We start from the raw sequence: 72,089 nt of genomic DNA on the forward strand, positions 1-72,089 counted from the left end.
ACAAACAAAATTTCAAGAATGAAAAGAAAAAGCGAAAACGGCAGATATGAACACATGTTCGGGAAAAAAAAAAGATTGGCCCTTAAGAATAGAGATAGAAAGAGAAAATTTCTCTGTTTTTTCCTATGTCTGTCACAGCCACCGCAGTACTCTTTGGGTCGCACCAACTTATGAACCTGATCAAGGATGGGGATGTCTTGGGGTCAAATGACCAGCTTTTGGGCAAGATGAGGAAGTCGAATGATGGTTCTGGTAATCGAGGTCCATCCATGGAGGCGATGACCCGATGGTTTTTGCTACTAGGTGTGGGGATTGTGATGGCTCCCATGGCTTCAATGATGCCTCTTGTGATTTGAGTGCACCTTTAGGGAAGACAGGGGTAAAGTCCTCTTTAGTTGCCAATACCGATGGGTAGGGGAGCCAAAATAATGTCGTTGAAGTTATTCGCAATCACACTCGAATTGTGGTGGTGCTACCAGATTCAGATGTTGTTGCTAGGTTTGGAGATAACCTGTCTTCTAGCCGTCAGGTAACAGTTATTGATGTAGAGAATGGGCGAGATCGATCCCATAGCCCTCCCTTGAGAACTGTCAGGGGTGATGGTGGAGGAATGCTGACTTTGGGGTTGGGTATGGCTGGGGAGGCTGGTTTGAGTTTTTCAAAGGGTCTGAATGGGGGAGGAGGTTCGTTGGATTCTTCTTGGTTTGGACTGACAGAGGATTGGTAGGGGTTTGTCACTAACCCATTGGTTTGTTTGAAAGATGGCAAAGTGTTTGGTTCTAGGCAAAATAGAGTGTCTCAGGTAGGCGGTCCTGAAGGGCTTGATAAGTCCGATTCTCCCTCTTCGATGTCCATTGAGGAACCTCATTTTTCTCTGGAGAAAAGTGATCACATTGTCAAGAATCGCTTATGGGCAAATATGGCAATGGAGAAACGCCCTTAGGAAAAAATAAAAATGCAGTTTTTTGAACCAACAATTGAACATGATGGAATATCCACCTCGTCTCCCTCCCTCGTGGTGGCTTTGGAAGCTAGGAAAAAGTGGGACGTATGTTTGATAGAACTTCTATTGAAAAAAAAAAAAAACCTCTTCCACGCTGTCCAACATTTCGCAATGAAAATGTAGCAGAAATTTGGGCTTAAAGAGGTTATGTCTAACGACTAGGGATTCATTTTTTTTCAAATTTGGGGATGAGGGGGATATGATGCAATGCTTAGAGGAGGATCCATGGACGTTCCAAAACAAACCGATTATCCTACAAAAATGGCAGCCCGATATGGTTCTCACCAAAGAATCCCCTTGCTTTATTCCTATGTGGGTTAAGTTCCATAATGTCCCCTTGGACCTTTGGAGCCCCATCGGTTTGAGTTATACTGCTAGTATGGTAGGGGAACCTCTAAGTATGGACATGATCATGGAAGACACTTGTAACGACAATTGGGGTATAATTGGTTTTGCCAAAGTCTTAATTCAAGGTGATGCAGCGCGAAAATTGCCTGATATGGTAAGGGTTAGGGTGCCTACAAAGGAAAATATTGAACCAAAAGCCATAAGTGTGAGGGTGGATTTCCAATGGAAACCATCTCAGTGTGGGGAATGTAAGGTTTTTGGGCACTTTGATGAGAATTGTCTGATCCGAGTTAAAAATGGTGCTAGGAGCAATGAGAAGGGTTCCAGAAAGGGATTGGAAGGGGNGGGGGGGGGGGGGGCTGTGTTGTATTTGTAGGTTTTTAAGGGTTTTTTGTCATTTTATAAACTTTTAGGGGGTAAAAGTAATTTTACAAGGTACCCGGAACTGGAATCGTTGTTCTGGCTACCTACAAAATGAAACCATTGGTTCCGGTTTCGGTTCCTTAAAAAATTGCAAGGTACCCAAAACTGAATACCCCTAATGTAAATAGCTCAGCCAGTTGAGAGTAGGCATGTTCTTTAGGATAGTAACCATAAAAAAACAAGTAATAATCAGGATCACTGCATAAATCATATTTCCCACATCCACAATTGCTTCAATGATATATCCCACTGCCACAACCCGCAGAGTATCCTTTTTTGAAACCTTAAACAGGTTATATCAACTATGTAAATATTATAATATGTATTAATATTTAAGGAGAAATTGATTTAGATGGAAGAAAATGATCTAGAGTACAATGCGTTGTTATACTTGTGCGTCCAATCACATATGCAATTAATCAATATGTTTGTTAGTGATTACTTAATTTAGAGCCAATGGAAGGGAATGTAAAAAAAAAAAATTTATGATCACAACCTACCATATTTGGAGAAATTCTTGATTCTATCGAGAAGGGAATTGTTGTAATAAAAAATTAAATATTTGAATCCTGATAACCGAGACTCTAGGTCGACTCTACCGATTGTTCGACCCAACATAAGCTTGTCGACCTATAGCTCAACCTAGCACAAGCTAGTTGCAAGCAATCCTTGCGGTCGTTCAACGAATTCCCAGATAACTTTAGATCCTGGATATCTCGGGAAGGTTCAGATTGACAACAATCTTTGCATAGTCACAACGCCCAATCGCGAGAATATCAGAGTTGCATTTCAACTTAATTGTAATCCCTTTATTTTTGCTCTTTCCTTTGTAAAAACTCTGTATATAAATCCTCTTGAACGATGAGGAAGCGGTTAGAAAATTATTATAGGATTATCATTGTAAGCTCTCATAGCAAATACAATAACAGTGGACATAGGCTCAAAAGTTCATCTCGCCGAACCACTTTAAAAATCTCTTTGCCATTTACTTTACCGTATTCATTATTCATTCACTATTGGTTATCCGTAATCACGCACACACCAGTTCCAATCCTGCCAAAATTGATCGGATCACTCTAGTTAATGCAGATTTATGTATCAACAAACATTAGATAGAGCATTGTTGTGCAATCTTCTTCGTATTGAATGCCGCTAAGATTATAATCTTGTCCAACTGCTGGTAAGCAACCCACGGGTGTGAAGTTTTGAAATGAGAATCTCCTTCCTCCTACTTTATATATTTCCTAAGGCCCAAAAATAAAAATAAATAAGCAACAAAAGCCTAACAAATTTTTGTATTGGTGACTTCGAAGAGAGAATTTTACCTTGACGACAATGTTGAAAGACTGAATGTGCAAGTTGTATGCAGTTAGTTAAGTTTGTTAAGTGAGTCTTAGTCTGTTATTCAAAGTTTGTTAGCTGTAGTTAGTTAGTTGATCTTAGTTAACTCAAGTTAGTTGTTGACTAACTTATTAAGCTTGTATATAAAGAAGTTAAACATTCAATAAAGGTTATGAGTTCATTCACAATCAAAATATTCTTCTTTGTTTCATTCCACAAACTTTAACATGGTATCAGAGTAGTAGAGTTTCATTTTTTATCAACAATGAAGTCAATTAAAGTTCTTCTTCTGTTCTAAATCAAGCTTCAAGAAACTCGAGATTCTTCAAATCTCTTTTAAGCTCTAGGGTTAGCTTGTTTCTCTCTGATTCAGCTTGAATTTGTTGTTTTAGCTTAGTAGCCATGGCTAGTTCTACTGAAGATTTAGTTGTACCTTTAATTGATGCCAATTCACCTCTCTATGTTCATCCATCTGATACACCATGATCTATTTTTGTTTTTGAACAGCTAGTTGGAACCGAGAATTACGAGATCAGGAGTTGAGCCATGACTGTTTCTCTTTGTGCAAAGAATAAACTAGGGTTTGTGGATGGCACATGCACAAAATCGTCAGTTCATGCACGCCTAGTACCACAATGGGAGAGGTGTAATTCCTTAGCTCTCGACTGGATTTTCAATTATGTCTCAAAAGAAATCTTCAATAGGATAGTTTATTCAACAAACGCTGTTCAGGTTTGGCAAGATTTGAAGGAACAATTTCATAAAGTCAATGGAAACAGAGTCTTTGGACTGCATCGAGAAATTATCAATCAACACAGGGAGTAAATTCAGTAGCTATCTAGTACAACAAGCTTAAATCTCTTTGGGATGAATTGGACTCTTTAGTTAGTCTTCCTGTTCCTGACAACACTTCTGCAAAGGCCTATTTGGAACATTTGAATCAACAAAAACTCCTGCAATTCTTAATTGGACTAAATGATTCCTATTCTTTGGTTCGTAGCCAAATTCTTCTTGTGAATCCTCTGTCAAGTGTTAAACAAGCCTACTTTGTAGTACACCAAGATGAGAGTCAGAAAGTTCTAACGGGAATGAATCCAAATACTGAGGTCACTACTACATTAGAATACTGGAAAAAGTCATAATCAGAATCAAAAGTATATGGGCAAGAAACCATATGTTGAGTGTGATTTTTGTCATATAGCTGGAATAAAAAAGAGTCTTGCTATAAACTCATTGGATATCCAGCAGACTATTAGTTTACAAAGGGCAAAAATACTTCCAAGAACAGAGATTCTGCTAATCAAGTTCATGCTCGGAACTTAACTCCTAAATCTATAGAAGCTGGAAATTCTTCTGCTATTGTGGTTGGACCAATATTAACCACTGAGCAGTATAATCAAATACTTCAATTACTGGGCGAGGAGAATGTTTCACTTCCAACTGCAAATCTTGCAGGTACCTTGGTTGCTTTATTTTCTTGCTTTAATAGCAATAACTAGATAATTGACACTGGAGCAACTGATCACATGACTTACAATTACTCCTTGTTAAAATCACCTACTGTTATAGAACCATCCTCTAAGTATCTTGTAGGATTGCCGAATGGAGCTAAAACGTATGTTAAGCATGTTGGATTTGTTGAATTGGACAGTGGTCTTGGTTTGTCTAATGTTTTACATGTCCCAGAGTTCCATCATAACTTACTTTCAGTTTCAAAACTTACCATCTCTAACAACTGTTTTGTTACATTTTATCCTAACTTTTATTTAATTCAGGATCTCCATAATGGCAAGTTGAAGGGGATTGGCAAGCATAGTCAAGGCCTTTATTACATTGATCCAAACCTACATATTTCTTCTTTTGTATCAACCTTTAAAAAGCACAATAAAGTTGATTGTACAACTGAATATGCATCACAGATTGTACCATCTACTTTTCAGTTAAATAAATCATCAATTTTCCTACTACCTACATGACTACTTCTTTGTCTCACACTTTTGCATGGTGGCATCAAAGGCTCGGCCATGCCCCTTATTCCATTTTATCTAATATTCATCCATATTTGCCTAAATTAAACACATCTACACTCTCTTCTCACTATATTGTACTGTCTGCCCTTTAGCTACGCAAACCAGATTATATTTTCCTCATAGTGTTTCTCAATCTCAGCATAATTTTGACTTGTTGCATATTGATGTATGAGGACCATATAGAACTCCTACAAATGGTAATGCTAGGTACTTCTTGACCATAGTGGATGATCATTCTAGGATAACCTAGTTATTCCTTATGTAATTCAAATCAAATACTTTCTCTACCTTTAAACAGTTCATACAAATGGTTCATACACAATATCAGTTGTATCCAAAGTGCATTAGGACTAATAATGGATTAGAATTTTCCAATAAATCCTGTTATGATTTGTTCAGTAGTCAGGGCATAATTCATCAAAGTTCTTGTGCCTATACTCCTCAACAAAATAACATTGTTGAGAGGAAGCATAGGCACATCCTAGAGATAGCTGGAGCCTTGAAAATTCAGTCCAATGTTCCCACACGTTTCTGGGGTTATTGTGTCCAAGCAGCAGTTTACATAATAAACAGACTTCCCACCTTAGTTCATCAAGGTTTATCACCCTTTGAGAAGTTTTTCCACAAGCCTCCTTCATTGGATCACCTAACGGTTTTTGGCTCTTTAGCCTATGCTACAATTCTCCCTTCAAAAGACAAGTTATACCATCTCCTTTTTTTTTTTTTTTTTTTTTTTTTTTTTTTTTTTTTTTTTTTTTTTTTTTTTTTTTTTTTTTTTTGGGATATTATTCCTTAACTGAAAAGAGCTATATCCTTTATGACTTATCTTCTCATACAGTCACTGTTTCCAAGGATGTTATTTTCTATGAGCACATTTTTCCTTTTGCCTTGTCTCAGCCTTCCCAGGTTCCATTTCCACCTGATTCTAACTTCCTTGTTGAAGAATCAGACCAGTCTTCTTCTGTCCAGGTGTCCACACCACCATTTTCTGCTAATTCTAATATATCTCATCAGTTTCCTTCAGATGATCCTCCTAATTCAGATTCTTCTATTGTTTCTCCTTCTTCTAATGTTGTTCCTATTACTTCTCCTGGTCTTAGGAGGTCTAACATAAATGTTAACCCTCCTATTTGAACTCAGGATTATATTTGTCTTACCTTTTCCCATTCTTGTTCAGCCAATAACATTGCTTATCCCACATCTGATTTTGTCTCCTATAAGAATGTCTCACCTTCCTATAAGGCTTTTTTGTCCAATTTATCTTTGGTTGAACCCTCCAGTTTTTATCAAGCTTCACAAGATCCCAATTGGGTTGAAGCTATAAATAAAGAAATCCAAGCCTTAGAACTTAACCACACCTGGTCCCTTGTTCCTTTGCCTTCTGGTAAGACTCCTATTGGTTGCAAATGGGTTTATAAACTAAAGTATAAGGCTGATGGAACCTTCGAGAGGTATAAGGCACGGTTGGTGGCTAAGAGGTATACACAGCAGGCTAGTGGAGACTATGAATAGACTTTCTCTCCAGTTGTGAAAATGGTTACTGCCTGAACTATTTTAGCCTTGGCTTCCACGCACCATTGGCCCCTCTATCAACTCGATGTTGATAATGCTTTCTTGCAAGGGGATTTGTAAGAAAAAATCTACATGACTCTTCCTCAGGGATTTACAAAGCAGGGGGGCAGAAGAACCTTGTATGCAGGCTTCATAAATCCCTCTATAGCTTGAAACAGGCTTCTAGAGCCTAGAATTACAAATTGACCACAACTTTATTGCATGGTGGATTCCAACAGTCCAAATCAGACTACTCTTTATTCATTAAGACACAACATTCTCATATTGTTATATTCCTTGTTTATGTGGATGACATTGTGATTACTGGAAATAATTCAGAGTTGATTCAAAAGACTAAAAAGCTATTGCATACCAATTTTAAGCTGAAGGACTTGGGCATGTTGAAGTATTTTTTGGGTTTGGAAGTGGCTAGATCATCTAAGGGCATTAGCTTATGTCAAAGAAAATATGCATTAGAGCTTATTTATGAATCAAGGTTATCAGGATCTAAGCCCTCTGCTGTTCCTATGGAGTCTAATATAAAGCTTACCTCAGTAGCTTATGATGATCAGTTTACTTCTGGAACTTATTCTTTGCTTCATGATCCTTCAATCTATCAACATTTGATTGGCAAGCTATTATATTTGTGTATGACTAGACTAGACTTGAGTTATTCAGTCAACTTGCTGAGTCAATTTATGCATTAGCCTAAACAATCCCATATGACAGCATCCTCAAAGTAGTCAAATATGTCAAATCAACACCAGGCCTTGGTCTATTTTTTCCAGCAAACAACTCCCTGACTTTATCTGCTTTCAGTGACTCTGATTGGGCATCTTGCTTGATGACAAGAAAGTCAGTTATAGGGTATTGTGTCTTCCTTGGTTCATCACTGATTTCATGGAAATCCTAGCGGCAAGCTACTATCTCTAAGTCATCCTCAGAAGCTGAATATAGGGCAATGGCTTCAACTGTTTGTGAGATAATTTGGATAGTTAAGCTTCTTAAAGAACTTGGGTTTACCAACTTACTTCCTCTTCACTGTGATAATCAGGTGGCTAACTACATTGCTTCCAAACCTATGTTCCATGAGAGAACCAAACACATCGATATATAGTGCCATATAGTCAAAGAACATATCACATGTGATCTCATCAACACAGCTTTATCTCTACAATAGAGCAGCCAGCTGACATTCTGACTAAAGCCCTTGGAAAGCAATTGCATCATCATATGTTACACAAGTTGGGTGTGTTAGATCTTTCCCACTCTCCAACTTGAGGTGGGGTGTTGAAAGACTGAATGTGCAAGTTGTACGCAGTTAGTTAAGTTTGTTAAGTGAGTCTGTTAGTCTGTTATTCAGAGTTTGTTACCTTTAGTTTGTTAGTTAATCTTAGTTAGTTAACTCTAGTTTGTTGTTAACTAACTTATTAAGCTTGTATATAAAGAAGTTAAACATTCAATAAAGGTTGTGAGTTCATTCACAATCAAAATATTCTTCTCCGTTTCATTCCGCAAACTTCAACAGACATTCTTTATGTTTCCGATCACCCAATTTACATATTCCAGCTTCATTGATTCTGTACCATTTGGGTAATCAGGTTCGAAGTGTTAATAATCAACACCTCCAATGCCAGCGATGCACGTTGCATTTGTTAGCAATTTCTTCGCCTCTGCATTTCCTAGTTGTTGCCTCAACGTATTGACGACATTCTTGATAAAGCTTAGCTGTCTTTCAATGTTAAGCTGGAAAAAATTCGAAGCAGTGTCACGAAAGTAATAAAGGAAAGATTTTTTAAACTTGATTTACCAAGCTATATATACATTTTCATTCGATTAAATTAAATCCTATTTGAAACTTTTTATTTAAGTTTTCGCTTTGGGCTCTCATTTGGAATCTTGTGATAAATGTTTAATAAATTAACAATATACAGCTTCAATTTTAATTATCGTTATTTTTTGTTTTTACCGATTGCCAATCACTAACTAGACTTTTATGATAAAAATCAAATTTTGTCGAATTAGTCTTCATCATTTTGTCACCGAAATTAAGTCTAACGCAAATGCAAGTCAAACATTATTTATATTCCCATTTTCTGGTTAAAGATGCTAAACTACGAAATGAAAGTCGTAGCTTTTTAAAGAAATGTTTCTATTGAAAAAAAAAAAAAAAATCATTAATTCTCATTCAATCTTTTCCTTTATTTTATTCTTTTTTCTGAATTATTAATTATAATTTTATATTTAAAACTCGAATCACCACATGATTTTATGATACAAAGGAGGTCCCATGCACTAATAACTCGCATACCCTTGCTGGAACGGTATCAACAGAACACAAGCTACGCTAGCACTTGGAAGTTGGCTCCATAAATGAAATGATGTTTTCAGGCCAGGTTCTAAAGATGGTTTCCACAAACTTAAGTTTACATGCAAAGCTGCACCATAGAAATAAGCAATTAAATTGTATGATATTGACATGATGACGAATAATTAAGTTTAGTTAGAAATTAGCTTACCAATGAAATCAGAGATAAGGAGCCCATTGCTACATCTTCCGGTAGGATACTTGAAGAAAGTCTCACCATAAGGAGGATCATACAATGTGTTTCCAAACACAAACATGCACGCTGTTTACTAGACTCACCTTGAGAGCTGCTTGTTGAGATGAGATTAATTAAAGTGAACAACAGTGATATACATAAAACAAACCTCAAACTTTGCATGGCTGAAATGAAGACAGGATATTCATTCTTCTCAGATTTTTGTAGTTCTTTTTCAGCCTTGGTGTTAAAGCATCTCAATTAAGAAATTCAGATTGAATCTTGAAATATATATAACTGATCTTAAGGACAATGTTTTTGCATACTTTGATGCTTCTGTATCATTACTGTTTTGCTGCTGTTTTTCCTGCTATTTTGTTGCTGTTCTTCCACTGTTTTGCTGCTAATTTGTATTAAATTTCAACAATATTAAGATTAAAAGTTTTAAGATTGTTGAAATTTTGCCAGAGCTCATTTCAAGAGGTGGCAAGAAAAAGCATTTGACTCCCTGGACGTGCTCGGTTTTGCAAAGTATCTCTCAACAGAAGAACCAAAACCTGGAGTAGACAATTTTGACAAAAAACTTGACACATGGAAGAAAGGAAATAAGGTTTGTCGCCATACTATCCTTAGTACATTATCGAATGAGTTTTATGATGTTTATTGCGCTTATAAGACTGCACATGAGATATGGAAAATTCTGAAAAAGAAATATGTTGTTGAGGATGCTGGATCACAAAAATATATCATAGGAAACTTCCTAGATTTCAAAATGGTAGAAGAAAAAGAGGTATCCATGCAAGCCCATGACTATCATTTGCTTATAAATGACTCAAAAAATGAAGAAATAATTCTTCCTGAAACTTTTGTGGCTGGTTGTTTAATTGAGAAACTTCCAGATTCATAGAGAGATTATAAGAATAGTATGAAACATAAGCGGAAGCAAAAGAACTTAGAAGATGTGATAGGACATATTAGGATTGAGGAGACGAATAGGCTTAAAGATAAAGCCGATAAGGCCAAGGAATTGACATCCAAGGCTAATGTTGTTGAAAACCAAGTGGCTCCTCCTCAACTTAAAAACAAGAAACCGTAGAGTTTTAAGAACAATAACAAGAAATTGTTTAACAGCAAGAACCCTAACACTTTCAAAAAGTAAGGACACTATTTTTGTGTGGGAATACCAGACATTTTGCTAGCCAATGCAGATACATAAAAACTGGAGACATAAAAAATCCTTCTAAAGCCAATCTGGCTAAGGGAGATGATGTTATTGCTACTGTGGTTGTCTCACAAGTGAACATGATTGTTGACAAGAAAGAATGGATAATTGATTCTGGGGCCACAAAGCATATTTGTGGAGATATAAATTCTTTCTATGAATACTTACTAGTGAGGGATGGAGAAGAATGTGTTTACCTTGGTGATTCCCGCTCTAGTCCTGTTTCGGGAAAGGGGAAAATTCTTCTCAAACTTACTTTTGGGAAGACCCTCTCACTGAGTAATGTTTTACATGTTCCAAACATTCGATATAACCTTGTATCTGTTTATGTATTGGGAAAGGCTGGAGTGAAAGTCTCCTTTGAGGGTGACAAAATTGTAATGTCCAAGAATGGGGCTATTGTTGGGAAAAGGGTATTGTTCTAGAGAGTTATTTAAACTCAATGTATTAATATTATTATGAATGAAAATGCATCTTCTTCTGCTTATGTTATTGATTCAATAGATTTATGGCATGGTAGATTAGGTCATGTGAATTATGATTATCTAAAAAAGATGAAAGAACTTGGTTTATTATTAAATGTCAATATTTCAAATATTGATAAATGTGATGTGTGTGGAATCTAAATCCACTAAAAAAACTTGTAAACCAGTTCTAGCACGAGAAAATGAGCTTCTAGGTTTAATTCACAATGATCTTGGAGATTTGAAACAAATAATGACTAGAGGAGGGAAAAAGTTTTATATAACTTTTGTTGATGATTACTCTAGATATACTAGAATATACTTATTGAGAAGTAAAGATGAAGCAATTAAAATGTTCTTAACTTATAAAAATAAAGTTGAAAATCAACTCAATAAGAAAATTAAAAGGTTAAGAACAGATAGAGGAGGTGAATATGAGTCAAATGACTTAGATTCCTTTTGTAGAGATCATGGTATTATACATGAGACTACACCTCCTTATTCTCCATAATCTAATGGAGTTGCTAAGAGGAAAAACAGAACTTTAAAAGAAATGGTGAATGTTATGTTGATTAGTTTTGGTGCACCTTTTAATTTTTGGGGGGAAGCAATGCTTTTAGCTTGTTACATACAAAATAGAATTCCTTTTAAGAAAACAGGCAAAACACCATATGAACTTTGGAAAAGTCATGTATCTAACCTGAAATATTTTAAAGTGTGGGGGTGTTTTGCTAAAGTCCTAATTCCTGAACCTAAAAGGAAAAGGTTAGGACCCAGGACTGTTGATTGTATGTTTATAGGTTATGCTCAGAACAATGCTGCTTATAGATTCATGGTAATAAAGCAAGAGGTTGGTTTGTATATTGGTGCAAACACAATCATTGAATCTAAAAACGCAGATTTCTTTGAGAATGTTTTTCCTAAGAAAATCAATTGTGAAAAAGCTTTACCTCAAAATGAAACTTTTGAGAGTTCTCCTCAAAATGAAACTCTTCAAAATTCTTCTAAAAGTTCAAAGTTAGAAATAAGAAGAAGTAAGAGAGTAAGAAAAGCCAAAAGTTTTGGTGATGATTACTATGTCTCTCTTGTAAAGAATGATCCTCAAACTTATGAAGAAGCAATGACTTCTCGTGATGCATCCCTTTGGAAAGAGGCAGTAAATAATGAAATTGAGTCCATTATGAGTAATCATACATGAGAAGTAGTTAACTTGCCTCCAGGAACTAAACCAATAGGGTGCAAATGGATATTTAAAAGAAATTAAAGACTGATGAATCAATTGATAAATATAAGGCAAGATTGTTTGCCAAAGGTTATACACAAAAGAAAGATATAGATTATTTTGACACTTATGCTCCTGTAACAAGAATAGCATCAATTAGAGTGTTAATTGCTTTAGCTGCAATTTTGACAGGCTATTTGCAAGTGTACGAAATCGCACAAGTAATAAAGCTTGAGTAAACGAGTGTCGAATCCCAAGAGAACTACCTACCAAGTACCAAACTAGTCTATTTTATTGCTATTTGATGAAAAAAATATTTTAAGAATGAATTAATGAAAAATAAAACAAACTAAAAAGTAAACAAAAGCAGAATTGTATTAATACTTTGGTAAAAAGACCAATAAGACTAAACCTAGGGCACATATTTCACACCAATTTAATCCTATGCATTGACAATTATTGCTAACCTAATTAAGCTTATTCTAAAGACCAAACTCCCTAATATTTCACTAACTTTCTCTCAAACAATTAGAAAATTAACCCTTAAGCAACAACCCAAAATATCTCTAAAGTAGATTTAGAAGCTAAGAGATCATTAAGTTTTATGGAATTTACCAGAGCCTCACAGATCGTGGTAACCTATATCCGGCGTTCGCTCAATCTATGGTGTTATTACCTTAGACTAACCACATTTCATCTCTTGATCTCAACCTAACCCATAAAATCATTCAACTCTCGGACCCTTAAGAATTGAAAGCATTACACATAATAATAAAACTTAGAATTAATGCTCAATTAAAATTAACAATAATAAAGTCAACACATATTCATAAATTGGGCTACATATTTAGCCCTAGAAAAGAAATTTACTTCATAATTGTAGTAATAAAAACAACCATTGTATTAACAAACATGAGTTCAAGAAAGAAAATAGAAAAACTTCTCTAATTGGTGAATGAAAACTGTAAGAATTTCGATCTCCAAAATAGTAGTTGCTCTTTCTCCTTCTCTAATCTCCCTAAATACTAATTAAAGACCCTTATTTATAGTGCTAGGGTTTGGAGGTTAATCAGGAAAGAATTATCCTTAAACCATTCAGATTCAGGCTAGGAAAATACAATAACCCAAACAGGCGCGTGATCCATCGTTGTGGCAACAGAAATGGTCGTTGCGATGATTGTTCTTTCTGTTCCACGAGTTTGGAATACTCAGAATTTGGCAAAGTCATTAACATGAACTTTGTAGTAATCTGAATAATCTTTCCAACAACACAAGAATCATCGAATTCCAATTTGTACAACTCAAGTTATGATAAAAACATCGAAGCATGCTCATCTTGACAAATTTCCAGGTTTTACGCCTCATCTTCAATGCGTCACAACTTTCTCGTTTCAATTCCGATTCTTGCACCGTTTGTTCCTACTTGTCAAAAATTCCATCAATATCATTCTTCTTCATTCACATATCATTTTTAACCTGAAAAATACTCAAAATACACTGCATGATCCCATTAAAGGTATTTATGAAATAATTAACTCAAATTTCACATTAAAAACACATTCTTCCACAAATAATCCAATTGAATCACTAACAAAATATGTATTTTCAAGCTCTTATCAAATTTACAAATCACATATACATCAAATAGATGTAAAGACAACTTTTTTTAATGGAGACCTAGATGAAGAAATTTATATGAAACAACCAGAGGGTTGTGTTATCCCAGGTAATGAGCATAAAGTGTGCAAACTAGTAAAGTCTCTTTATGGACTTAAACAGGCACCAAAACAATGGCATGAGAAGTTTGACCAAGTGTTAGTCTCAAATGGTTATACAATTAATGGCTAAGATAAATGTGTATATTCTAAATCATTTGAAGACAACACTTATGTGATAATATGTCTCTATGTTGATGACATGTTAATATTTAGTGCTAATATGGATCTGATAATTAAGACTTAAGAATTTCTTGCCTCAAATTTTGATATGAAAGATATGGGAGAGGCAAATGTTATTCTTGGGATTAAAATCATTAAGATAAATGATGGTCTTAAGTTATCTCAACAATACTATGTTGAAAATTTCTTAAGAAAATTTGCTTATTTAGACAGTAAACCCGTATGAACTCCTTATGATGGAAATACTCAACTTAAGAAAAATACACAACACTGTGTGAGTCAAAATAGATATGCCCAAATCATTGGTAGCCTTATGTACTTAATGAATAGTACGAGGCCTGATATTGCTTATGTTGTCACTAGATTGAGTAGGTATACTCATAATCCTGATAAGAGTCATTGGATAGCATTAGACAGAGTTGCTAGATATTTGAAGGGCACCATTGATTATGGGCTAACGTTTGGAAGTACACCACCTGTATTAGAAGGATATTCCGATGCCAATTGGATATTAGATTTAGATGAAATAAAATCCACAAGTGGTTATATCTTTACACTTGATGGAGGTGCTGTGTCATGGAAGTCTTCTAAACAAACTTGCATAGCTCGGTCTACCATGGAGTCTGAGCTTATTGCCTTAGAAAAGGCATGTTCTAAGACTGAGTGGTTAAGGAATCTCTTAGCAGATCTTCCCATTGAAACTCACCCTCTTGTTTTAGTATCAATCAATTGTGATTGTCAGGCCACAATAGCGAGAGCAAAGAGAAAATTTTATAATGGGAAAAGCAAACATATCTGGATAAGACATACCATTATCAAGCAGCTGTTAGAATTTGGGGTAGTGAGCCTAGACTTTGTGAAGACAGAGTTAAATTTGGCCAATCCTTTGACTAAACCACTAAGTAGGAGGTTAGTGGAATACACGTCGAGGGGGATGGGACTTATGCCTAAAGCATAAGGCAAGAGTGATGGTAACCCTACCTATGTGATTGGAGATCCTAGGAAGTATGTTCATATGGGTAATAACAAGTCACTTGTTGTCTTGATAAGTATTATCGAATTTTATCTGTAAAGAGTCCTCCCTATGGCAAGATAATACTGATTGCAGTGAATAAGGTTGAGTAAAATTACTCTTAATGAAATCCATAGCCAACATAAATAATGGTGTGAAAAACCGCAATTCACAACTTATGGAGGTTCACCTATGTAAGTGTGGAATTGGGTCGATTCCTATGAGAGCTTAGGTAGACATCTTTAGAGCACTCATGAAATCCAAGCTAGCATAGGGCCATAAAGTGCTAAACCGCATAAATGTATACAATATAGATAATTTAGTGTGAGGAACTAATCCTCTGAATTACATAAAGAAATTTTTGGTTCATAGAATCTTAGTTTCACCAAATTTCTGTAACTCACGTTTAGTTACTCAATGATTAGTTCATAGTCCGAAAAACACCAACTCATAAACATTAAATTCTATAATCAGTGGTGATTGGTTATTTTGAAATATGTGGGGAATTGTGATAATAGCTGCCATCATGGTATTTCAAAATACCAAATGTTAATTGCCTTTTGGACTGTTACACAATTAAAGCAATAACAGTTTCAATTTTTGATTTAAAAATGGCTGTTATGCAATTAGTATAATGACAATTTTTTGAGCTTTAATAGATGAGTGGCAGTTTCATGGGTGGCTATTACTTTTAATTTAATAGGTGACAATTTTTTTTAATTTGAATTTATGGGTGGCTAGTTGAATTTATGACAGTTTTAGCTGTTATAATATTAATAAATTGGAGTAATTTGGTTGTTACTATATTAATTCTTGGGAGAGTAACATCCAAATATTTTGTGTATAAAAGGACCTATTCCTTTCATTTGTGAGTGACTCCAATTGTTTTTTGCTCCCATTTTCATATTTTGTCAATACACCTGTTAGTTCTCATTGTTAATATCATATCATCACTAATCGGTTACTTCTCTATTACCATTCTAAATCTCTACTAGAGTGTGCACTCTAAAAGGAGGTTCGTTATTGTATCATGGAGGTCAATCCGCTGTTGAGTCTTTTGCACTACGAAGATTCTTCCAGTAGGGGCGGAATTCTGATCTTAAGGACAATGCTTTTGCACGCCTTGACGTTGCTGTCTCGTTATTGTTTTGCTGCTGTCTCGCTGCTATTTTTCCTGCTGTTTTTCCTGCTGTTTTCTTGCTGTTCCTGCTGTTCTTCTGTTGTTTTGTTGCTGTTCTTCCACTGTTTTTTTGTTGCTATTCTGCTATTAAGTTGTATTAAATTTCAACAATATATATACACCAATAAGCATCATCATTGATATATATATACCAATAAGCATCATCATTGTTCAATGTGAACCAAAGATAACAAACAGATAGAGTAAGCTTGAAGATATATAATTGAGTTAAAATGGGTTTCCATTTTAATGCCATTGCCATGCTTATATATAAAAGGTAGACGATGTTGTGCATCCACTAGTTCCTGATATATTTAAAGAGGTGGAAATATCGGTTTGAAGATAACTAAATTCGGGGTATGCACCACTATAATTTATGTGGTTTAAGCATGTTTATTGTAAGTATCGTACCTGTTATGCGGGAAATCCGGAGAGGATAATTCCCTATTAGGAAAGAAGATTTCTAAATTGGCTCAATTTGAAAGGAAGATATTCAGATTGACTTAGATTCCAACTAAGGTAGCTAAAGATCTTGCAACTTCCTAACCCTACGTATTTGAATCTTACCTCAACTCTATCATGTAAATGAGTGCTATATAAACCCATCATAACTTGTTTTCAGGGGGCCTGGGCAATTGTTCCAGGAAAAGATTCATCATTTGTAATTCTCATTCAATAAGAGAAATAGTGGATGTAGGCTCAAGATTCAAATTTACCGAACCACTTTAAAAATTGCCTCTTGTCATCGCTCATTTTTTCTCTTTAATTATTCAATTGTTGATTTTCATTAAATCACACACACATCTGTTCTGATTCCACCAAGGTCAATGGATCTCTTGGGTTGGTGCGAATTTTCGTATCAACATTTTGGCGTTAGAAGAAGGGGTCTTGAACACTCCAAGCTCTCTCTATTTTCCAGCAATTTCTTTTCCATCTTCCAACCACAAAAAACCAGCCATGGCTACAACCCATGTCACCAAATCCAACTCTAGAATCAAAGCTGCTGCCAGATGGGGAGTATAAAGCATGATAAAGTATGATTCTGGCAAAGTAGTAAACATAAGAGTTGTATATCTTCGAGTAAGCTTTCCAACGGCTTAAGAATCGTCCAAATCCGAGGTCTACAGCTCAAGTTATCATCACATTACTAAAGCATGTTCCAAACTTGCCATAACTCATTAATGAGAGCGCGAACTCGCCATAGCTCGTTAATGAGAGTGCAAACTCACCATAACTCATTAATAAGAGTGCAAACTCGCCATAACTCATAAATGAGAGTGTGAACTCGCCATAACTCGTTAATGAGAGTGGGAACTTGCCATAACTCTTTAATAAGAATGCGAACTCGCCATAACTTGTTAAAGAGAGCGAACTCGCCATAACTTGTTAATGAGAGTGCTAACTCGAGCATGGTACACTCGGAATATGGTGAAATGTTAAACATAAGAGTTGTAGCCCTTAGAGTAAGTTTTCCAATGGTCTAAGAATCGTCCAAATCCGAGGTCTATAGCTCAAGCTATCATTAAAATACTGAGGTATATTCTAAACTCGTTAACGAAAGTGCGAAGCTCATCGTTTCATAGCTCGTCATTTTAGAGTTTGTTTTGAGAGCTCGTTGTTTTAGAGCTCGTTTTGAGAGCTTGTCGTTTTAGAGCTCGTTTTAAGAGCTCATCATCTCAGAGCCCATCATTTTAGAGCTCATTTTCTTGGAGCCCATCATTTTAGAGCTTGTCGCCTCAAAGCTTGTCATTTTAGAGCTCGTTTTTAGAGGTTGTCGTTTTATAGCTCGTTTTTAGAGCTCGTCGTCTCAAAGCTCATCATTATAGAGTTCATTTTGAGAGCTTGTCGTTTTAGAGCTTGTTTTGAAAGCTCATTATTTTAGAGCTCGTTTTTAGAGCTCGCCTTTTATAGCTCATCATTTCATAGCTCACCATTTTATAGCTCGTTATTTCAAAGCTAGCCATTTTATAGCTCGTCATTTCAGAGCTCACCATTTTGTAGCTCGTCATTTCGGAGTTCGCCATTTTATAGCTCATCATTTCAGAGCTCGCCATTTTATAGCTTGTCATTTCAAAGCCCGTTGTTGAGAGCTCGTCGTTCCAGAGCTTGTTTTTCTTGAATCGTCGTTTCTGAAGCTCGTAGTTTTTGAAGTTCGAACTCGCACTCCAAAAACTAGGGGCTTATTGTTGTGCGGGAAATCCGGAGAGGATAATTCTTTATTAGGAGAAAATATATTTAGATTGGCTCAATTTGGAAGGAAGGTATTCAGATTGACTTAGATTTCAACTAAGGTAGCCTAAGATCATGCAACTTCCTAACCCTACATATTTGAATATTACCTCAACTCTATCATGTAAATGAGTGCTATATAAACTCATCGTAACTTGTTTTCAGGCGGGTTAGGCAATTGTTCTAGGAAAAGATTCATCATTTGTAATTCTCATTCAATAAGAGAAACAGTGGACGTAGGCTCAAGATTCAAACTTGTCGAACCACTTTAAAAATTGCCTCTTGTCATCGCTCATTTTTGCTCTTTAATTATTCAATTGTTGATTTTTACTAAATCACGCACACATCTGTTCCGAATCTACCAAGGACAATCGGATCTCTCAGGTTAGTGCGAATTTTCGTATCAACAGCACCAAAGTACAATTTCGCATGCAAAATGTCGTTGTGGGAGATAAGGATTATTATGATAGTCAAACTTTGGCTAACAAATTTGGGATTGCTAGCTTTCATGTTAGTTATTCAATTTTTTATTTAAACCCAATTAAAACTCTTTATAAGCTCATTTTTAATAAAATACTTGTAATAAATTAATTTATAAATATATCATAATTTATTTCAATATTACCAGTTTGCAATATCTACTCAACAACATTCCCTTTCAAAACTAGGGGAGCAAAATTTTCCGATGGACTCGGAATTGACAAATACTTGATGTTCCGGTTCCGATTCCTACTCGAAATCGACATTGTGTGAGTCAGTTCCAATTCCCAAAAATGTGGAACCAGTATTGTGTGGTTTCAGTGCCGGTTCCACTAGTTCAAGGAACCAGAACCGAGATCTAGGTACTGTCAGAGTCGGTTTAAGAACCGGGACTTAACTGAAATTTCAGCAACAAATGGGGCCTATTTGTAATTTTATGGTTCAAAACTTCAAATAAGAAATTACAATTGGAAAAGCAGTTCAATGCTGAACATTTCTTCCATTCTTCGAATCTTCGTCTGCCTCTCACTTCTCTTCTCACATTCGCAAATCGGAAGCTGTGAAGCTGATTTCTCTCTCGATTCCGTGCCATTCTTGTCCGTTTGCAAAGGTCGCTGATCAATTTTCTCCGGCGAAGGTATTTTCCAGTTTTTTATTTCAATTTCTTTGATTTAGGGTTTGACAATTGTGGTAATTGGTGATTGTTGATGTGGTATGCTGGTGCATTAGTGCTGGTGCGGTAGTTTTGGTGGCAATTGTAGTAATTGGTGATTGTTGATGTGGTATAAACTTGTGGTTGTGATGTATGAATTTTATTATTTGAATAGGATTCTCTTCAAATATAGTGTTGATTGTTGAAGGTGTAATTACCGGTATACTCTTGTTTTGTGGGACAATAAGAATATTTTTGCGAGAGTATATAGATTTCATTAATAGAGTTTTACCTAGATTTGTTGGTTTTAATGTAAGAGATAATGTGATATTATTGAAGGAGCTTGTGTGAAGAGGGATATCAATAAAACTGTGCTTTGCATGAACCTCGCAGTAAAAATTCAAAAGCTAGATCATTTATTTAACAGAACTAGATATAAATGGTGACGTAATGATGAGATAATCCTGGATGTCTCTTGTTTTGGAATTAAATTTTATGTTATTAGTTGATATTGTTGCATAGAGGCACCCTTCTCTTCTGACTTGTGAGTACTAACACAGAGCATTAGTAAATTAATTATTTCGTAGAAGATTTTGTCTGGTGAATAAGTTCAGTTCACTTCTTACAACATCTCCATATGGGATTAATTTCATGGTCTTATTAGTATATCTGCAATTTTCATTACTGGATAGGCCGGAAATGATTCCTGAAACCCAGAAATCGATTCTATGCAGGTCCGGTTCTGATTCTAGTTCCTTGGTTTTGGGTCGGGTACCAGGACCCGCTCAGCCCATTCAAAATTCTTGCAAGCCCATGGAGGATTTGGTTACTTCATTATGTTATATGTTTAAGAAGATTAAATGAAATTAAGTAAAACTAAGAATTACTCAATTTTAAAAAACATGACAACATTTTCAAATTTTTGTGTTTGTAGAAGAGTCACATATGTTAAGGATATATGTATTCCAATCTCTAATTCTACAACTTTGTTAATCAATTAAAAAATGTGAACTTTGTCTAACTCATCTCCCCCAAACCTTTCTCTTCATTCTCATCACCAAACAAACAATCTGATGAACGGGCTGATTACTTCTTTATCGAAGAGATATGCAAGTAAGTTAAGATCAAACCTAAAAAATCAGAAAAACAGAATTCATGGGAGCTAATGCAACCTTCACTTGTATTGACCATGCTGGTTTTTTTGCCATGGAGAAAGAGCTTAGAGAATATATGGATTATTAAAATAATCTGTAATGGTGACGGAAAACTGGCTCATTTTGAAACCCCCTCATAGACAGCCACCGATTTCAATTTTGTTTAACAGCCACTAATATGAGATAAGGTTGATATGTGACATATGTTAAGACTCTGAACCCTTATCTCTTGCTTCTTTATTTTTTAATTGACAAGCACTTTCCTTTTACAGTTTTAACCCTTCATTGTTAAAGAAATTTTTCAAGAAACAGCTCTCAGTGGAGGTGTTAGACAATTTCTGAAATGTGAAGGGAGCTTAGTGCTAATTTTTAATACCTGTGGGTGTGAATAACTCAAACTGAAAGCTCAGGGATGATGAGGGATAGGATAAAAACCCTTTAAAAACTAACATAAGATACATTCTAAAAATTAGGGGTGGGCCAAAAAATAGGGTAGAATTGGAACCGATGGGTATCCGTGTTTTGGCTCTAGTTCCTACCCAGAATCGATTACAACAGGATTGGATCCGGTTTTGAAAAACTGGAACCGACACTATATAGTTCCGGTTCCGGTTCCACCCCTGCAAGAACCGGGAATCGGAACTTGCAACCAAATACACCCAAACACTCCAGATTATATTTTTTCCATTCATTTTTTTCTCATCAATATGAACACAACACAAAAAGCAGGAAAAAACATGAAATCCAACTGATTAATATTAAAATTCTGCCATTAAGAAAAACCCAAATCGAAGAACAAAACTCCATATAAAACAGTTTAAACAAACACTTTCAAACTCCAACCGTATTAGCTCTGAAATAATTGAGATGTCTTTTTACTTGTGAAACCAATTATTAAAATACTGAGGTATATTCTAAACTCGTTAACGAAAGTGCGAAGCTCATCGTTTCATAGCTCGTCATTTTAGAGTTTGTTTTGAGAGCTCGTTGTTTTAGAGCTCGTTTTGAGAGCTTGTCGTTTTAGAGCTCGTTTTAAGAGCTCATCATCTCAGAGCCCATCATTTTAGAGCTCATTTTCTTGGAGCCCATCATTTTAGAGCTTGTCGCCTCAAAGCTTGTCATTTTAGAGCTCGTTTTTAGAGGTTGTCGTTTTATAGCTCGTTTTTAGAGCTCGTCGTCTCAAAGCTCATCATTATAGAGTTCATTTTGAGAGCTTGTCGTTTTAGAGCTTGTTTTGAAAGCTCATTATTTTAGAGCTCGTTTTTAGAGCTCGCCTTTTATAGCTCATCATTTCATAGCTCACCATTTTATAGCTCGTTATTTCAAAGCTAGCCATTTTATAGCTCGTCATTTCAGAGCTCACCATTTTGTAGCTCGTCATTTCGGAGTTCGCCATTTTATAGCTCATCATTTCAGAGCTCGCCATTTTATAGCTTGTCATTTCAAAGCCCGTTGTTGAGAGCTCGTCGTTCCAGAGCTTGTTTTTCTTGAATCGTCGTTTCTGAAGCTCGTAGTTTTTGAAGTTCGAACTCGCACTCCAAAAACTAGGGGCTTATTGTTGTGCGGGAAATCCGGAGAGGATAATTCTTTATTAGGAGAAAATATATTTAGATTGGCTCAATTTGGAAGGAAGGTATTCAGATTGACTTAGATTTCAACTAAGGTAGCCTAAGATCATGCAACTTCCTAACCCTACATATTTGAATATTACCTCAACTCTATCATGTAAATGAGTGCTATATAAACTCATCGTAACTTGTTTTCAGGCGGGTTAGGCAATTGTTCTAGGAAAAGATTCATCATTTGTAATTCTCATTCAATAAGAGAAACAGTGGACGTAGGCTCAAGATTCAAACTTGTCGAACCACTTTAAAAATTGCCTCTTGTCATCGCTCATTTTTGCTCTTTAATTATTCAATTGTTGATTTTTACTAAATCACGCACACATCTGTTCCGAATCTACCAAGGACAATCGGATCTCTCAGGTTAGTGCGAATTTTCGTATCAACAGCACCAAAGTACAATTTCGCATGCAAAATGTCGTTGTGGGAGATAAGGATTATTATGATAGTCAAACTTTGGCTAACAAATTTGGGATTGCTAGCTTTCATGTTAGTTATTCAATTTTTTATTTAAACCCAATTAAAACTCTTTATAAGCTCATTTTTAATAAAATACTTGTAATAAATTAATTTATAAATATATCATAATTTATTTCAATATTACCAGTTTGCAATATCTACTCAACAACATTCCCTTTCAAAACTAGGGGAGCAAAATTTTCCGATGGACTCGGAATTGACAAATACTTGATGTTCCGGTTCCGATTCCTACTCGAAATCGACATTGTGTGAGTCAGTTCCAATTCCCAAAAATGTGGAACCAGTATTGTGTGGTTTCAGTGCCGGTTCCACTAGTTCAAGGAACCAGAACCGAGATCTAGGTACTGTCAGAGTCGGTTTAAGAACCGGGACTTAACTGAAATTTCAGCAACAAATGGGGCCTATTTGTAATTTTATGGTTCAAAACTTCAAATAAGAAATTACAATTGGAAAAGCAGTTCAATGCTGAACATTTCTTCCATTCTTCGAATCTTCGTCTGCCTCTCACTTCTCTTCTCACATTCGCAAATCGGAAGCTGTGAAGCTGATTTCTCTCTCGATTCCGTGCCATTCTTGTCCGTTTGCAAAGGTCGCTGATCAATTTTCTCCGGCGAAGGTATTTTCCAGTTTTTTATTTCAATTTCTTTGATTTAGGGTTTGACAATTGTGGTAATTGGTGATTGTTGATGTGGTATGCTGGTGCATTAGTGCTGGTGCGGTAGTTTTGGTGGCAATTGTAGTAATTGGTGATTGTTGATGTGGTATAAACTTGTGGTTGTGATGTATGAATTTTATTATTTGAATAGGATTCTCTTCAAATATAGTGTTGATTGTTGAAGGTGTAATTACCGGTATACTCTTGTTTTGTGGGACAATAAGAATATTTTTGCGAGAGTATATAGATTTCATTAATAGAGTTTTACCTAGATTTGTTGGTTTTAATGTAAGAGATAATGTGATATTATTGAAGGAGCTTGTGTGAAGAGGGATATCAATAAAACTGTGCTTTGCATGAACCTCGCAGTAAAAATTCAAAAGCTAGATCATTTATTTAACAGAACTAGATATAAATGGTGACGTAATGATGAGATAATCCTGGATGTCTCTTGTTTTGGAATTAAATTTTATGTTATTAGTTGATATTGTTGCATAGAGGCACCCTTCTCTTCTGACTTGTGAGTACTAACACAGAGCATTAGTAAATTAATTATTTCGTAGAAGATTTTGTCTGGTGAATAAGTTCAGTTCACTTCTTACAACATCTCCATATGGGATTAATTTCATGGTCTTATTAGTATATCTGCAATTTTCATTACTGGATAGGCCGGAAATGATTCCTGAAACCCAGAAATCGATTCTATGCAGGTCCGGTTCTGATTCTAGTTCCTTGGTTTTGGGTCGGGTACCAGGACCCGCTCAGCCCATTCAAAATTCTTGCAAGCCCATGGAGGATTTGGTTACTTCATTATGTTATATGTTTAAGAAGATTAAATGAAATTAAGTAAAACTAAGAATTACTCAATTTTAAAAAACATGACAACATTTTCAAATTTTTGTGTTTGTAGAAGAGTCACATATGTTAAGGATATATGTATTCCAATCTCTAATTCTACAACTTTGTTAATCAATTAAAAAATGTGAACTTTGTCTAACTCATCTCCCCCAAACCTTTCTCTTCATTCTCATCACCAAACAAACAATCTGATGAACGGGCTGATTACTTCTTTATCGAAGAGATATGCAAGTAAGTTAAGATCAAACCTAAAAAATCAGAAAAACAGAATTCATGGGAGCTAATGCAACCTTCACTTGTATTGACCATGCTGGTTTTTTTGCCATGGAGAAAGAGCTTAGAGAATATATGGATTATTAAAATAATCTGTAATGGTGACGGAAAACTGGCTCATTTTGAAACCCCCTCATAGACAGCCACCGATTTCAATTTTGTTTAACAGCCACTAATATGAGATAAGGTTGATATGTGACATATGTTAAGACTCTGAACCCTTATCTCTTGCTTCTTTATTTTTTAATTGACAAGCACTTTCCTTTTACAGTTTTAACCCTTCATTGTTAAAGAAATTTTTCAAGAAACAGCTCTCAGTGGAGGTGTTAGACAATTTCTGAAATGTGAAGGGAGCTTAGTGCTAATTTTTAATACCTGTGGGTGTGAATAACTCAAACTGAAAGCTCAGGGATGATGAGGGATAGGATAAAAACCCTTTAAAAACTAACATAAGATACATTCTAAAAATTAGGGGTGGGCCAAAAAATAGGGTAGAATTGGAACCGATGGGTATCCGTGTTTTGGCTCTAGTTCCTACCCAGAATCGATTACAACAGGATTGGATCCGGTTTTGAAAAACTGGAACCGACACTATATAGTTCCGGTTCCGGTTCCACCCCTGCAAGAACCGGGAATCGGAACTTGCAACCAAATACACCCAAACACTCCAGATTATATTTTTTCCATTCATTTTTTTCTCATCAATATGAACACAACACAAAAAGCAGGAAAAAACATGAAATCCAACTGATTAATATTAAAATTCTGCCATTAAGAAAAACCCAAATCCAAGAACAAAACTCCATATAAAACAGTTTAAACAAACACTTTCAAACCCCAACCGTATTAGCTCTGAAATAAGTGAGATGTCTTTTTACTTGTGAAACCAATTTAACACTTCGAACGCCAACCGTGATTTACTGTATGGAAAGGAATTTAATTTTCATTTACTAAATTTGATACTATCTCAAACAAAACACAAGAAAACCAATGGCTTCGGCACATTTGAGATTTCCTTAAAAATTTTAAACATCTGGACATTTTGTATCTTGTATATTACAGTTTGTTGTTGTTCTCTTCATACTAACTTCTCAACCAAAGGAAAAAAAAAAAAAAAAAACACAGATATACACACGGAACTCACTTTTAACTTTCATGAAGATGACCAAACCTCACGAAGGAGCTCGTACCTTGCATTTGAGCCCCTATAGCCAGCATTGTCAATGTGATTTCCATTACCATTTCCACTGGGTGTGATAGTTGGTGACAAGGGCAATTTTTCAAGGATCAAGGAAAGAGGAGAATCCAATTCTTCCAATTCCTCGTCACTGGTATATCCTTTCTTTTGTATCACAGACACATTCCTTAACAATGGAGCTTTCCCCGCCTCTGCTACTTTTTCTGCCACATCAGATAATGAAGGTGGGGTGTACACAACTGGGGCAGCTGAATAAGGGAAGCTTCTAGCTGAATCCCCCGATAATCTTCTCTCAACAATGCTCTAAACAAATGAAAAAACCAGAAGGCCTCATCAAGAAACATAGGCAGCATATAAAAGGCCAAAGTTGATACTTCCATCTGCTATGGGATTACTATCATCTAACACAGATTTATTACCATTAATGTATTTTTTCTTTTATTCCATTTTTTGTTGTCATATATAGAAATTCACAGAGCCCAAAAAGCTTTTTTGTTAGTGTTATATATCCTAGTTTTGACTCCCAAGTGACAGGCATTATTTTAGAGAGATGCGAAATGAACCACATACATCTTTAAAACAATGACGTCATTTGAGATGCAAAACTTAGGATATACACTTAGAATACATGGTATTATTCAAAGTTCTTAGTTATGAATGAAGTAAACTCAGTGCAAATGACATATCTTCTTTGCATATCCAAAAAAAAGAAATATATATATATATATTATAATTTGGCAAAACATAATACAGGGGATCCAACAAAATTATGATAATTCAATGCGCATAGAGAAAAAAGATAAACATGATCTAAGGCTCATACCTCGGCATTCAGGGCCTCCAATACAGCTCCTGGGACAGGATCTGGACAGAACTCATCCGGAGTGAAGTTGCAAAGAACCCGTTTTATCAATGCAAGGCCAATTGATGGGCAAACCTAAACACGACAACAGAAATTTCAATCAAGTTGTTGACTCAACTTAAAAGAAAACATGAAAACTACAAATCCCAATATTATTTTATTGTCATTGTAAAACTAACCTCCTGTCTGATAGATTGATCTATTAGCATGTCTTTAGGAAGCATTAAAAGATCACTAAGATCATTAAGAAGTACAAAGGATTTAGGCTCACTAACTCCGTCATGCCTATCATCATCCTCACTGCTATGTTGATCTTTCAGAGAACCATCACTGTCCATGCCGAACACATCAGTAAGCCATCTAGACCAATTGCCAACCTGCATGGAACGTAAATTATTTAATCACAACAAAAATAATCTTTTCATGCAAAACTTAAGTATGTATGAATGCTTCTGGTTTTTGGAAGTCCCAAGAAAAAACCACAACTTCCTCTTACTATAATTAACTGGAAAGACACAATCAATAATCAACAGCTATAATGTTAACTAAACCCTATGAAAGTAGAATTTTAGTGATCTTAACAGCTAACATTGGATTCAAACTTAATGTCAGAAACGGTGGAAACAACCTTCATCCATTATTTTCAAGAACTTTCCACCATAACTTTGGAGGGTACAAGTTCACACAGAAGAGTTAAGATAAATAGGATACAGATATTTCTAACAAAATGCAAGTTCTATAAGAGTGCCCCTATTCATTTTAAGCTCATTACCCTCCGAAGTGTCATGCAAACAAAATTTCAGTAGATTTTTCCACTGCTAAAAATTTCATCAGTCTACATTGCAATTGGCTGCAAGTATCTCAGAAATTTTATTAGTTATTCCAAGGAAAAGCCATCAGGAGAGATGAAAAGAACAGAGACATTGCTCTCCTCCGTCCGGGGAGCAGACTAGTCAGTGGAACAGAAGAGAGCTACTTCCCAACGGACAAAATGGTCAATATTTTTGAGAAAATGCTTAGATACACCATTCAACTATGCAGAAGTGAAGCGAACATGATACATACAGAATTTTTGAGCTGCGCACCCGATCCAAAGCTCAAATCGCCAGCTGGAATAGGCAGAACCTTGGAATCTACTATAGGATCAGACACGGGATCAGTTGGGATGTCAAGGGCTGACTCTCGCAGAATAGCATTGAACATTGCAACATCTAGTCTCGCAACACATTGTTCCATTACCTAATCAAAGAATCATATCAGAAAGTCTGCAAGGCAAGAGAATAGATATTGAGAAATAAAGGAAAAGTTAGAGATATTATAAACTCCATACAATTCTTGCCAAAACAGGTAAGCAACCACATTCATGCCCTCCCGCTCTAACAGGACAAAGTCGCTGATGAGCTTCTTGAAAAGCATTTCTCCACAGGTTGATAGAAAAGCTACCCTGCTGCTGGTCACCCAAGGCTGGTCCCAACAACTTTCCAGTATTTTTATTGGTTGTCAAAGACGGAGATTGCATATATGGAGTCAAAACCTAAAAGCATTGAAGAGGAACATCAAAGTCAATCCCAATAATATTTGCACTCAAGAAATCATTAATAAATATCTACATTAAAATTGATTTAATGGAGCCAGAGCATTGAACTTAATCATTGTCATAATAATCAAATATTAAGTCATGGCCTCAGTCCAATTTTATGAGAAAAACATGCAAACAGTTGTTTGCCTGCTTTAATTAAATGCTGGTTTCCTTTATCTGCCACTAAACTGACTAAAATATCTGAGAGGATATCGAATTGACATATTAAATCAGCATTAAGTAATGGACTCAGTTCAATTTAACGGGCAAAATATAAAAGTTTTCTTGACTGTTTTCATCAAATGATCACTGTGAATTGAAAAGAACGGATTATTTAGCAACTTCATTAACAGCCTGTGAAACCTTTACCTGCCACCAAACTGACTCGACTATCCGAGAAAATATCCAAGATTCAACTTTTCCTAATGCAGTCATGAAAGTTCCCGTCTCTTGCCAGTCTTCATCTAACTGCAGTTGACCATTTACTTGTTTACTACCGTAAGCCCTCTTCCATTTCAGAGACATAGACTTCACTTCATTTTTTTTGCTAGCCCCATTTGACTCAGCTAACCTTGTAACTGGGACTGAGTGATGTGAAATGCCAAATGCCTGAGAAACGATCTCCCTCAGCACAATGGTGTTTGACAACCAAAAGCTTAACCTTGATGTACAAAAAGAAGATGATTATTATTTGTGCACCAAAATTGACAACATATTAAAATTCAAACACTAAACAAGAGAATTCATATACCTTGACACATCATTACCACAAGACTTGGCAACCAAAACAAGCCCAGACACAGTATTTTTAGCAATTGTAGCTCGCTTGTTTTGTGTCCAATGCTTGCAAGCATGAATGTAGAGTCTAGAAAGCCGTCTAGCAGGTGTGTGCACCTTATGTGCTGAGCTGCCATGCTCTGGTACGACAGAATATAGTGAAATTTCAAGAGCAGCAACATCTCTCAGCTCCTCTTCCAGTTTCTCAATTCTCATTTCCATCGCTTCAAGCTTTTGATTTAAAGTTGCCTCATCTACATGTTCCCCATTTTCTTCAGTATCAACAGTTTCATTGTCACTTCCAATACTTTGAGCACCATTTGAGGTCTCATCTAAAACATCAGTTTCTTTGGTCTCTTCACCAGGTTTATCATCAACTCCTTCAGAAGATTCTGATGAAGGTTTAGGAGGGGCTCTGATTTTATTTGAATTTTTATCAGAAGAATTTTTGGCAGTAACTGTAGAAGCATCTCTATTGGATTTTGTGGATTTCTTTAAAGTATTATGCCATGCCTTGGTTTTTGATTTATATGTATCTCGATCAGATCTCACTCTTGATCCTACAGAACTGCTTTCAGACAAACTTTTATTGACAACACTCTCAGGAACTCTAGACGCTTTTTCCACTTTCTCATCGTCAACTATCAATGAATCCTCCTGAGAAGATACTGAATCTTTTGTCGTCTCAGAATCTGATTCCTCTTCCTTCCCCTGCTTAGGTTGTTTCTCAAAATCACTAGAATGATCATCCAAATTTTCATCCTTATCCATTTTGCCAATCACTGCACTAGATTTGAAATCTTTAGACACCTCCTCAAACCTGTTGACATCATCCACATAATGTATAACCGTATTTTCATAAACTTCAGAGGGGTCTGTGCCTGTGTTTGAATCACTTACTAAATTAACAGAGTCTCCTCTAGCAATCAAAGCTTTAGATTCAGTTTCTTTTGCATACAATTTTTTCCTGCCATTCTCTTGATGCTGTTTACGGTCTGTCCTTTCTGTTCTTCCAGATGGCTTTGATTGTTTATTATTGGGTTTCCTCCTGTCAATCTCTTTCATACTCGAGTAGTTTCACCTTTCTAACTACAACCAAATATAGAAGTTCTAAAATCTAATGAGGAAGAAAAGTAAAAGCCAGTAACCTTACAGAAGCTCTTTAGTCGTTTGCCAGAGCTAGATGCACGTATTTGCACCTACTTGTCATGACGTGACTTTCTCCACTTGGGAATTGCGCATCAGATTCTGCAATTATCCAAATACCTTGAGCGACTCTGCAATAAGATAGGAGAGGAATCACATGTTAGACTTAATGGCCCACCAGTTATAAAGTAAATTTGCAGTGGCATTTCTCAAAGCATGCTTATATACAAAGAGCTTCACTAGCAGTACTAGCAACGCTCAACATCAAAATGGAATGGAATAATGTTTGCGGTCGCAGATGATCGTTATTCACTAAAAAGAAAGCCTAAAATGATTCTTAAAATATGGAAAATAAGGAAGACAAGAAAAACTCACTTGCACTTTTCCCCAATCCTTAAAACACTCTAGATAAAATTCACGTTAAACTCACAACAAAAATATTTAAAACAGTCTCACACGCCGACAGCAAATCACAGAAATCCTCTGAAAAAATGAAAGCAAGTTGGTAAAGAGATAAGGGGTTTCATGACTAAATTTAAAGGGTCATATTGAACGAACATTGGTCAATCTTGAGTCCTAGACAAAACATTTCAGAGGTTATAGCCAAATTCCTTTCTCCTCAGCAAACACTGATGCAATATTCTTTCAGCATTATTTGTCTGCTTGATTATATGAGCTAATAAATCCTAAAACATACAATGTAATGTTGAAAATCAAAGAAAAGTAGACAAAACATTTTCTTTAGAAGACATTCAATCATACTCCAAACTGACAAAACAATCACAACTTCACAGATGATGGTATGAAAATAACCCAGATCCAACTCACAAACAAGATCAGCAGAAGAATCCTTAGTACATTTACTCTGTATTTGCTCCTGAATATCGCTTCAAAAAAGAAAATCTGATCTGCTCATAATTAACCATAATTACAGCCAAAAAAATACTTTAAACTACTAATAAACTAAATTTGAACATCAAACCAGAAAATTAGACAATACACAGAATGCTAAAGTGAGAGCGACATCAGCGAATCCAAGTCAAACAAACAAACCGGAAACCGGAGCTGAAACAGAGCAAAATCTCATAAAAGAACACTAAAACTCACTACTCAACCAGAACTATAGAAAGCGAAAATTCAACAGTACACGACAAGATCTTAGCAAAAACAAAAGAGAGCGTTTCGTGATGTCATTTTCGGCAGGTTTTCGGCAAAACGACAAGCAAAATATACAAAACGCTGTCAAAAGTAAATGACAGTAACTAAAAAGAAAGAGAATAATCGAAATGGAACTTACCAGCTACAAAAGCCTGCTCTTCGGGATTACCATTTCTTTTTCTTTTCTCTCTGGGAGCATTAAATTCTGTGCAGTGAGTTTTTTCTTCTCTTGTCGTGGAGGTAGAGGTAGTGAGTGCGGGAAGAGAGGCATTTAAAAAGCGTGCGTGACTTAGTTATTGGTTGGAAACTTGAAAGTACGGACATGGATGACCGGGAGAAGGGTGTCGGTGACTGAGAGGATGACCGGGTATTACAGGTTTCCATTGACGCGTTACGAATAAGTTTTAATTGGTATACCTAAACCGCCATCATTGTCGCTTTGAATTTACCAAACTGTCATTGTCCCTAGCGGTCAAGTTATTTAACCGTGAGCGAAAGAGGTTGCTATTGGTTCAAGTTCAACTAAACAATTGCCTGGACATGATCCGCCTAATCTCGGGGCCCCGACCAAAATGTAACGTGCCATCTGACTAATAACTGCTAAATTAAATGAAAGTCAATTCACAGTTCGTACATAGATTTTATTTTGATTTTGTACTGTGTTTATGTAAATTTAATGATGTTCTTAACTTCTTATTGTACATTATCATTCACGACAAAAAATCAATAATGTTAAAAGGATAGAGCTAGCAATTATGGGTAGGACTCTTCATCATTGATTAACTATTTCTTATGAGACGGGCTTCTTAACATCACCAAGTACCAATCATTTTGATTTTACATATATTATCACGTTGAGATTAACTTAAGAGATTTAAGATAAAATTAATTGATGGATTAAGGTTTTAATTATCCACATCTCATTTTTACTTTCGAAAAAACATATAAAAAATAAATCCCAAAATCAAGGATTAAAAAACATATCAAAATAAATCGCAAAATTAAGGATTAAAGCTGAATATCCATGCAAGTTGTTCGCCATGTGACACATTTTGAAAACTTTAAAATTGCTTCATTTTGACACATTGGATTGACAAGTCAATTAAATTACTTTATCTTGACACGTTGGATTTGTATTTATTACTCTATCTATAATTATTAATTAATTAAAAAATGGGATATTTATTAATAATTATTAATAATAATATAGATGCATTGCATTGCATTGGTATTCCAAAGATGTGCATTAATAACAAATATACAGGTGTATTGGATTGCTATTACTAATTGTGGTTTAATGACATTTGTCTAGGATTGCTATCTATAATAATATAGGTGCATTGTATTGACATTGGAAAACTTTCTTCATATTGAAATTGTATTTAATTGCATTAGTATTCGGAAGGTCTAAATAAGGGGTTATAAAAGGGGCGCATGTTCAGTTTTGTATCATCGCAATTTGTTAGTTGGTGTCAACAATACATCTGGTCTTTTGTTAATTGTTTATATGTTATTTTAGTTTGTGAAAATAATATATTTGTTCTGCATGTGCATTTTGATCGATGGTTTTTTATTTATGTATGTTTTTGTTGTTGTTTATAAGTCAAAGATTCATGAATTGGCATGGAATAAAGGTAGGATGTCCGATTGACCAGTTTTTATACGAATGGATAATTGTTCGTTAACAATGTTAACATGAAGATCGATTATATTTTGTTATGTTTGTTTTCAAGGAAATGAGGATTTGTGTTTATTATTTTTTTGGTAGAGTCATTGATTCGATGCGTCTCTTCTGCTGATCGATCGGCATAAAATGTGAATTCGTTGATTTTGTTTTCAGGTTACAGGGAAAAAAGTTGACGTGTTCATACGATGGCCAACATGTTCCATACCAAGTTGTGTGTATTAAGTCTTAGATAAGGTCATTGATTTGGTATGTATGTGGTTGCAATCGATTATTGTGAATTATATGTTCACTGATGTTTGCTGATTTTATTTTTAGCTTACAGTTTCAATCGAACAGTGAGTATTTGTTGTCGGTATGTTCATATGAGGGGCAATTAGTTTTTCCCTGTATTGTTGACGCAGAGTAACATTAAACGTTCATGGTTTGTATTTTGTCTAAAGATTAAGCATTGTTTTTTCGACCATGCTATCTGTTTGTTCTGGTCGATATGTAAGCATTTGCTTTGGGACTGAGCAACATGAAACATTTATGGATTGTTTTATGTTAACAAGGCTCGTGTGAGTATTGTTTTTGCTAACTCTATTCTCAGGTGACACAATCGACCCTCAACTATCATCAAATTGCGCTACTCGGTGCATTGTTGTCATAGGGTAACAAAATTCGATAGTAGTTGAGGTTCGATTTTGTGGTTTATGAATGGAATGTTATTGTATCGGATTTGGCCATTGTGTATGTCAACGATTTGTGCTGTGGGAGTGTCATGGTAAGTATCCTCGCATGATGGTGATAGTGATGGTGATTCAGAGATTTGGTTATTCCGAGATCGGTGTTGCTAGATTATGACAGTTGTTATTGTGCAAGTTATTTTGCCTGCATGAACATTTGTGGTTTGACGTTTGATGATGTAAAGATTTGTTAGTTGTAGTCAATATACGGTGATCTTGATGTATTCAACTGTATGTGTCCCAATCATCTATGTATTTATTAATACTCATGCAATATATCAAAGGTGTGCTTTCTGGATCATGATATCTTATGCCAATGAATTACAACAAACAAATTGCCAAGCAAATCATGTCGCACAATTATGGATGACGATTTTTTACTCATTTTTGTTAGTATGTGTGCATTGCATTGGCATTCGAAAGGTCTAACCATCTTGACGTTCTGATAATGTTTTCTAAGTTGTAGGTTTAACAAAATATTTACTATCCTTTCCTTTGGACTTGCACCAATGAAATATTCCTAAATTGACTAATATAGGAACAGATGGAATTGTATCAAGGTATCCAAATTCTGATCAAATTCATGGTTTGGCAGTGTTCCTAGAAAAGTTATAACAACTTATAAACACAACCAATCATATCCTGATAATGGTTCGGAAATGGAATGTAGACCTCAATGATACCTTATGGATAAATTGTGGATCGGTATCTGCTCTATTACCATTTTATAGCCAAATTAATGGTTTGATGGTGAAGTTATCAACTGTAGCAGACTTTGAACAATCATAATTATGAACAATGGTTAGGCAACAGATTCCACACTATTTGTGAGACAATTTTTCAAAGATGTCGAACTACAATATCAATAAAAAATTAAGTGGCTTAACATCTCTCTAAGTTGGTATCAAGCAAGCTGCCTCATGCTTGGTTTGACTATAAAAAATAACCTAGGAGTGACTAATATAGGAACAGATGGAACCGTTTATCTTTCTGATATATCAAGCTATCCAAATTTCGGCCATCCTTAAATCATGGATAAGAATTCAAATTCATGGTTTAGTGGTGTTCCTAGAAAAGTTGTAAAAAATTATAAATGCAATTAATTACATCCTGGTCGTGGTTCGACAACGGAATGTAGACCTTGATGATACCTTGATCTGTCGAAATTCCAAGCATTCTTAAATCATGATATCACTGTCGGTATTTTCCCTATCACCATTTTATAGCCAAATTGATGGTTTGATAATGAAGTTATCGACCACAGCTAAATTGTAATAAACAAACTATGAAACTAATCATGCAGCTTGATGGGTTAATACACTTACTTTTTCATTGATATGTTCGGTATTTTGATGATGTTTGGCATTCTCGTATTTATTGTTGTTCTTAGTAGTGTTGGTCTCTTGATATCGTGTTTTGTAGCTTTACAATTGCTCCTTTTTGATGCATTGGATTTGTACTATTAATAATTTTATAGGTGCATTATTTTGATACTGTAAATATTTATAGATATATATTTATCCAAAATCAATGGGTGCATTGTACTGTTACGTGATACTTTCAATGTGATATTACTATTAATGGTTAGGATATCAGAATTTTAGTTTAATAATGGGTTAATGTACTTCCTTTTTTATTGATGTGTTCGGTATTATGATGATATTTGGTATTCTGATGTTTAATGTCGTTGTTAATGTAGTGCTTTTGTTAAAGTGTTGATGAAATAAATGGTACTGTTTATGTCACATAATAATATAAGTTTGTATCAAATGCAACTTAAATAAGAATTACAGCTGTCCACATAAAAAAATCCCAGTTGTTATTTAATTTTGTTATTATTGTAATGTTGTTTATTAAGTGTTATTGAAGTTGATGCAGTTTTGTGAATAGATATTTATCTGAAAGAGATTGATACATTTTATTCGCGATGTATTATGTTTAATGCAAATTAATGTGAAGTGTGAGGAGTATTTATCTGAATGTGAAAGGTTTTATACATAACTCTTGAAATTAATGTGTTTGTTATATATATGTAGTTTTTTATGTTGTCGTACATGATTAAGAGAAATAAGTAAAGGTACTTGAAAGTACATCATTAGATCACTGTTCCCAAAAAAAAAAAAAAAAAAAAAAAGACAAACAAATTGCTGGCATAGTTGAGATATAGTTCATGTTACAGGCAATGTGATACCTTCAATTGTTTTTATCTTTCTATTGTAAAATTGTATATGTTGGATTATGAATTCATCTATAAAAGCTATTAATCTGCGTATAATAATATTATAGAATTGTAATAAAGAAATTGACGAACAATATTGTAGTGACAATTGTAAATCAGTAAGTTCTTCTTGGAGTTTAAAATTTCAATACGGAACAAAAAATTCCACATACTATTAAATTGTGATAAGAAATATTTATAGTATGAATTAGATTATAAAATTGAAACATTATTTTATTTATTTATAATTGTGATACAACAACATCTGCTTTAGTTGTAAAATCTCTGTTGGGAATCTTTATTGCTTTTATTGAATTGTATTAAGGATGAATTTCTTTTTGCAGGCAAGTCATAACAATGTCTAATAATTTTCTTAAAGATATTGACAAATCAAGAGATGATTGGATAGTCACTGTCAGAGTATCTAGATTGTGGGAATGTAGGAATTTCAGAATGGGTGACGAACTTATGAGCCTTGACATGTTTTTGATTGATGAACAGGTATAAAATATGGTCTGAAAATAATGTTAAGACTTTTATTTCCAATTTATACAGGTTTGTTTAAATTTGTAATTTTCATTGGTTTTTTAGAACCTAGTTATTCATGCCTCGATACCAAAGAGTAGGATTGCAAAGTTTAAAAATTAGCTTCATGAAGGGTCGATACATTTGATCAAACATATAAAAATCATACCATCTGCTCCCTCTTACAGACCTGTTGACACTATATATCATATACAATTTCTCATGATCACGACTGTAAAAGAAATAAAAGAACCGAGAATTGTTATTCCAAGATATAAATTTGAATTTGCTGGTCTTCATGATCTTCAAAATAGAACAAATGATACAAGGTTATTATCAGGTATAGTTAATTTGAATATTTGTATTTTAAATGCATGAGAAATATTTTTGTACATCAAATATGATAAATTATATGCAGATATCATTGGAGTTTTGAATGCAATAGGAGAAATTGAAGAGATCAAGTCAACAAAGACTAAAAAAAGAGACATCAGATTGTAGATGGCAGTAAATTCTTTTGTTAATATTTTTACGTTCTTCTTCCACTTTAAATAATTTACACTAATATTAATTTCAAAGAAGTAGTTTACATTACGTTATGGGTAAAATTTTCTGATGAAATAGGTGAAGATTTGCAATCAGCAAGTACCAACCCAATTGTCATAATAGTTACTTCAACAAATGTTAAAGATTTCCAAGGTAATAAAAATATATTACATGAAATTAATATATTTTTTATTACTAACTTATGTTTTTTTCCATATAGGAAGATTATATCTCAATACAACTTCGGTATCTAGAATTTATATAAATTTAGATATTGGGGAGGTGCATTCTTTACAAAAAGAATATGTGTTTGAGAAACAATTTTTTAAAGTAATTTCATAAATAGAATCATATTTAAAATTTTATCTACTCTTTGTTATTTCAGAATGGGAATTCTGCCAGTAATTCAATTACAGAAAAAGATTCTGAATCAAGTTCCAACTGAGAATGAAATGTTTGAGAATAGAACATCACTTAAACATGTTACCAATCTCGTGTGGCATGATGTTGATGAGGTATAGGATTCACTAAAACGTTAAACTAATTATTGTAACATAGTTTGTGAACAGAAATTACAATTGTATAGGTGATGGAGTACGCAATTAAGGCCAAGATAACCGAAGTTGAGTTATAATTGCGTAGAAATAACTTCAATTTGTAGGAATGCCCATCAAATACAACTGTATACTATAACATTAAAAAAAAAATTAATGATAAATTACGCAAATAAACAGATGAAACTACTACCAAAAACAAAGAAAAGAATTGCAAAAAGGGCTGAGATATACAATAACTGAATCGACAATGTAGAAGATGTCGACATGGAAGCTTCAAACCCTTCGAAGGAAAATCGGCACTGACACAAGAGAAAGCTGAAACGATTACACTGACAGCGTGTTGGACAGACAATGGGTGTGAACACAACTTAAAGAAATAGAAAATGCGTTAAATAAAGAAACACCAGATAAATGAATATATTAATGAAACATAAATCATTGTTAATCTGCTGACTGTAGAAACTAGTTGGACCAATGTTTTTGAAATAGCAAGTGTACTTTTTAATAAATAATAGTTAATTTTTTAGGAATACCCCAAATAACGTTATTGTTAATTATTGCAAAAATTAGGTGAAATATATTTAATTCAAATAAGTCAACCGGCGAAACATAAATGGAATGAAAAACTCAAATGTCATTAGTAATTTAATAAACTATTTACTTGATTAATATAAAACCATCAACCAGATTAAAATAACAAATTACTTTAATATACTATTTCATATTAATTAAGTTTGATAATGTTTATAAACATTATATCATTCATTGGACTATAACATTCTTACCATTGGTCTATTGAACAAATTGTTATGCTAATATCAGGCTATAATTGTTGTATGAAACAATGGACTTTAACTAAATATATATTACTGTTTCTTTTGAAACTATCCAAACTTTTTTTTTTTTATCATTATACTTATTTATTACTATTTCTTTGTGGGTTTTCTAGATGTAATCATTTATTAAATCAATGAAACGTTTCAAGTCAATACATATCACCTCGGTTGGGTTTTTGATATTTTCGGGGTTCTTTAATCGTTGCATTCATTTAATAGAACACATCTGTTTGTTTTCCATATGTTTGTTTTCTCTTCTTATTTAAGCTCTTCTCAAAACTGTATGTATATATAAGTATCAATCTCAACTTTTTTTCACATAACTTTCATACGTTTGTAGACTCGCTTTATCTCTTTTACCTTTAACTGGAGAAAGAGGAGACCTGAAACAGATTTTGAGCGACATCGACCACAATGTTACCGATATAAATATTGCGAAAACAAAAATCAAAGAAGGCATGCTTTGTTGGTCGAGGTCATGAATTCTATAATCGATGTTGTTTCGGATTTGAAAGCAAAGGATACTTTGCTTTCTGCAAATGAGGAGCGACTTGGAATGGGAAGGCGTCAAGAGAGAAGGTAATACAAATTTTGTGTAATACAAAACTAAACAAAAAATATTATAGATCTCTGTTATTTGTTGACTTATTTATTTGGAATTCAACTTTATATTATCCTATAGTTATAATTGCAATTTGTATTTCTAATTTTCTAGCATGTTTAAATATTTATTGAAATTCATTGTTTTTTTAAACCTGTTGGTGTAGCAATGGGTGACAGACAAAAGGAGTTCAAACAAATACTACACAATGTTCGCAGCAACATAGAAAATCTAAATGGTACAAGATATGATTGATGCTTTATTTGAAATTTTGGATGATATTAAGCTTATTGTTACTGATGTTAAGACATGGAAGTATTCAATCAATCTTAAATCAGAATGTTCTGATTAGATGACTACAGAACCTGGACCTACACCATTTGCTGAACCTTGATAAATATATAAAACAATGCACACATGTATTTTGATATTAAAATATATTAAACAAATATATGTTCTCATATAAATTGTTTTTTTTTTTTTCTGTTTGAAATTATTTTGTATTGGTTAAACAATAGATTCGCAATATTGTAATACCAGTATTTCAATATTTGTTGATACAATCCAAATTAACGTTCTTAAGAGTGTACCAGTCATTAACCAAATATAGCAGTTACAATATCTACACACATAGTTCAGTAATAATATATCAAGGAATATTTTTGCAAATACAAACATAAACCACTATGAAACGTAACCCAATGAACACCATCATTCAACACAATTCCTGTTGACATCAAAAGCTCACCAAATCAATTCACATCAATACCCTTTTCATTATTCTTCTTAAAGTCAATCCCGCATTGGCACAACAGCTCCACCGAATCACTTACAAACCACAACTAGGTAAATTTCCATTCTCGTCTAAAATCGTTAGCCCCAATTGAATCAGTTTCAACATATTGACATTATCTTTCAACGTCTGGTAGTTATAATTGTTTATATTCTTGAAAATCCTAACCAGATGCAAAACAACACCAAGAAACTCGGTATCCATGTCTATGTAATTTTACTTATCAACAATTTCATGAATTAAAGCAAATTCCTCTTCAAGATTATCATTCCACATCTCTCAAAACATAGAATAAGTAGCAGGAAACCTCAAGGTCTAAACTGAGTTACCGATGTTACCACAAATGTCGGCGTTTCAATCCTCTTTTACCAGATCTCTCTCTTCATCTTGCAGAATCAAACTCTCTAAGAAACTGAAATCTTCATCAGGAAATCTAGACTTAAATGCATCACAATAGACTTCTCAAGTGTTCAATAACATCGTGAGACAACATCAAAAGCTCTATCTCTTTCCTTTTCAACTACAACAAGGATAGATTTCAGCTTGCTGTTGCAGTCCAACAATTCTTTCTCCTTTCTTTCAAGAACATCATTTTCTAACTTTGCATTTGAATGTGATTGTTCAATAATTGATAATTTCTTCTTATGAAACCCCGATTCATTTATAGCTTTTGCCATCTGTTTCTCTAAATCCATTATTTCCTCTGTGATTTTGGCCCTATGAATAGCAAATCTTTTTTTGTTTGTTTTCAAATTTGCAATGACTTTATCGGAGGCCAACTATCGCCTCTTGATTTCCAAATAAGCCATAACTCTCTATTCCACAAACATGTCAACAAGAACAACAATAATATAATTTTTTTTTAATAAACTAAAAGTAAACCAAATTCGTCAATTTTAAATCACATAATTCACCTCTTTTGATGTAAGTTCTTCAAGATCTTTTTTAGACATTGTCTTTAAACTGTTGGGAGGAATTGAAACTTGAGCTTCCTCATCACACACCTTTTTACGCTTGCTTCGCCTGATCAGTGGAAACTTTTCTATATCTTCATCTTTATGTTCAATTTCAACTATAGGTGGTGCCACTGAAATAGGGCCCATCAATTTGGGCGTAGAAGTTGATATTGAAGCTGTTGAATTTGGGGAAGCTTTTTCGATATCCATTATAATCAAGGAAAAAAAAACGCTACATGAGAAACAGTTAATAAATAAATGAAAACTGATCATATAAAAAATTGCAATACCTCTTTTGAATTGAAGAATCATGTATTTCTCCAACATATCGAAAACATCATTTTTTTTTTTTTGATTGTGAATAAAATTTTCCAATGTTTGTATGCTAGATTCGTTCACATTTATTTTACTGAGATTGTGGTAGGGTATTTTAGCTTTTGTCCCTTCTGTGGGTAATCCACCCCAACCTTTTTTGCAACCTAACAAAAAATATCTATCATTCCATCCACGCACTTTATTTGATAATCCATTTAACAATCCTCAACCTTTTTTACCCTCGATAAAATAGAATAGACTATTTGGCCTCTTTTCCAATGCATAGAAGTAGTTAAAAAAATAAAACATTGGTAGAATATCATGCATCAAACACAGAGCTTCAAAACCCAAATCTATTTTCCAGGCATTGGGATGGAGCTGACTGGGTGTAATGTTATAAGAAATTATGACTTCTTCGACAAATGAAGAGAAAGGAGGAACAAGACTACATTGGAGAAAAATTCCAATAAATGTGAAAAACCTAGGTGGGGGATGCGAATCTACAAAAAATTTAAAACTATCGCATGGTAATAAATCAAAATCGTCGCCGATATTGTAATGTTTTCATAATTGCAAAAGATCAGCATAGGTAATTGTGCTAGGAATTTCTATAAGTGACATTGTCAGACAGAAAAATTAGATGCAAATAAAAGCCAATAAGAAAAATTGAAATTACCCACAAATTGTTGGTTAATGCAAGTAAAAACATAGTTGAACAGTGATGTGAGTCGATAAAAACAATAAATTTAGTCAGTAAAGTAATGTGATTCAGTTTGTTGATACATACGAAAGCATTTGAAGTGCAATTGTGATTACGGAAAAAATGCCCTTAATCCCTAATTTGCTTTTAAGGACGATGAACATGTTAAATGACAACGTTTTAACCAAGTGGAAGATATCCAACTCCGAATATAATTACACCTAATAAAAAACTTATTGTAGTCATTTAAAACAGAAACAAAATATTTAATATAACTATAATTAATTATAAACTTAATGGTTTCATTATTGTTTAAAAAAAATATATAAAAATTTCATGATATAAAAATATATCGAACTATTAATTTCCTAATGATTTATTTTGTAAAATTTATTTTGCTCATTAATGTATTGCTCTTAATAAATTGCAAGTGTGATGAATCTGATCCTATAAAAAATGGTGAGGTATAATGCATGGCATTTATAAATAAATAAATAAATGAATGAATATCAACACTCATACATTGTATATGTTATAGAATATTGTGTTTGACTGGTTATTGAAATTAATAACATTATTATTATTATTATTATTATTATTATTATTATTATTATTATTATTATTATTATTATATATATATAGAGAGAGAGAGAGATTTTGGAAATCTCTTTGTTGCTGAACCATTTTAATGCGTAGCTGTAACGGATGAAACTCTGTTTCAGTTCAAATCTTGCTGCAAAACCATAATATTCTATGCTATAAATTTTAATAAAACATTTTTCGATCCATAAATTTACATAAAAAACCTGTAATAAATCATTTGTTATCAATTTTTGCATACAACTATAATAATTTGGACTCGACAAAGCTGAAAAAAAGAATGCAATTAACATAATATATTTTTTTTGTTTTGGTCAGGTACAAGATTGTAAGGTGGTTCTTACGGATCAAGATGCAGCAGCCATACAGTCATATATTCTAGAATTATATTTGCAAGTGATTGAAAACTACAGATTGGAATATGATTATGGAAAAATAAATATCATTGATTTGAGAACAAAAGTATGCAAGGAGAATAGAAAATTGAGAATGTTTATATGGAACAAAAAAAGGCCTAAATTTCCAAAGTCAATCTCCAAAAAGAAAAAAAGGTATTTAATATTAGAACTTCATATAATTATTATCAAGAGAGCAAATGAGTTTAGTCTATATCTTTGTTGTTTTGGTTATTTATCAACTATAAATTGGTGTTTTGACGTATGAACTTCACATGAAAATGATCCATAATAAACTTCCAAACAAAAATAACTAGATTATTTATTTTGGTATAGTCATACAAGTATTTTGTATATTACATGGTTGTCAATACTTTTTTGGTAGATATAAAATAATTGTTGAGCGAATTAATTTATATTTTCTTTAATGATATAATTTGTTGTGTAATATAGTCTCAATCATATTATTATTATTTTGAATTTCAGGTGACACATCAGAAAAGCAAAAACAATGTGTATCGAAGACAAAGAAAGATCCAATAATTTCTTTAAATACTTCTATAAATATAAATGAGATATTTAATTATTGTTTTTGCCTTTCGGGTAAGCTTTTCTATTATATAATTTGTTGCATGGTATAGTATTAATTCTATTATTAATATTTTGAAATCCATATGAGAGATCTAAAAAAACAGAAACAATGTGTATCAAACACAGAGAAGAGTTCAACAAGTTCTTCAAATGTTTCTGTAAATGTAAATGAGATACGCGAGGAAAATAGATCAAAGAGAATGTCTAAATTAAAAAGAAAGAGAGGTAAAAAATATCACATTAGTGGTTACCTCTGTTTTTTAGATTAGATAAGTTAAATCAGTTGACTAAATCTATGTTTTTCAGGTACTTCTCCATATGCAAATCCCAATTCTAATATTCCAATTACTAATGTAGAACAATACAATCGTGAGTTTTGAATCTGACAACATACATTCAAACATTCAGTTTGTTATATTTTAAAAACAAAATATTATTTCATTACATTGTAAAAATAAAGGTGTGGAACTTTGCCAAACAATATTTAACATTGAAAGTGTTGTTGAATATTGTGATGACCTTTTTTTTTTTTTTTTTTTTCATTCCCAAGTCAGACATTGAAAAAACAAAAAAAAAATTCTTTATCAAAGAGAAATATAGGTACAAAATCTCGCTCAACAGAAAGAGGTAATAAATGTCATAATAATTTCTTTAAATACTTCTATAAATATAAATGAGATATTTAATTACTATTTTTGCCTTTTGGTTAAGCTCTTCTATTATATAATTTGTTGCATGGTATAGTATTAATTCTAATATTATTATTTTGAAATCCATATGAGAGATCTAAAAAACAGAAACAATGTGTATCAAACACAGAAAAGGGTTCAACAAGTCCTTCAAATGTTTTTGTAAATGTAAATGAGATACACGAGGAAAATAGAACATAGAGGATGTCTAAATTAGAAAGGAAGAGAGGTAAAAAATATCATATTAGTGATTTCCTATGTTTTTTAGATTATGATAAGTTAAATTGGCTAACTAAATCTATGTTTTTCTGGTGCTTCTCCATGTTCAGACCCTGATTCTAATATTCCAATTACTAATGCAGAACAACACAATCGTGAGTTTTGAATCTGACAACATACATTTAAACATTCAGTTTGTTATATTTTAAAAACATAATGTTATTTCATTACATTGTAAAAATAAAGGTGTGGAACTTTGCCAAACAATTTTTAACAGTGCAAGTGTTGTTCAATATTGTGATGATTTTTTTTTTTTTTTCATTTCCAGGTCAAACATTGAAAAAACAAAAGAAATCTTTATCAAAGACAAATAGAGGTTCAAAATCTCGCTCAACAGAAAGAGGTAACAAATGTCATAGTGTTAGTTATACATATTTAAATGTTAACTCAAATATTAAAGTTACCTGGAAAAAAAATGTCATTGTGAGTTCCCAAATTAACAGAACACATCTAAGTAATAACTTTATTAATTTCTAAAAGTATCACATTATTTCTTTGCACAGTGGAAGAAGAGTCCTGGAACTTTGGTGAACCATCCTACAAGTGCCTTCATTGTGGATCTGTCATGTGGTATGAAGAGCAAACTATTAAGAACCAAGAGTCAACCATCCCTTTGTTTTCATTATGTTGTATGGATCGCAAAGTTCAGTTGCCGTTATTGAAAGTATCGCTAGAACCATTAAAAAGTTTATTGGATATGGGCAGTGGTAACAAGGGGATTAGTTTCAGAAGCAAAATAAGGATATGCAATTCATTGTTCTCATTTACATCGATGGGAGGGCATGTTGACCATGAAAAAAACCAAGGGGGTGATCCATACGTTTTCAAACTTTGCGGACATAATTACCACCGAATAGGATTGTTACTTCCACCTGAAGGAAGGAAACCTCAGTTTGCACAGCTTTATATTTATGACATAGAGTATGAAACCAGTCATAGATTAAATTCTATATGAGATAATACAGCCGATGGTACTATTGACAGAGAATTAGTGTAGGAATTGCAATTGATATTTGATGCGAACAATGAATTGGTTAAAAGTTTTCATTCTGCCAGGAACCATATGCATTGGAATGATATTAGAAATATGCATTTGTGGTTAAAAATGAAAAGGGAAAAAGATGGAAGACAATACAATTTGCCAACTGCATATGAAATTGCGGGTTTAATTGTTGGTGATATTGGAATTTCGTAAACTGGAAAATATTCATCATTCAAAAAAGGGTCTTCAAAGAATTTCTTACTTGCATCCAAGCTTTATGGCATTAAGTTATCCAATATTATTCCTATATGGAGAAGATGGATACATAATTGACATTAACCATAAAGAGTTTCCTGACAAAAAGTCATCAAAGAGAAACAGGTTGAGCATGAGAGAATATTATGCATTTCGATTGCAGTATAGATTACATGAAGGGCATACTCTTATGAGATCAGGTAGATTATTGCAGCAATATATTGTGGATGCATATATGGCTGTTGAAGTGGAAAGATTTTGTTGGATTAGAAACAATTAGAAAAAAATTGAGGAGTGATTTGTACAGCGGGTTGATGGATGTCATTTCAAAAGATGATGTTAATGCACAACATCTAGGGAAATCTACGTTGCTCCCTTCATCTCACACTAGTAGTCCCTGATATTGTGTTTAGAATTATCAAGATGCAGTGGCGATTTGCAGATGTTTTAGATATCCATATATTTTCTGACGTTCACCTATAATCCCAAGTGGCCAGAGATACAATATCTACAGAATTGTATTGGACAATGTGATCAAGAAGGTAGAGTAACTGCAGTTTGTAGTGTTTTTGAGATCAAATTGCTTGAGCTAATGTGAGAGATAAAAAAAGATGAATATTGTGGTGAAACAGTGGCAAGTAAGTAATCCAATCAATAATATTTTTACTTTCTTTAAAAAATCTGGTTCATTGATGATTTATGATATGAAATTATATTATACCAACAATCGTTGAACACGTTATAATTGTTTTTGTAGTTATCTACACTTTCGAGTTCCAAAAGAGAGGCCTCCCACATGCTGATGTATTGATTTTTCTACATTCCAAATACAAGAATCCTTCGGCATCCAAAATAGATGAAATAGTTTCTGTTAAAATACCAAATAAGGAAACTGATCGTGTTGCCTTTGCAACCGTCAAGAATCACATGATCCACGGTCCATGCGGTGATGTCAACAAGAATTCACCATGTATGGAGAGAGGAAGATGTAAAAAATATTTTCCAAAGAAATTTTTCGATCAAACATCTGTGGATGATAACGAATACCCAATGTACAGAAGACAGAATAATAAAGCATTTGTTGAGAAAAAGGGAATCAAACTAGATAACCGTTTTGTTGTTCCTTATAATAGGAATCTTTTGGTTAAGTTTGATGCTCAATAAATATTGAAATATGTAATCAACATAGATCAATCAAGTATCTATTCAAGTATGTCAACAAAGGCTCGGACAGAACAAGAGTTTCTATGGAAATTGAAAACAATGGTCAATAGAACAATCAATATGAGATTTTATAGAACAAAGATGAAATAAAGGCATATCTAGACTGCAAGTATGTATAGAATACATAAAATATAATGTTTTTATATTGTTTGTTCATGTTTGTTATAAATATAATATTAATTGATTCAATCAAAAACATTACATATATATCTCTTCTATGGAAGCTTGCTAGTGGATATTTTAGTTTGACATTATTCCAGAGAACGGGCTGTTGAAAGATTGCCATTCCACTTAGAGAACGAACAAACAGTTATTTTTTATCCAACTAAGTGTTTGGTTAAACTTTTGGAAAGCAAGGTTGTTATGCAAACAAAATTGACTAAATGGATGAAGTGTAATCAACGATACCATTCCGTAAGATCATTGACTTATCCTGATTTTCCAAGCAAATGGGTTTGAAAGGATACAGAAAGAAAATGGTCCCCACGACAAAAATCAAGGTGTATTGGCAGGGTGTATTTTGCAATTCCAGGTACTGGTGAGAAATACTATTTGCGAATGTTTCTAAACATAGTAAGAGGAGCAACATCATTTGAAGATATTCGAACTGTCAACGGAGAAATATTCAGTACATTCAAAGATGCATGTTATGCATTAGGATTGCTAGATGATGATAAAAGGTGGAATGATTGCTTGGATTAAGCATCAACGTGGGCTACCGGAAGACAGTTAAGACAACTCTTTGTAACTATTCTTGTATATAATGAAGTGGTGAGTCCAGGAGACTTATGGAGAGCAAATGCAGAACGCCTATCTGAAGACATTTCCTACATTCTTAAACAGAAAATGCGGATGATAGAATTGTGATGCACTGAGGAACATATTCAAAATCATGCATTGTTCAAGGTTGAAGAGCTGATGAAAAAGGCAGGAAAATCCTTGGTTGATTTCCTTGGAATGCCAATTCCAAATTGTTCCATTTTTGAGAATTCACATAATAGATTAATTGATGAGGAGTTAGATTATGATATCAACAACATCAAAACACTGCACAATGATTTATACAAAGGTCTCAACAATGGCTAGAGATGCATATACGATTCAATCCTTGATTCAGTCAACAATCAAAGGGGAACACCATTTTTTGTTTATGGACATGGTGGAGCAGGCAAAACCTTCCTATGGTCAACAATCATGGCCAAATTAAGATCCAAGGGTAAAATTGTACTGGTTATAGCTACATCAGGAATTGCTGCATTGTTGCTATCCAGTGGAAGAATAGCACATTCACGTTTTTGAATTCCTTTAGATATCACTAAGGAAAGTAAAAGGGGGATACAATTGGCAAAACTACTCGAGCAAACAGCTTTGATCATTTGGGATGAAGCACCATGGCAAATAGGTATTGCTTTGAAGCTCTTGACAGAACTCTAAAAGATATTTTATCTAAAAAATCAATCAAATGCAGATAGAATATTTGGAGGCCTCACTATTTCCCTGGGTGATGATTTCAGACAGATTCAACCAATTATAGCAAAAGGGAAAAAACATGACATAATCCAGGCCTGTTTATCATCATCTACCCTTTGGAAACATGTAACAGTGTTGAGACTTACAGTAAGCATGAGATTGAAGACAAACTTGGTAAACCCAATAGAATTGGAAAACTTGAAGACTTTTGACAAATGGTTACTTGATATTGGAGAAGGAAGGGACGTCGTAGAAGATGAGAGTTACATCCAAATACTTGAAGACTTGAAAATCGATGAACATACTAGTCACGAAGAAGCAATTATGAATGCTGTTTTTCCAGATTTATCTACTCAGATTAATAATATTGACTACATGAGAGAGAGAGAGCGAGCGAGAGCAATATTGACACCCAAAAATGAGACAATACATAGATTGAATGACTATATCACCCAGAGTCTGCCAACAGATGGAAAGACATATTTCAGCTTAGATTGCACTTGCAAAGCAGCAGGTATCTCAAACGATGATGAAATTCTCTATCCGACCGAATTTCTTAATTCTATGATGTGCTCCGACATGCCTAAACATGAATTGCATATGAAAATTGGCATTCCGATTATGTTGCTGCGTAATTTGAATCAATATGATGGTCTTTGCAATGGAAACAAATTGATTATAACCCATTTAGAAAAGTGGTCCATACAAGCAGTGATTATTACTGGGTCAAATATTAGGGATATTATTACAATTCCCAGAATAATAATGTCGAAAGCAGATATGAAGTGGCCTTTTAGGTTGAGGAGAAGACAGTTACCTATGACAGTTAGCTTTTGTATGACAATAAACAAAAGCCAAGGTCAATCACTCAAAACAGTTGGATTGTATATGAAACATCAGGTCTTTACACATGGTCAATTATACGTCGCACAATCAAGAGTAACCTCAAGACAAGGTATCAAGATTTTGCTAGCCTTGCAACAAGATGAACCGACAGAGACATTGACAAATATTGTTTTCAAAGAAGTGTTCAACTGAAGGGATTGATATGTTATATATAATATAAAACATTGTCTATAATATAAAGGATTGATACATTGTATATAATATAAGACATTGTTTATGAGAGATTAATGTGAAAAATTAAAGATATTTATATGAATATGAAAATGTCACATTAAATGTTTAAATATATACAGAAACATAAATTCTTCGATACAAAGATATTTATAGGTTTTATATTATTATTGTCAGATACAATGAATGCTACATTATATGTATTATGTGTTATAAATACATATTTTTTACATATGCAACTCAACCACAAACTCTCGACAGACATCGTCAAGATATTTAACATCAATATTACAATTAAACAGTTTAAATATTTACAGAAGTAACATTACATGGGCTGGAGACATACACAAAAATTAGCATCAATTGAATACATCCACGTTCGTAATAATAACACAACTATAAACACTTGCATGGCAAATATTGTCAAAATATTGGCAAATACTGTCAAAATAATTAACAAACAGTATAAAAATTTACAAAAGTGGCATTAGACCAACTCTAACCACAAACACCAAATTGGTGCAAGTTTCACACCAAATTGGTGCGATTTTTGGTGTGTTTCATTATTGCATCTCCAACCCATTGTACCAAATATTACACCAAAAAGAATATTCTCTTTCTTTTTCTTTGTATTAATAATCAACAATTAATATATTTCACTAATTATTTTTGGATATATTAATTAAATATTGGGAATGATATTTTTATTAAATAATAATTACTTTGAAAATTATACTAATTTAATAAAATTAAGCATTTATTTAATCAAATAAACATTACATTTAATATTAAAAAACATTACATCTAATTTAAAATGCTACCAAAAAAAAAAAAAAAAAAAAAAAAGACAACAACAACACAAAAGTAAAATTTCATAGTGATAGTAATTTAATTTTTCGGATTTGAATTCCATAACTGATCAAAGCTTACATGCGTTTTTTCAAAATGAGCAACCAAGAATTATGCAAAAAAGAGCTCAACAACAAGGTCAAGGATCTCAAAATAACTCTAGTTCTTTCTAATATTTTGATGCTCTTAGAGGATCCAGAACTAATCTATCGGAATACTAAATTGTTATTTTAGTTTATGTTGTGTTTTCTTTTAATTTTATGTTTTTAAATTAGTGTTAATTTTTATTTTGATTTATTGTAGTTTAATATTTGCATTGAATAAAGTTTTGTTTTTGATTTTTCATCATTTTTTGAATTATATAATTATTATGAATTTATTATTATAAATATTAATATAAATAATAATCAAATTAACATAAATACAAATAACAAAAATTAAATAAAAAAATAAAATATATTTTATAGTTTTTGAACAGTGCCACACCAAATTGGTGTAGTGTTTGGCGTTGGGTTGGAGCACACTTTTCACACCATTTTGGTGTTTTGGCATTGGGGTGGAGATGCCCTTAAATGGACCAGAGAAACGTACAACAACATTGCAGTCAATATAATCTCTATTAGGCGGCATCTTCTCATTTTTTAACACAATTGTCTTCTGGTGGCCAAAAACATTTCTGACACCGAATCATAAGCCTCTTCTTTATCTTTCTCAGTTTGTGCAATTAAAAATTTGATGTTATCATTTTCTTCAGACAATTCATTACTTTTCTTTTTAAAGAGTTCCTTTTGCTGCCGCTCATTTGCAAAAGACTATTCAGCATTTCTAAATTATTCTTGACAATGTTTTCATTCGGTCTTGACCTTTTCAAACACCTCCTTTGATATTTTCAACTGTTCTTCCAATCTATGAACCTCAGAAATCACATCTTTATTTTGTTTTTTCAAATCTGAGATCACATCTTCTGAAACAAGCCAATGTTCTCTAATTTCTAAGAAACCTTCATAAACCTATTTCAAAACCAATGAAACCACCTTAACATTGTTGTACCAAATAAATTATATATTCACGTGATAAAGTGAAAAAAAGTTATCTCTTTCCCTAGGCCAAATGTTTCGCTATCTAGCTCTTCTTTAGAAAGGTTTTTCCATTTTCATTCAGAATTCGTATTTGAACCCTCTTGCTAACAGGTTTTCTACCGTTTCACCAATTTACGTAATGGAATTTCTTATGACTGATTATCTTCTTTTTAATCAATTTAACATGGCAGGAACCAGAATCAGGTTTCACAGAATTGGAGACTGAAGTAGGTAAAACAGGAGTTTGTAAAGCGTTAACAATTCTGACTTGGAATCACTACTTGATCCTCCTTTTACAGAACTTCAGAATCAAGTCTTCGAATAAATTTCATCAAGTTTTTGGAAGCCATACTACAATGAAAAGAAAATATCATCAAATAAAAAAAAATAGAGAAAACAGACAATCAGTCAACTTAATAGAAATTGTAAGACTTTGTTATTACTTGGGAGACATTTATTCTTCATGATACTTGGTAAAGACACAACATTACAACTGGTGATTCTGATTCGAAAATAGAATAACATACAAGCACTATATCAAATTGCTATTGATATACTCACCATATATGACTCCAACTGCTACAATTCTCATTAAAACAACAGTATCTCAAATGTACTATAGAGAACACCAAAATCTTGGCAAGTGTTCCGAAAAATAAATAGATAATTAGATGATAACAATGATGGTAACTTCTGAAGCATTTATACCACTGGCATTTCATAGCATCAATTCATAAAACAATGACAGTATTACAAACTAAATACAACAAGATAATAAACAAAATCGTAATGAGAAAAACACCAATTTCAACAGTTGATTTACCAAGAAAATAATGTGCAACGCGACTACTAGAACAACAAATAAACTACCTCACCTGAACAAACAATATCGTTATAAGAAAGACACCAATTTCAGGAGTAAATTTACTGAGAAAATAATCTGCAACACGACTATCAGATAAATGAATAAACAACCTGAGCACAACAAATTATCAGTACAACCATCTAACAACAACTTCTTATAACAAAAATAACAAATCTCAGAACTTCGTAAGAATAACATGCACTTTAATCAAAGTTAAAATCGATGACAAATTAATTAGACCAATGTAAAATAAAAAACGACATTGTCACTGTAACTAAAGAAAATTTACTTTACTTATCTCAACTTCAATCAATGAGAAAAGACAAACGTGGAAAACATGACAAACGGACTGGGACAAATGCCTTTAATGTCGAAAATGACAGAGAAAACCCTAAATCCCCAAATTTACTTCAAGTAAAATACTGAATATTAAATCCGCATATTTACTTTAAATATCAATAGCATTTTAAATGACAATGTTTTTTATCACTTACGAATTTTACAAAGCCAAAACAACAACGCAATACAAAACTTTAATATTACCGTTTGAGTCAAACAATGTCACTATAACTTAACATAAAAGTATAAGAGAAGGGAAAATCAAAGATTCCTTCAAAATCTCACTATCAAGTACTAAACCTGACAATAGAAATGAATTTGACACTAACAATTACAAAATCAATAGAATTTCAAACAATAATATAAGCAATAATGATTCCATACATAAAATAACATGAATTAGAAACAGATAAAATACTCAATTACTTTGAAACCACTTCATTTTGAAATAAAATTAATGGACAACAAAAGATCAACTTGAAGCAAAAGAAAGTGAAATTTTACCATATGTACATAATTATGCAGACAGATAATACTTTTCCCATGGGAAAAGATCATCATGCAAGTACTACAATGTTGACGACCTAAAACGAAAGCATTAGGAGGATGTCAACCTAAAACACACGGATTGATTCTATATATGCTTATTCAACAACATATTAGTAGATATTACATATAAGAAAAACAAAATGTTAAAATTACAGTCTTTACATGTTCTAATCAAAGAGCAAGAGACCTTGCCTCATCCATTTTCCATAGGCCTTCCTCATACTTGCACCACCTCATAAAGCCTTCCTCACTTTGAGTATGCTGGCACATGATGACGAGTGCTCAGTACATGTTAAGAACTCACATAATCGAGTAGCCTTCTGCAAGATAATTTTATCTAGCTTCTTAATAATTTTTTCAGGCGTTAGTGGAGGAAGTAATGGACCTTCTATAAGAAGGCAATATGATATGTTGAGGACTTCCAAGTTTGGTAGGTCATCCAATATAAGCATTAGGGCATCCTTAACCATCACTGAGCATCTCAAGCTCAAAATCTTCAAATTTGGAAGAAATTTGGCTATCGTAGAAGCAAAGATAATGTCAAAAAGGCCCATGACCTTGAGTTCACTAAAGTTCTTGCAATTTAGGGCTATTTCCTGTATAAGATAAGGCATATTTACTATACTAGGCATTGTCAAGGATTCAAGACATCTCCATGTATGAATGGCCTTGCAAATTACATCCTTCTTTATTTTGTTCCAAGCTAGCATAACGAGACGCCTTAGCTGGGGTAACCTGCAGACAACAATATATGGTGGGTTACTTCCCAATTCATTGTGCCAAAAAGAAAATTAAAAATGATGATCACTGGTACCAAAGGCAATGCCAAAGACTCGGTCAATAAACAGTGAGAATAAAAAAAATTACCCTTCAGCAAGGTTTTAAACAGAAACATAAAAAAATTACCTTTCAACAATATAAGTAAATTGTTTGTCCCTTACATACAAATTGAAGTGAAAAATCAAGGTTCTTATGTATCCTCGGCTGAGACTCAACGAAATCTTCAACAAACAAGTCAATGTCTTATCAGAACACTCATCCACATAAACATATGGCTCTAATGGGATTTTGATGAAATTTGATCTCAACACTGACAAATCAAGAGTTTTCCAAAGCAGAGGATCACAGCAAGCTGAACGCCATGAATTACAAACATGAGCAATCCCAAAAGTCAACTGGAAGACATCAAAAGACATGAAGATTTTCACCAATATGTCAGTGTCCAGATCCTCCCATCTTCTTACAGTAGATGCACCCTTTTTCATTTGACAAGTTGCCCAATTATCTCATAGAACTTTCAGAGCATCAGCACACCTGCATGAGACATCCACATAATCCATGTACAATGCACAAAATATCATTCAATACATTAATTTATATGAATTTAAAAAGATTCGTACTAATCGAATGTATTAAATACTTAATATACCTACGTGGAGATATAAATGAATGCAAACCGTTTACATTTAAGATAAATTAATACTTATGACCAAAAAGTTTATATTTGTTGAATAGAATAATCAATTTTTTTTGGTGGAATCAACAATGAAACAATGATATCTGATATATATAACAAAATCAAGTAATTAATGTTCAACAAAATAAAAATACCATCATTAATTTACAAAAATACTCAAAATGACATTCGAATAACAACACTAACTCTCATTAATAATTAACACGATATTATCTACCAAATCCAAACACACAAAAAACTGTTCGCTATCCAATATCTACACAAAAATTATATAAACCACTAAGACTATAACAACATTATAATTTCCATATAATTACACACACAAAAAAAAAAAAAAAAAAAAAGGCCACCAAAACAATCATGATTCCTTACAAAAGAAATGAAAACACAATCCACAAATCTATTACAATTACCCACAATTGTGCAACGAATCATTGCAAAAGCAATTCAGAATAACAACACCACTCTTCAAGCGATACGGTTGATGTAAGTTTTATTAATATCAACATGTTCGTTAATTATTGATCATTGTTTTGTTAGTCATATAGAAAACCAAATTTCGACTCTCAACAATTGAAAGGATTATGCCAATCACTTGTATCTTTAGTTCTTAACAGTTTTCTAATACATAAAAACCAAAATACATGTTAGAATCGATATTTATTGAACCATATTTTTCACACTTTTTTATGTTAACTTCGATCATACAGGTAATGATATTATGATTACCAATTGTTGAAACTATTATTTACATTTTTTTTTTTTTTTTTTTTTTGGTTGTGGTCTTGTGTTGGAAAACACTTATTATATTATATTGTGGTCTTGTGTTTGAAAACCATTATTACCTTACAAATTACATGTGCAAATCTAAACCAAAAAAACAAACGTGAAGAAGTCTTACATAGAAGAAATATCTTCAAACAACGACACAAACTACTAATGATAACAACGGCAGGGCTTCGATTTGAAGATCCTTGTAAAAGCAGAAAATAAGCATGCTTCACTACTGCTTGGAACACATTTGTTCTTCGTGGAACATGATAGAAATATAGGATTACAAATAGAGCTGGGCATTTGGGACCGGCCCAAAAGCCCAGCATCAAAAACCGGTCCTAGGACGGTCCTAGGGGGCCTGGTCCCAAAACGGGACCAAGCCTAAGGAGGAGGGCCGGGCCCTCCACTGGGCCCTCCTCCAAGGCCCAGGCCTGGGCCCAAATTTTTTTTGCATTTTATCTTTAATCTTTTGTAAAATTACATAAACCCCTAAAATAAGTATAAATTATATGGACTAAGATGAAATTTTATAAAATTATTAAAAAAAAAAAAATTTAACTTTTTAACCGTTGGCTGCTAACGGTCACAAGAGCAGCCAAGGTTATAAACTTATAATTATTTATTAATATAAGTTTTTTTTTTTTTTCCCCCCCACAACTACACTATAAATAACCCTAAAACCTTTCATTTTTTTCACACCAATCAATCCTCATTCTTCATTCTCTCAATCTCTCTACTCCAAATCTCCAATCAATTTCTCATTCATTTATATTTATAATTTATTCATATTATTTATTTATATTATTCAAATTTTTTCTATTTTTCAATATCATCGTAATTTCATAATATTATTAATTCTTTTCATTTTAATTATTTATTATTTTATCATAAATTTAATGTCTTCCCCAAATGAGTTTTACGTTCCATCCACCGAAGAAATTGAAGCTTCAATCCATTTTCACTATTTCCTCCAGAGGAAGCAGCTGTAATTCCACAACCACATTCGGTCGGGACGAGGTGTAGCCAAACACATGCGAGCTGCAAGTCAACGGGCACAGACATAGCCCAACCCCCCCGACCGTCAAAGAGGGTCGTGTCCGATGCCGGCGTACTTACCAAATCAAAAAGGCCAAAGACAAACGGGGAGGGGGAAGAATCGTGTGGGATATGTATTTATGTGGAACCATTATTGGCGCTGAGAAGGGGACTTCGATGAGCGACGACACGTAGAGAAGAAGCATCCCAAATAAATGCATCTTAAGCGAATCAAGTAGACAAATTCAAACTCAACTTAATTTTAATCCACAATCCTCAACTCTCTCAACATGGCAATACAATACACATGTGCACCGAGGAAATAGCAAGATATATAGGTGCACGGACTCCCATTTGTTTTATGAAAATCCTTTTTTTGTTAATATGGTTAAAACTGCATTTTGTCAACATATACGCTTGTTAGTAGAAGTACAAGTAGAAGAGATATACTAAAACTTTATAACAAAATAAATAATAAACTTAAAACAAATTTCAAAATTTTGGAAATATATATTGCACTTACATCAGACATATGGGCTTGTAGATCAAAAACTGATTTTTTAACTGTCACATTACATTTCTAGATCATAATTGGGGTTTACACAAAAATTGATAGATTTTAAACCATTATATGAAAAACATAGTGCTGAAACTATTTATTTTACAATTCTTGAGTTTTGCAAGAATATTTATTAACTGATAGAGTTGTAGCGCTAACGCTTGATAATGCAACTGCTAACATCGCGGCAATCTCTTTATTTGAAAAGAAATTGGATCCGTTTGGTAAAGGCAAATTTTATCACCAGAGATGTGCTTGTCACTCATCAATTTGATAGTAAAGCAGGTTTAGATGCTATAAATTCAAAGATGGAGAGGGTACGTAGAGCTATCGGATTTATCGTCGACGGTAGCAATAAAAGATGGCGGAGTACGTCAAATATTGTAAGCAAGGGAGTCACGGTTCGACCTTTGAAGTATGTACAGACATGCCTATCCGTTGGAGCTCTACCTACTTGATGTTGGAAAAAGCTTGCCAACCGCGAAACAAATTACAGATTTCGTCAACCAGAAGAACTATCAGAGGAAGTTGTCAACTATGATGATTGGGCGGTTGTGAACTTTTTTATTCATTTCTTAAAAAAATTTATGATGCTACTAATACATTAAGTGGTATTTATTATCCAACTACTAATTTAGTGTTAGATATTTTAGTTCAAATTGCTAAAACTTTTGCTCAATATAGATATGATAACATTTTAAGTGAAATTGTTTCAAGTACGGAAGAAATATATAAGAGATATTGGTTAGATATTCCATTCTTATATGGATTAGGCCTTTTTCTAGATCCTAAGTTTAAATTATCCATAGTTAACGGTGTAATTACTAAGTTAAGCTATTATTTAGGACATGATTATACGTCTTATTTGACTGACTTTAAACACAAATTGAATAGGCTTTTTTCTTTATATGAGAACAGGTACAATGGAAGTGGAAGTGGAACGTCTAGGAGAGGCGATCAGGACCATGATGCAGCCCCCCTCAAGGATTGAGCAAGTGGGCGTATGTGGAACGTGGCGGAAGCTCCAGCTCCAGCTCGTACATACATAGACCAAATGAGATGACTCGCTACCTACGGGTGGACCTAACCTTTATGACGATGAAGGAGCAACTTGACATGGATATTCTTCAATGGTGGAACTAACATGAAAGTCGATTCCCCATTATATCCCAAATGGCACGTGACATTTTATCTGTGCCGGTTTCCACAATTGCATCCGAGTCAACATTTTCAACTAGTGGTCGGGTTGTTGAAGATAGAAGATGTTCTTTAATCGATGAGATGATTGAAGTGATAATGTGTTTACAGGATTGGACTCATGCAGAAAAAAGACTACAACAGCACCCTGAAGATCCCGAACTATTCGAACTCTTTAAGAATACAGATTTGAATAATGTAACTAGTGTTGACGATGAAATTGAAGATGCATAATTTAATAAAAAAAAATATTTAATTGTTTATTTGTGAAGCATGAATGTGTGAAATGTGAATATTACATTTATGTTAAAAATTAAAATTAACTATTAATTTATTATTTTTTAAAATTAATTAAATTTTTAGAAACTTACTAATCAACCCCTAAAAAATACTAAAAACCCCCTATAAAATTTCGTTTTGCCCCCAAAATATTAAAAAAAAAATTGAGGGGGGAAAATAAAATTATCCAAGCCCCATGGGACCGGTCCTAGGCCTATGGGACCAGTCCCGACCAGGCCTAAGGCCTGGTCCGGGTCCTGGTTTTTCTCATGGGCCTGGGACCGGTCCCTTGCCCACCTCTAATTACAACTACTTATTGCATCTTGCAAACAAAATAACCAGCAAGCAATGTATCAAACCACCGTTGCACTAATCACTATGCATGACAGTAGAGGTGTAAAAATTCTAATGAAATTAGTGAAACTAACCAATCAATTCCACAAATTGAAAAATTGCGGGGAAGTGTTCAAGTCCATGACTCCAACTGCGACAATTCTCATTAAAAGGAGAATATTTCGGATTTGCAATAAAGAGAATCAAAATCGTATACATTGGGACAAATCAACGTCGCTAGAAAATATCACATGTCCAAGATGTAACGTAAATTATCAAATAGTATGTATGAAATATAATTTTTAGTGAGTTCGTTATATGATTTATTACACATGTAAAAATTTAAATGCTTTTTAATTTATTTTGAAAATAGAAATTAAAACTCATTGGATTGTCTACACCTGTTTGACAAACATCAATTTAAATATATTATAATGTAAATTAACAAAATCTATAAATAAACATTCCTATCACACAAAAAAAAAAAAAAAAAAAAAAAACTAAACCTCCATTCTATTACCAACCAAATTAAATCCCATGCCGAATGATAACATCCATTTGGAGCACGGTTGCCAAACCATTATTCACTATCCAACCAATATATTATAATATTATCATGACGTTTCTGACTTGAATACTTAACAAAATATTTATTACGTTTGCTACCATTTCGTATCCTCTTATTCAAAAACCTATTAATGTTTTTTTATCAACGCGTTTACTTATTACTAGACATTTATTTGTTTTCTCAAAGCACCTTTTGTATTCTCAAAAAACAAATAAATGATTTTAAATTTTAAATAAATAATTTACGTAATATTAAAGTGATAGCAGGACAAATTCAGAGAAGTCATGACCAGATTTAACATAAATCATTTTTTTTATCAACCAAATTAAATCCCACGCTGAATGATAACATCCATTTGGAGCACAGTTGTCGAACCATTATTCACGATCCAACCGATATATTATAATATCATCATGATGTTTCTGACGTGAATACTTAACAAAATATTTATTACATTTGCTATCGTTTCATATCCTCTTATCCAAAAAATTATTAACGATTTTTCAATTAACGTGTTTACTTATTACTAGACATTTATTCATTTTCCCAAAGCACCTTTTGTATTCTGAAAAAACAAACAAATAATTTTAAATTTTAAATAGATGATTCACATAATATTAAAGTGACGCGAACACAAATTTAGAGAAGTCATTGACCAAATGTTAAGATAAAATTAATAATTATACCTATATATTTATTAATATCAATTGTACACAGATGTTATTAAATCACTCATGCAAGTTGAGAAGACTACCTGAATATTATATGGTCTAATCGTACAATATATATTATTCTTGCGGACATGTCTTTGATATTCGATGTCATATTTTCATGCATATACATTTTTACCTCCTTTTCCAATTTATTCTTATTATCCTTTCTATTAAACTCGTGCCAATTAGATTTTATTCTTCTTAAACAACCATGTTTATTTATTATAACATCTTTATTCGTATTTCATCTGTTTCTTTTGTATTCCTAATTAAACAAAACAAATCAAAATATGTTCTGACGTGAATCAACAAAATTTTAATTAACAAACTAAGATACTCAATAAAACATAAACAATTAAAAAAGACCAATGCCGAACCATATAAATATTTTATATTAACAGATATATTATCATATCATCACAACATCTCTGACTTAAATAGTTAACAAAATATTTATTACCGTTTCCTTTAAAACTGTGCCAATAAAATATTATTATTATTAGATCACCATGTTTATTTATTGTTGATCGGTGCATTGTACTATCATGTGATATTTTTTATGTAACATTACTATTAAAAATCAGGATATTAGAATCTGGTTTTAATTATAGGTTAATGTACTTACTTTTTTATTGATGTGATTGATATTTTGATGATATCTCATATTGTGATTTTTAATGTCGTTCTTAATGTACAACTTTTGTTAAAGTGTTGATCAAATAAATGATAATGTTTATGTAGATATTTATATGATATTAATGGAATTCGTAAAAGAAGATATTAATTTTGATGAAACACGATCCGTTTCCCACTGGTTTAAAAAAATTCGTACTAATCAAATGTCTCAAATGTTTAATATACCTATATAGAAATTTACATGAATGCGGACCGTTTAAATTTAAATATAAGTAATACTTAACATTAAATGATTAATGCAACCATCATTAATTTACAAAACTATTAAAAACCAGATTCAGATAACAATGTTGACTCTTATTAATAATTAACAGAACATTATCTAAGTAGTTGAAATACAAAAAAAAAAAAATTGTTTGCCACCCACACCTGAACTATATAAACCACAGATACTATATCGAAAACATAATTTCCATATACCTGCACCCAAAAAATAGCACCAAGACATCATGATTCCTTACAAAAGAACAAAAAAATAACCCACATGTCTGTTACAATTACCATAAGAAATTCTACAACGAAAACATATAAAAGCAATTGACAAAGATGACACCACTTTACAATCAATACGATTAACGTAAGTTTGACTAAAACCATCGTATTTCATTAATCTATTGATTTCATTATTTTCTTAGTCAACGAAATAATATTATACAAAATGGTTAAATATACAACATAACAATAAGATAGAGGTTTATTCCTGGCGTGCTGTCGTAGGCAACCAAGATTAAACCTTCTAACCTAACTACTGAACTGTGAATAGGGTAAGCAAGGGTTGATCCCACGAAGGGTGTCTAGGAATTTTCGATGATGTGAACAGGCTTGGGATTTTTGAGTAAAACAGAAAACAATCTTAGCAAAAACAAAAACAATTCAAATCGAAATCAATTAATATAATGAAACTTGGTCTCAGTCAACATCTACCATCGGAATCTTACAACTGATCATTGATGCAAAATTAAATCAATTCATACCTGAATATTCACCGTTGGAACTATTTTCCTATCTCTCCTTAATTGTAATTAATTAAGAAACAAGCGATCTTAATTAATTTTACCACTAAACAACCCTAGACAAGCGCTCAAGATTTAATCTAGTGGCAGCCTTAAGAATTAGAGAAATCGATGAAGCTAAACAACACAAACTCAAGCGGTTGTATTTAATTTAGTTGAGTGTTCTTCTTAAGATTACTAATTCCTGATGCAGTAAATTATTAACCCTAACTGCTTCACAAGTTAGAGGGATCAAACAATTACGGATTTGATATCTAACTTAGCAGTAGATTGCGACAATTAACAAACTAGTAGGCCTCCTAGTAATTAAACGAAACAATCATAAAATTAGACACAGAAAAACATCCAATACTCAAACACGAAAATTGAACACTAAGAAAAATAGATTAGATCTCACAGTTTATTGATTCCGAGGCCTCCGTTTCCTTTGACCAAGTTATAAAAGTTTTAGCCGCTCATGGCCATAAATAAAACTCAAAAGAAAGAAAAATTCCAAAGAAGAGAAGAGAGAGGCGTGGTCTCCCTCAAAAACCCTAATCTGATCCCTTTAACAAAAATCCAGTTCAAGTATTTGAATCCCACTAAATCTCCTAAAATAAATATTCTAATATCCTAAAATAACATTAATCCTAATTTGATTCTAATTAATTGAAAATAAGATAAAGTCCTAAAATAAAATAGGAAAGTGGTGATTTTGAGCTGTAAATTGCGTGCCACATGTCTTCAAATCTTCCAATAATAAACTACCCAATTGATTTGCATGACAAGGCAGAATGCTCCAGGACGTCAGCAGTGCAGGTGCGTCAACTTCAAGCCCGATTACAACCTTGATGCAGCAAGTATCTCTCCAAACTCAAAACATGAAAGTTGTAGATCTATTTCTTATGGTTCCACAGAATTTTGAATCATCTCAATAGGAGCTCGGATGAGAGAGTTATGCCCAGATTACGAAGCAATGTTGAAACTATCCGAATTCACCTAATTAGTTCCGTTTTGCAATTAACACCTCCATTTGCTTCCTAAATCAAAATAGAATAATAATGAGTATATTTAAGCAGCAAATAAGTATAAAAGACTTGACATTAAGGGGGGTAAATATGACATTTTGCATTCTCATCAATTCCACATCAATTTTATAGCAATAATGGTTAACCATAAAAATGACTCTGCCAAACCATGTGCATCTTTAGTTGTTAATAGTTTTGTAATACACAAAAAACAAAATGTGTTTTAGGATCCATATTTAACTGAGTCATATTTGGCACACTTATTTATTCTTAATTGTTTAATCATAAGGTAATGGTAGTGTGATTCCCAACTATTGATTTTTTTTTTTTTTTAATTATTACGAATCTTGTGTTTCAAAACCATTACTTACCATACAATTTAAAGTGCAAATCTCTGAACAAACAAGCAAACATAAAAAAATATTACAAATAATTGACATTTCGAAACAACGAAACAAATTGCCAACAATAACAACAACGAGACTTTCAATTCTGAAAACACTTACAGAAGTAGAAAATAAACAAGCTTTGCTACTGCTAGGAACACATTTGTTCTTCATCAAACATGATACATATATGGGATTACAACTACTGATTGCAGTTTGCCAAAAATATAACATGCAAGCAATATATCACACTACCGTTGCTCTGCTTATTGTACATGACAACAGAGGTATACGAATTCTAATGAAATTAGTAAAACTACCGAATCATTTCTACAAACTGAAATATTGTAGGGACGAATTCAAGTCCCTGACTTCAACTGCCACAATTCTCATTAAAAGACAAATATTTGGGACTTGCAACAAAGAGAATCAAAATCATATACATTGAGACAGATCAACGTCACTAGAAAATATCACGTCATAGATGTAACATGGATTACCAAATAGTCTATATGAAATTTAAATTTTAGTAAGTTTCTTATGTAATTTCTTGCACATGTACAAATTTAAATGCTTTTTAGTTTAATCTGAAAATAGAAGTTAAAACTCACTCAATTATCTACGATTGATCCAAATATTTAATAACCTATAAAGTAAAATTGATCACAAAATTACAATGATCAGTAAACGTAAACAATATTTTAAAAAAATATTAGACACAAATGATTATGACAATCTCAAATAATTAAACATGTTTGACAAACATCAATCTAAATATTGTTCCTATAACATCTAAAAATAAATTTCCATTCCATTATTCATTAGAACATGCAACTTTTATATTGTGTGATACAGTATCCCAGAAATTGATTGGGTTGTCATGTTCTCAACTGCATCCCAAAAACTTTAAATAAATTGTATAGATAGACATGCATTTTCAAAATCAATATGAGGATTATGGATGCGAAGGAACCATACAAATTTTATACTATGACAAAAATTCTCGCATAAAAGATGAGTTCAAATTTATTCCGTCTGTTTGTTTCCTATTTCTATTTACATAAAACAAGTCAATATATATTCTAATGTGAAGTGACAAAATTTTAATTACAAGACTAAAATACTATAAGACATAAAGAATATTTAATATTTTAATAGATATTTAATAACAAACGTTAAAAAATTAAAAATATTCAACAAACATCAATCTAAATATATTATAATTTAATTAAAAAAAAACTAGAAATAACCATTTCTATTACACATTTAAAAAAACTTTTGTAGCATTATTGATCAAACAAGATCGAAGCCAAACTATATGCATGTTTCATAACCATATTGTCGAACCACAATTAAAAAATTAATAAATATATTATGACATCATCATATCATCTCTGACTTTTATACTTGACAAAATATTTATTGTCCTTCCTTTAAAAATGTATCAATAAGATTTTGTTATTAGTAACTCATAGTATTTATTTATTATAATATCTCAACATCTTGCCGAACCATCATTAACTACCTAACTAATATGTTGCACACTTAACAAAATATTTATTACGGATTTCTTTAATATTGTACAGATAGTCTACTAACGTTTCGTATTACCTTATCCAAATAATTATTAACACTTTTTCGATCGACACATTTATTTATTACCAGTTGTTTGTTCATATTCCACCTCTTCGTATCATATTCTCCTATAAATATTGCTCTAACATCAATCACCCATTTAACTTTATTTAGATACTATACACTTTAATTGTTGATTTCTTCTCCATAACTTAATTCGAAAATGGGTGACAAAACATCACAACCAAAAGAATATGCAATGAATATCAATAACGACCTCAACAACAATAATTCTCCACCGAGGCAACCAGAAGGTATGAATGTTCCACATCTTTTGTATCCTAAATTACAACATGTCAAACAAAACGATGATACATATTTGCGGGAATATAAAAACCATTAAAAATTTTTTTTTGATATGTCAAAAGTTCATCTCATAATTATATTTACACATTCATGTTACCGTTTCTATATATTTATAAAATTTGATTGTATATTGTTTCTGCAATTGGTTTATACATTTTTCAGGGAATGCCATAATTAAGGGAGATTTTCAAAAAAAATTGACACCAATCTGGATGATCTACATACTACTAGAGACAAATTCAGAGAAGCCATTGACCAGATGTTAAAACCATGGATATTATCTAAAACATAAACAAAAGAGAGTATGTATATACATTAGAGGAACTGAACAACTATAAAAAAAAAAAAAAAAAAATAGAAAATAAAGTCTATATCAACCAAACCCACTTCATAGAATAAAAAACCGATGTACTTATTTCTTTTATAATAAAAGTATTATTCTCTATATTCAACTTTATCTTGATTTTAATGTTACTTATTAATTGATCGAAAATTGTTCCTTTAATTTACTGTTTAATGAATCTACTAAAAATTCTTCATCTTGACACGTTAGTTTTGATTTAATATTTCCATCTTCACGTTTTGATTTAATATTTCCATCTTCACACATTGGATGCGTATTAATGATAATTATATAAGTACATTATATAGGCATTCTAAAAATCTAACCATTTTAAATAAAAGCGTATAAAGATGGAAGTTAGTCTATTTTCAAACCTTAGTCGAAGAGAATCTTATACTATGACAAAAAAAATTACCAGTCAATGTTGAACTCAATATAAATTTTAAGTTTAAATAATTGATCTTGATAATATTAATTGATATTAATAATTATAAAGGTATAATTGTTAATTTTATTTTAACACAATTCTTGTATATATATAAAAGTTATATTTACTCTAAAACTTGTATAATTTAACAATTATCATCTCTTAATTTAATTACTTTATTATATTAAAATAAATTTGTTTACCATTTATTCTAAAAATATTAAATAAACATACTCATATAATACACACACCATATCTAATTTAATTTTTAATTTGTTAAAAAATAATCAAACTATAACCACGATAGTGATTAAGAAAATATCGAAAATCAATTAAAAACAAATATGGATACCTTTAATCAACTCTCCCTATAAAGCTTGAGACATTGTACTCTAAAACGTGCAAAAACACTGCCCAAAGCCAGCTGGCGGTGTCCATTAAGTGCAAAGTCTGTTAGACAAGATTATGACTTGCATTTCAATGTTTCAGGTCCTGCCACCTATCAAAGTCAAATTCTGCACGATCTGATCTCCGTTAGAGCTTTAAGACAGCTCACTCTTCATATAGTTTGACTGATACTTCATCTACGCAAACTTAATGGTTACAGTAAAATACCCATTTAAATATTTTACATGTCATCGGGATAAAATCGGAAGTCAATTTTTTAATGGACCATTAATTTTCTTTAAAACCCATTTAAATAATTTTTCTATTTACAATGTTATCCACAATTAAAATTACATAAAAGGATAAACTCAAATTTAAAATTCTTGCAATTATATTTTTACAAATTCTTTAATCTTCTTATCATTGAAAACACAACTATCCAAAAGAACCAACATTATGTTTTCTATAATTAATTTGTTAAAATTTCTCTAATGGTTACTATTATGATTTTTATAAAGTAAACACCTAGCCAACTCTTGGGTGATCGAATAATTTGATAAAAACTCTTAGATGTATTATTTAAAAGATTATAAGTTTGAACTCTTCATTAGATGTTAATAGGATTGATCATTGAATGTTTTATTTGACTGATAGTTTCAAAGTCTCGAATGATCAGTTGAGGTGTGTGGAAGCTATTCCGAACATCATGATCATCAAAAAAGAAAAAAAATGTGAAAAAAATGCATAAAAGTACCAAAACATGCATACATAGAGTTATTTCACCAATACTTTTTATTTAATTGGCTGAACTTACCTTCTTTTTTTATTTTTTATTTTTGATGGGTGTTGGAGAATGATTTAATAGATATTAATATAGAATCAGTGAAACCTATATGGGTGAAAAATTAGGAAGGGATATATTTCCCAAAGAAATCTAATGTTAAGTTAATCTAATATATGTATATTAACATTGTAATAAGGGTATTATTAGAATGAATGGGGTATGTATAGAAATTATGATTATTATAAAAATTTTTATGGAGGTTAATTAGAGACAAAAACGTGGATTCCAATAGCATCACTTTTAAAAATGTAGATTGGAAATAAAATATGCGCATCCTAATAGTAAAATTGTTTAAAATTAAGTTAATATTGGAATGTTTAAACATTATATTGATGGTGAAGCTCTGTCATGTGACTTGGCTGCGCTGGATACCGTATGATCATCTTAGTAAACAATTATATTCAAAAAATACAAATGGCACGGATGTCCTGTGAAGTAGCAGACACTAGAATGTTACTCAACGAGGGTATTATAGTAATTAGGCTCGTGCGCACCGTCATGAATCGTCGGTTTTCGCACCGACAATGACGCTCACATTTTCAAAGGGAAGATGGTGACAGATTTATCTTCAACCCCAAGGTGACAAAAAATTCAGCCTACTTGCAAGCTTTCAATCATTGATTTCTTTTGGTGGGAGTGCGAGTGTGTTAATTGTTACCATTCAATATTTTTCCAATTTTAAAGTAAAAATACAATCGTTTTTACGTTTTGTATTAAGAGGAAATATTTTTAACATTATGCTATGCTGTATTAGTCGGATCCAAGTAAACATGATATAAAAATTAGCAATCCCTAATAATTGACACTAGGATACTTGATTAAGAAATTTAAGTTGTCGCTTATAAGTATTAATGGAGTCATTGGATTTGTTATCATTTATCAAAATCAGCCAGTCTAGCTATCAAATCAAGCGCTTGTCATAACTTGTAATTTATTATCCTCCATTATATGATTTCCTATTGGTTTTATTACATCAATGCCCTTGGCAATTTGGTCGAAACTTGGCAAAATCCCATCCAGCCAGTCAACAATTGTGGTAGGTAGCGTGGCAGACATCAAGATCGTCTGATTATGCCTACAACAATTATTGATTCAATTTTCTATTTTTAATGTTTAAAAATGATATTAATTAGTACATCAAAAAGTTACAGCTCGACAATGGTGCTTGAACGAGAAAAAAAAGGCTATCTCCTGCAACCACGTCACGTGTGATAAAGTAACCAGTATCATTATAAATGATAGCCCATTCTTAATTTACAAGTTGGAAAAAAGTTTATATCCATTTTGGTTAAAAGTACATTCTTATTGTATTAGCATCTGACCAAAGCTGTTAAATTCTTTCCATACTTGTAAATTTAAATCTTAATGTTTTAAAGTAACATAAAATGAACACATGATCCAGATATTCAAATCCCCTTTTCTAAAAGATTATTGAGAAATAACATCTTTAAATACAACAAAATGCAATAGAATTTACTGCACAGACTAATCTTCATTCTTGTCGAGTCTTTAGTTGGCATAAGCACGTGTCCTTTGAGTTTTGTCCCATAATTCATATATTTTACAATTAAAAGTTTAATAATTTACAAGATGCATCCGACAAGGTATCAAATAGTTTATTATTTAATCCAAAGGGAAGTATCATTTCCACAAGGAGGAAAATTTCCCTGGGTATACGCACGAATTTTATAAAATTAACAATGTTCGTTCTTGGATCACCCAAATTTGTGGGCTTCACAACACAAGCAACACCAAGTTCTTTTCAAAATGTAAAAGACCGGGTCTCATTTTAATGGAATATCTATCGGAGTTGAAAATTTTCTAAAGCTTGCTTTGATAGGAGGAATGAGAGAAAATATAACTAAAGTTTAGAGATAAAACCTCTGTTTTAAAAACCGGACCGGACCGGCCGGTCGGACCGGTTGGACCGTGAACCGGTAGCTTCTCCGGTCCGGTTTAGGTCTCAGGGGGGTTTTTAAAATATTTTAAAATTATGAGGGTTACTTTGTAATTTTATAGGGGTATTTTGAAGATATATCAAAAGTTTAGGGATTAATTGGTAATTTTATTGGGGTATTTTTGGAATAAATAAAAATTTTAGGGACCCATTTGACGTTTTTAGGGGAATTTTTGTAATATATTAATTTAAGGGGTTAATATGTAATTTTTTAAATAAAATATTGCTGACGTCACCGGTCCAACGGTTGGACCGATTGAACCGTGACCCGGACAGCAAAACGGTTTGCCCTCCGGTCCGGTTTTAAAACAATGGATAAAACACATAAGTTACTGGGCGACAAAGTGGCTTTGAGAAATAATTTAAATTCATTACAATTATAAAACATAACAAACAAATTCATAAACCATCAAGAAACAAAGTAATGAAATTTTTCAAAAGCCCCACTTTAAATAATGATCAAGAACATAAGCAACTTAAAAGACCCACACATTGTATTTGCTTCAAGCTGAGAAATTGATAAGTTAATAATTTGTGAATATTTTAGTTGGATTTTTTAGGAGTCCTCTTGTTCTTGTTTGTGATTTTAAGTTCATAAATAATCATAAAGTGTTGAAAAAATGCGGGAACTAGATTTAGGTTTATGAACTTGAGTCAAAAGGTTTTGCAAAAGAAATTTAATATATTTAAGGGTCATTATTAAATTATAATTAAAATATTATGAATATGAGGCTTACTTAACGAATGAGTGGGGGCTTGAATAACATCACTTAAAATTAAATGTTAAGGCCCAATAAAAGAGTTAGAAGTAAGACCAAATTAAGTGGGTCTCGGTTGGGGTATTGAATAATGAATCAATGGTGTACACAGCCACCTTCTTAGCGCCCACCTGGCTTGATCCTTGGAGGTAGTCAAACCTACAGACAATTGATTCAGAGAAAAAAAAAAAAAAAAAAAAAAAAAAAGACCTCAAACCCAATAGCCATTATAACTGATAGTTATAATTGTTTTTTTTTTTGTTTTCAAAAGAAAAAAAAAAAAAAAATTGAACCTCAAACCCAATAGACAATAAAAAAAATGGCTCAAACCTAAAAGGCAATTGAAGTCAAACTAAATTATAACTGATAATTCACCTGAAAAAAAACTAAAACCTTAACTCTAAATTAGAAGTAGAGTTAGAATCTGTTTTGTTTCTTTTCTTTTCAAAATATGGCTTAAACCCAATGGGCAGTTGATTAAGTCAACATAAATTATAACTGATAATCCACCTAAAATAATTGAAACCTCAACTCTTTGCGGTTTTATACGTAAATTGCCGAATAACTAGTGCACTAAATCGCTCAAGTATTATAGTAAAGAGTAAAGTATCGTTCCATGAGGAAACTTATTTATTAACTACTCAAATCACAAGTTGAATGGTTGAATACTAAAAATATAAACTATAAACTAATGAACAATAAAGCAGAAAATCAATTATAACTAAACGCTAAAAATCTGAACTTTAATCAACAAGAAGAAAACACTAGAGCATCCGATTACACTTAGTTAATCCAATACAACTTATACTTCCTATCAGCCCAATCATATCTTCCCGACTGATGACTGAATTCCCTAAATTGTTCAATACTCATTCTCAGGTTATATCACCCCACCATTTCCTATTAACCTTCTGAATCAATTATTGAAGCTTAATAGTTCTAGGTTCATTAAGCTTTATGGAATTATGTCTAAGGTCACACAAATCACGTTTATTTATTTCTAATTTTTACCCAATCTATGATGTTTATCACTAGAAGCTAACATCATAAATCAATTCTCAGTCTCATTATGAACAACAAAACAATTGGAATGGTGATCAAACATCCAACAACATTAAGTACAATAATTAACACTCAATTTAAGAAAAATAGAATAAGGATTGAATCAAATCAATAAAATTGTATCTTCATAACTAGGCTACATCGTAGCCCTAGTAAAATAGCTTAGTTTATAATGTAAAAAGCAATAAACAAGAACTTATCCGTAAACATCTTGAAGAAAACAAAACCAAGATAAAGAATTTCCTCCTTGTAAATTGCTTGATCTTTGATTCCAAGATCTCCCAGCCATCTCTAAGAAGTTATGAACCCTAAACTATCATTTTTGTCTTCTATTTATGGTCCCCAAAGATATTAGACATGAAACCCTAGTCCCCAAGGAGTCCAAATTCGAGTAAACGACTTAACAAGTTTCCTGCTCATAATCGCGCTGCGACAGGAATAAATTACCACCGCGATAGGATTTGTTCACCAAAATTCCAGAGGCTTCTCCGTCATGGTAGGAATAAATCTTCAAAATGGCAAGAATTGTCCTTCAATTTCCAGAAGCTGCTTCGACATGACAAGAAGAAATCTTCGTTGTGGCAAGAATTATCCTTCAATTTCTAGAAGTTGCTTTGCTATGACATGAATATTCCTTCTTCCAATCAACTTCCTGTTTTCTGCCTAAAAATTCCGATCAAATTTTCATCATCTTTCCAACAGAATTAAGCCAAGTCTAAAACATAAAAGTTGTATCTTTGCTTCTCAACTTTCCATAACTCATGAATTCAAGTCATTTTGAGTTGTAGAACTCAAGTTATGTTGTTTACGCTCAAAATTGAAATTTAGGCCTACAAAGAACAATCATTCCATTAAGTAGCATATCCAAACCAAAATGAAGGAAAAATATCATGAATCTTATTAAAAATTTATGTAAAAACATATTTAAAAATAGGATTATCAAATACCCCCAAACTTAAGATTTGCTAGTCCTCATAACTCTAAGGGGGCGTTTGGTTCAAGAATGTTAGATTACTGGGAATGTTGGATTACTAGAAAGATAGATTGCCTTAGAAGATTATTGGGAATCTTTAAAAAAATGTGTTTTGGTTAATTGGTGGGTATATGGGGAATAAATTGGTGGGTATGTTATTTAAATTACTAAATTGTCTCCCTTTTAAATATTAATATAAGATTATTTTTATTATTAATTTTTGAATAATTTCTTTTAACCCCCAATATTTCAGATTTAGCTAAAACACCCCCACTTATATAAAACTTTAATTTATAAT

At 32.7% G+C, this 72,089-nt stretch overlaps 3 protein-coding genes across 3 annotated transcripts; 1 reads left to right on the plus strand and 2 right to left on the minus strand.

Annotated features, from left to right (window-relative positions):
- Positions 1-25,651: 25,651 nt before the first annotated feature.
- LOC116138641 lies at positions 25,652-30,121 on the minus strand. The gene is made up of 7 exons (XM_031424339.1): positions 29,031-30,121; positions 28,649-28,940; positions 28,031-28,234; positions 27,766-27,939; positions 26,880-27,077; positions 26,662-26,775; positions 25,652-26,141 (listed from the first exon to the last, which is right to left on the minus strand). The coding sequence occupies exons 1-7, from the start codon at positions 30,119-30,121 to the stop codon at positions 25,794-25,796; spliced, it is 2,421 nt and encodes an 806-aa protein (XP_031280199.1). The 3' UTR covers positions 25,652-25,793.
- An 18,336-nt stretch (positions 30,122-48,457) lies between these two features.
- Positions 48,458-49,342, plus strand: LOC116138688 (ATP-dependent DNA helicase PIF1-like). Its single transcript, XM_031424374.1, has one exon. It carries the CDS (start codon positions 48,458-48,460, stop codon positions 49,340-49,342), a length of 885 nt encoding a protein of 294 aa, XP_031280234.1.
- A 3,953-nt stretch (positions 49,343-53,295) lies between these two features.
- Positions 53,296-54,327, minus strand: LOC116138649 (F-box/LRR-repeat protein At3g48880-like). The gene is made up of 2 exons (XM_031424344.1): positions 53,969-54,327; positions 53,296-53,797 (listed from the first exon to the last, which is right to left on the minus strand). The coding sequence occupies exons 1-2, from the start codon at positions 54,325-54,327 to the stop codon at positions 53,296-53,298; spliced, it is 861 nt and encodes a 286-aa protein (XP_031280204.1).
- Positions 54,328-72,089: the final 17,762 nt, after the last annotated feature.

This window comes from Pistacia vera, unplaced genomic scaffold, assembly GCF_008641045.1.
Source record: "Pistacia vera cultivar Batoury unplaced genomic scaffold, PisVer_v2 Contig343, whole genome shotgun sequence".
Lineage (NCBI taxonomy): Eukaryota > Viridiplantae > Streptophyta > Magnoliopsida > Sapindales > Anacardiaceae > Pistacia > Pistacia vera.

Coding starts and splice junctions, on each gene's coding strand:
- LOC116138641 (XM_031424339.1), bottom strand. CDS start 30,121: ATGAAAGAGATTGACAGGAGGAAACCCAATAATAAACAATCAAAGCCA. Junction 27,940..28,030: donor TACCTGTTTTGGCAAGAATT/GTATGGAGTTTA, acceptor TTCTTTGATTAG/GTAATGGAACAATGTGTTGC. Junction 26,142..26,661: donor TGGAGGCCCTGAATGCCGAG/GTATGAGCCTTA, acceptor TCATTTGTTTAG/AGCATTGTTGAGAGAAGATT.
- LOC116138688 (XM_031424374.1), top strand. CDS start 48,458: ATGAGATTGAAGACAAACTTGGTAAACCCAATAGAATTGGAAAACTTG.
- LOC116138649 (XM_031424344.1), bottom strand. CDS start 54,327: ATGAAAAAGGGTGCATCTACTGTAAGAAGATGGGAGGATCTGGACACT. Junction 53,798..53,968: donor TTTACTTATATTGTTGAAAG/GTAATTTTTTTA, acceptor TGTTGTCTGCAG/GTTACCCCAGCTAAGGCGTC.